At 25.4% G+C, this 72,089-nt stretch overlaps 1 protein-coding gene and 1 long non-coding RNA gene across 3 annotated transcripts; one reads left to right on the forward strand and one right to left on the reverse strand.

The window, feature by feature from the left end:
• The first annotated feature begins 22,732 nt into the window (after nt 1-22,732).
• LOC135266956 (uncharacterized) lies at nt 22,733-23,534 on the forward strand. The gene is made up of 2 exons (XR_010335181.1): nt 22,733-22,977; nt 23,026-23,534. It is a non-coding gene; the product is annotated as an uncharacterized LOC135266956 (long non-coding RNA).
• A 1,091-nt stretch (nt 23,535-24,625) lies between these two features.
• On the reverse strand, nt 24,626-26,643 carry LOC135266955 (uncharacterized). 2 transcript variants are annotated; one of them, XR_010335180.1, is made up of 2 exons: nt 25,875-26,643; nt 24,626-25,825 (listed from the first exon to the last, which is right to left on the reverse strand). XR_010335180.1 is itself a non-coding variant. In XM_064358447.1 (2 exons), the coding sequence occupies exons 1-2, from the start codon at nt 26,635-26,637 to the stop codon at nt 25,579-25,581; spliced, it is 1,005 nt and encodes a 334-aa protein (XP_064214517.1). In that variant the 5' UTR covers nt 26,638-26,643; the 3' UTR covers nt 24,626-25,578. The 2 variants fall into 2 exon arrangements, 1 of the variants encoding a protein (XP_064214517.1); XM_064358447.1 differs by having other exon boundaries at nt 24,626-25,820.
• Nucleotides 26,644-72,089: the final 45,446 nt, after the last annotated feature.

Consider the following 72,089-nt stretch of genomic DNA (forward strand, 5'->3'; position numbering starts at 1 on the left):
AAAATGATGCTTATTTTGTGTTATCTGAGCGTTTTCTCATTTCTATGCAAAAGAGATCATCTGTGATCTGTGTTTTTAGGCAAGAAATTGAATAAAATTAATAACTCATTTTAAAACTGGTATAAAAACATTTACTATACAAAAGTTATAATCGGTTTTTAATAATAATTATATTAATAATAATAATAATAATAATAATAATAGTAATAATAATAATAAAAATAATAGTAATAATAATAATAATAATAATAATAATAGTAATAGTAACATAAGTAATAATAATAATAATACTTTTAATAAGGAAAAATGGAGCTTATTTTGTGTGTTACATGAGCGTTTTCTCATTTCTATGCAAAAGATCATGTGTGATCTGTGTTTTTAGGCAATCTAAGCCACTTTATAGTTTTTAATATTTAACAAATATTTGCTTTAAAATAAAATGTTTGAAAAACTGAAATTAAACTAAGTTAATTGTGTCTAACACTGTAGTAGAGGAAAAAGGAGGAGACATAAAAGTCACTAGAGTCTTAGAGTTGTCTTTAGTCGTCATATTAATAACAATAACATTTATAATAACAATACTAGTAGTACTAAATTTGCTTATATGCAAGCGCTTAATTAAGGTAACAGTTTTTTTGTTTTTTGCTTATATCTCGAAAACAGTTACTCCTATCAATTTTTACTTTTTCACCAAAATTAAAGGTGATAAAATTTCCTACAAAATAGTTATTTGCATTTTTCATGTAGAACTAACCATAAGCGAGATATAAGTTTGAAAATAATTAATAATTAAAAAAAAGTGTTTTAACAGAAAATGTCTAGTGATTTAAAATACACTTAATTTATTGGGTTTAATACTTTATTAGAAGAAAAAGGAGGTGACATAAAAGTCACTGAAGTCTTTAGAGTCGTTTTTAAATGCTGCATTTTTGTCTTCGTCTCAAACATTGAAAACTGAATTACATTTTTGTTCAGTAACAGTTACAGTTTTCTTATTGGTTTTTTGCTTATATCTCGAAAACAGTTACTCCTATCAAATTTTATCTTTTTTTCAAAATTAAAGCTGATTAAATTTCCAACAAAATAGTTATTTGCATTTTTCTTGTAGGACCAAGCATAAGCGAGTTATAGAGATGGATATAAATAATATTTAACAAAAATTTGCTTTAAAATAAAATGTTTGAAATACTGCAATTAAACTAAATTTATTGTGTCTAACACTTTAGTAGAGGAAAAAGAAGAAGACATAAAAGTCACTAAAGGTTTCAGAGTCGTCTTTAATCGTCATATTAATAACATTAATAATAATAATACTAATAGTACTAAATTTGCTTATATGCAAACGCTTAATTAAGTTAACAGTTTTTTGGTTTCTTGCTTATATCTCGAAAACAGTTACTACTATCAATTTTTATCTTTTTACTAAAATTAAAGCTGATAAAATTTCCTACAAAATAGTAATTTGCGTTTTTCATGTAGGACTAACCATAAGCGAGATATAAGTTTGAAAATAACTAATATTTAAAAAAAAGTGCTTTAACAGAAAATGTCTTGTGATTTAAAATACACTTAATTTATTGGGTCCAATACTTTATTAGAAGAAAAAGGAGGTGACATAAAAGTCACTGAAGTCTCCAAAGTCGATTTTAAATGCTGCATTTTCGTCTTCGTCTCAAACATTGAAAACTAAATTACATTTTTGTTCAGTAACAGTTACAGTTTTCTTATTGGTTTTTTGCTTATATCTCGAAAACTGTTACTCCTATTAATTTTTATCTTTTTTTCAAAATTAAAGCTGATAAAATTTCCAACAAAATCTTTATTTGCATTTTTCTTGTAGGACCAACCATAAGCGAGTTATAGAGTTGGATATAAATAATCTTTAACAAAAATTTGCTTTAAAATAAAATGTTTGAAAAACCGATATTAAACTAAATTAATTGGGTCTAACACTTTAGTAGAGGAAAAAGGAGAAGACATAAAGTCACCAAAGCCTTCAGAGTTGTTTTTAGTACTAAATTTGCTTATATGCAAGCGCTTAATTAAGGTAACAGTTTTTTGGTTTCTTGCTTATATCTCGAAAACAGTTACTCCTATCAATTTTTATTTTTTTACTAAAATTAAAGCTGATAAAATTTCCTACAAAATAGTAATTTGCATTTTTCATGTAGGACTAACCATAAGCGAGATATAAGTTTGAAAATAATTAATATTTAAAAAAAAAGTGTTTTAACAGAAAATGTCTTGGGATTTAAAATACACTTAATTTATTGGGTCCAATAGTTTATTAGAAGAAAAAGGAGGTGACATAAAAGTCACTGAAGTCTTCAGAGTCGATTTTAAATGCTGCATTTTCGTCTTCGTCTCAAACATTGAAAACTGAATTACATTTTTGTTCAGTAACAGTTACAGTTTTCTTATTGGTTTTTTGCTTATATCTCGAAAACTGTTACTCCTATCAATTTTTATCTTTATTTCAAAATTAAAGCTGATAAAATTTCCTACAAAATCGTTATTTGCATTTTTCATGTAGGACCAACCATAAGCGAGTTATAGAGTTGGATATAAATAATATTTAACAAAAATTTGCTTTAAAATAAAATGTTTGAAAAACTGAAATTAAACTAATTTAATTGGGTCTAACACTTTAGTAGAGGAAAAAGGAAAAGACATAAAAGTCACTAAAGGTTTCAGAGTTGTCTTTAGTTGTCATATTAATAACAATAACATTAATAATAATAATACTAATAGTACTAAATTTGCTTATATGCAAACGCTTAATTAAGGTAACAGTGTTTTGGTTTCTTGCTTATATCTCGAAAACAGTTACTCCTATCAATTTTTATCTTTTTACTAAAATTCAAGCTGATAAAATTTCCTACAAAATAGTTATTTGCATTTTTCATGTAGGACTAACCATAAGCGAGATATAAGTTTGATAATAATTAATATTTAAAAAAAAAGTGCTTTAACAGAAAATGCCTTGTGATTTAAAATACAATAAAAACATTTACTATACAAAAGTTATAATCGGTTTTTAATAATAATAATAATAATAATAATAATAATAATAATAATAATAATAATAATAATAATAATAATAATAATAATAATAATAATAATAATAATAATAATATTAATAATAATAATAATAATACTTATAATAATGAATTTTTTTCTAAATTAAAGCTTAGTTTTTCTAAGGAAAAATGAAGCTTATTTTGTGTTATCTGAGCGTTTTCTCATTTCTATGCAAGAGATCATCTGTGATCTGTTTTTAGGCAAGAAATTGTCTAAAATTAAAAACTCATTTTAAAACTGGTATAAAAACATTTACTATACAAAAGTTATAGTCGGTTTTTAATAATAATAATATTAATAATTATTTTAACATTAATTTAGTTTAATTTCGGTTTTTCAAACATTTTATTTTATATCAAATTTTTGTTAAAGATTATTTATATCCAACTCTATAACTCGCTTATGGTTGGTCCTACAAAAAAAATGCAAAAAAACTATTTTGTAAAAAATTTTATCAGCTTCAATTTTGAAGGATAGATAAAAATTTATAGGAGTAACTGTTTTCGAGATATAAGCAAAAAACCAAAGTGAAAATTGTAACCGTTACTGAACAAAAATGTAATTCAGTTTTCAATGTTTGAGACGAAGACGAAAATGCAGCATTTAAAAACGACTCTGAAAACTTCAGTGACTTTTAAGTCACCTCCTTTTTTTTCTAATAAAGTATTGGACCCAATAAATTAAGTGTATTTTAAATCACAAGACATTTTCTGTTAAAGCACATTTTTTTTAAATATTGATTATTTTCAAACTTACATCTCGCTTATGGTTAGTCCTACATGAAAAATGCAAATAACTATTTTGTTGGAAATTTTATCAGCTTTAATTTTAGTAAAAAGATAAAAATTGATAGGAGTAACTGTTTTCTAGATATAAGCAAGAAACCAAAAAACTGTTAACTTAATTAAGCGTTTGCATATAAGCAAATTTAGTACTATTAGTATTATTATTATTAATGTTATTGTTATTAATATGACGATTAAAGACGACTCTGAAATCTTTAGTGACTTTTATGTCTTCTTCTTTTTCCTCTACTAAAGTGTTAGACACAATTAATTTAGTTTAATTTCAGTATTTCGAACATTTTATTTTAAAGCAAATTTTTGTTAAATATTATTTAAATCCATCTCTATAACTCGCTTATGCTTGGTCCTACAAGAAAAATGCAAATAACTATTTTGTAGGAAATTTTATTAGCTTGAATTTTAGTAAAAGGATAAAAATTGATAGGAGTAACTGTTTTCGAGATATAAGCAAGAAACCACAACACTATTACCTTAATTAAGCGTTTGCATATAAGCAAATTTAGTACTATTGGTATTATTATTATTAATGTTATTGTTATTAATATGACGATTAAAGACGACTCTGAAATCTTTAGTGACTTTTATGTCTTCTTCTTTTTCCTCTACTAAAGTGTTAGACACAATTAATTTAGTTTAATTTCAGTATTTCAAACATTTTATTTTAAAGCAAATTTTTGTTAAATATTATTTAAATCCATCTCTATAACTCGCTTATGCTTGGTCCTACAAGAAAAATGCAAATAACTATTTTGTAGGAAATTTTATCAGCTTTAATTTTAGTAAAAAGATAAAAATTGATAGGAGTAACTGTTTTCGAGATATAAGCAAGAAACCAAAAAACTGTTAACTTAATTAGGCGTTTGCATATAAGCAAATTTAGTACTATTAGTATTATTATTATTAATGTTATTGTTTTTAATATGACGATTAAAGACGACTCTGAAATCTTTAGTGACTTTTATGTCTTCTTCTTTTTTCTCTACTAAAGTGTTAGACACAATTAATTTAGTTTAATTTCAGTATTTCAAACATTTTATTTTAAAGCAAATTTTTGTTAAATATTATTTAAATCCATCTCTATAACTCGCTTATGCTTGGTCCTACAAGAAAAATGCAAATACCTATTTTGTAGGAAATTTTATCAGCTTTAATTTTAGTAAAAAGATAAAAATTGATAGGAGTAACTGTTTTCGAGATATAAGCAAGAAACCAAAAAACTGTTACCTTAATAAAGCGCTTGCATATAAGCAGACTTAGTACTATTAGTATTATTATTATTAATGTTATTGTTATCAATATGACGACTAAAAACGATTCTGAAGACTTTGGTGACTTTTATGTCTTTTTCTTTTTTCTCTACTAAAGTGTTAGACACAATTAATTTAGTTTAATTTCAGTATTTCAAACATATTATTTTTAAGCAAGTTTTTGTTAAATATTATTTATATCCAACTTTATAACTCGCTTATGGTTGGTCCTACAAGAGAAATGCTAAAAACTATTTTGTAGGAAATTTTATCAGCTTTAATTTTGAAGAAAAGATAAAAATTTATAGGAGTAACTGTTTTCGAAATATAAGCAAAAAACCAAAGTGAAAATTGTAACCGTTACTGAACAAAAATGTAATTCAGTTTTCAATGTTTGAGACGAAGACGAAAATGCAGCATTTAAAAACGACTCTGAAAACTTCAGTGACTTTTAAGTCACCTCCTTTTTTTTCTAATAAAGTATTGGACCCAATAAATTAAGTGTATTTTAAATCACAAGACATTTTCTGTTAAAGCACATTTTTTTTAAATATTGATTATTTTCAAACTTACATCTCGCTTATGGTTAGTCCTACATGAAAAATGCAAATAACTATTTTGTTGGAAATTTTATCAGCTTTAATTTTAGTAAAAAGATAAAAATTGATAGGAGTAACTGTTTTCTAGATATAAGCAAGAAACCAAAAAACTGTTAACTTAATTAAGCGTTTGCATATAAGCAAATTTAGTACTATTAGTATTATTATTATTAATGTTATTGTTATTAATATGACGATTAAAGACGACTCTGAAATCTTTAGTGACTTTTATGTCTTCTTCTTTTTCCTCTACTAAAGTGTTAGACACAATTAATTTAGTTTAATTTCAGTATTTCAAACATTTTATTTTAAAGCAAATTTTTGTTAAATATTATTTAAATCCATCTCTATAACTCGCTTATGCTTGGTCCTACAAGAAAAATGCAAATAACTATTTTGTAGGAAATTTTATCAGCTTTGATTTTAGTAAAAAGATAAAAATTGATAGGAGTAACTGTTTTCGAGATATAAGCAAGAAACCAAAAAACTGTTACCTTAATAAAGCGCTTGCATATAAGCAGATTTAGTACTATTAGTATTATTATTATTAATGTTATTGTTATTAATATGACGATTAAAGACGACTCTGAAATCTTTAGTGACTTTTATGTCTTCTTCTTTTTCCTCTACTAAAGTGTTAGACACAATTAATTTAGTTTAATTTCAGTATTTCAAACATTTTATTTTAAAGCAAATTTTTGTTAAATATTATTTAAATCCATCTCTATAACTCGCTTATGCTTGGTCCTACAAGAGAAATGCTAAAAACTATTTTGTAGGAAATTTTATCAGCTTTAATTTTGAAGAAAAGATAAAAATTTATAGGAGTAACTGTTTTCGAGATATAAGCAAAAAACCAAAGTAAAAATTGTAACTGTTACTGAACAAAAATGTAATTCAGTATTTAATGTTTGAGACGAAGACGAAAATGCAGCATTTAAAAACGACTCTGAAAACTTCAGTGACTTTTAAGTCACCTCCTTTTTTTTCTAATAAAGTATTGGACCCAATAAATTAAGTGTATTTTAAATCACAAGACATTTTCTGTTAAAGCACATTTTTTTTAAATATTGATTATTTTCAAACTTACATCTCGCTTATGGTTAGTCCTACATGAAAAATGCAAATAACTATTTTGTTGGAAATTTTATCAGCTTTAATTTTAGTAAAAAGATAAAAATTGATAGGAGTAACTGTTTTCTAGATATAAGCAAGAAACCAAAAAACTGTTAACTTAATTAAGCGTTTGCATATAAGCAAATTTAGTACTATTAGTATTATTATTATTAATGTTATTGTTATTAATATGACGATTAAAGACGACTCTGAAATCTTTAGTGACTTTTATGTCTTCTTCTTTTTCCTCTACTAAAGTGTTAGACACAATTAATTTAGTTTAATTTCAGTATTTCAAACATTTTATTTTAAAGCAAATTTTTGTTAAATATTATTTAAATCCATCTCTATAACTCGCTTATGCTTGGTCCTACAAGAAAAATGCAAATAACTATTTTGTAGGAAATTTTATCAGCTTGAATTTTAGTAAAAGGAAAAAAATTGATAGGAGTAACTGTTTTCGAGATATAAGCAAGAAACCAAAACACTGTTACCTTAATTAAGCGTTTGCATATAAGCAAATTTAGTACTATTGGTATTATTATTATTAATGTTATTGTTATTAATATGACGATTAAAGACGACTCTGAAATCTTTAGTGACTTTTATGTCTTCTTCTTTTTCCTCTACTAAAGTGTTAGACACAATTAATTTAGTTTAATTTTAGTATTTCAAACATTTTATTTTAAAGCAAATTTTTGATAAATATTATTTAAATCCATCTCTATAACTCGCTTATGCTTAATCCTACAAGAAAAATGCAAATAACTATTTTGTAGGAAATTTTATCAGCTTTAATTTTAGTAAAAAGATAAAAATTGATAGGAGTAACTGTTTTCGAGATATAAGCAAGAAACCAAAAAACTGTTAACTTAATTAAGCGTTTGCATATAAGCAAATTTAGTACTATTAGTATTATTATTATTAATGTTATTGTTTTTAATATGACGATTAAAGACGACTCTGAAATCTTTAGTGACTTTTATGTCTTCTTCTTTTTCCTCTACTAAAGTGTTAGACACAATTAATTTAGTTTAATTTCAGTATTTCAATCATTTTATTTTAAAGCAAATTTTTGTTAAATATTATTTAAATCCATCTCTATAACTCGCTTATGCTTGGTCCTACAAGAAAAATGCAAATAACTATTTTGTAGGAAATTTTATCATCTTTAATTTTAGTAAAAAGATAAAAATTGATAGGAGTAACTGTTTTCGAGATATAAGCAATAAACCAAAAAACTGTTACCTTAATAAAGCGCTTGCATATAAGCAGACTTAGTACTATTAGTATTATTATTATTAATGTTATTGTTATTAATATGACGACTAAAAACGATTCTGAAGACTTTGGTGACTTTTATGTCTTTTTCTTTTTTCTCTACTAAAGTGTTAGACACAATTAATTTAGTTTAATTTCAGTATTTCAAACATATTATTTTTAAGCAAGTTTTTGTTAAATATTATTTATATCCAACTCTATAACTCGCTTATGGTTGGTCCTACAAGAAAAATGCAAATAACTATTTTGTAGGAAATTTTATCAGCTTTAATTTTGAAAAAAAGATGAAAATTGATAGGTGTAACTGTTTTCGAGATATAAGCAAAAAACCAATAAGAAAACTGTGACTGTTACTGAACAAAAATATAATTCAGTTTTCAATGTTTGAGACGAAGACGAAACTGCAGCATTTAAAAACGACTCTGAAGATTTCAGTGACTTTTATGTCACTTTCTTTTTCTTCTAATAAAGTATTAGACCCAATAAATTAAGTGTATTTTAAATCACAAGACATTTTCTGTTAAAGCACTTTTTTTTTAAATATTAATTATTTTCAATCATATATCTCGCTTATGGTTAGTCTTACATGAAAAATGCAAATAACTATTTTGTAGGAAATTTTATCAGCTTTAATTTTAGTAAAAAGATAAAAATTGATAGGAGTAACTGTTTTCGAGATATTAGCAAGAAACCAAAAAACTGTTACCTTAATTAAGCGTTTGCATATAAGCAAATTTAGTACTATTAGTATTATTATTATTAATGTTATTGTTATTAATATGACGACTAAAGAGGACTCTGAAACATTTAGTGACTTTTATGTCTTCTCCTTTTTCCTCTACTAAAGTGTTAGACACAATTAATTTAGTTTAATTCCGGTTTTTCAAGCATTTTATTTTAAAGCAAATTTTTGTTAAATATTATTTATATCCAACTCTATAACTCGTTTATGCTTGGTCCTACAAGAAAAATGTAAATAACTATTTTGTTGGAAATTTTATCAGCTTTAATTTTGAAAGAAAGATAAAATTTGATAGGAGTAACTGTTTTCGAGATATAAGCAAAAAACCAATAAGAAAACTGTAACTGTTACTGAACAAAAATGTAATTCAGTTTTCAATGTTTGAGACGAAGTCAAAAATGCAGCATTTAAAAACGACTCTGAAGACTTCAGTGATTTTTATGTCACCTCCTTTTTCTTCTAATAAAGTATTGGACCCAACAAATTAAGTGTATTTTAAATCACAAGACATTTTCTGTTAAAACACTTTTTTTTAATTAATAATTATTTTCAAACTTATATCTCGCTTATGGTTAGTTCTACATGAAAAATGCAAATAACTATTTTGTAGGAAATTTTATCACCTTTAATTTTGGTGAAAAAGTAAAAATTGATAGGAGTAACTGTTTTCGAGATATAGGCAAAAAACAAAAAAACTGTTACCTTAATTAAGCGCTTGCATATAAGCAAATTTAGTTCTACGAGTATTTTTATTACAAATGTTATTGTTATTAATATGACGACTAAAGACAACTTTAAGACTTTAGTGACTTTTATGTCTCCTCCTTTTTCCTCTACTGAAGTGTTAGACACAATTAATTTAGTTTAATTTCGGTTTTTCAAACATTTTATTTTAAAGCAAATTTTTGTTAAATATTAAAATCTATAAAATGGCTTAGATTGCCTAAAAACACAGATCACACATAATCTTTTGCATAAAAATGAGAAAACACGCATGTAACACACAAAATAAGCTCCATTTTTCCTTTTTAAAAGTATTATTATTATTATTACTTTTGTTACTATTACTATTATTATTATTATTATTATTATTATTATTATTATTGTTATTATTATTATTATTATTATTATTATTATTATTATTATTATTATTATTATTATTATTATTATTATTATTATTATTATTATTATTAAAAACTTATATTAAACAGACAGAAAACGTCGTATTCTGACACAACTTATAACACAGATCACACATGATCTTTTGCATAGAAATGAGAAAACGCTCATATAACACAAAATAAGCTTCATTTTGGCTTAGAAAACTAAGTTACTTTTACAACTACTATTATTATTATTTTTATTATTATTATTATTATTACTATTATTATTATTATTATTATTATTATTATTATTATTATTATTATTATTATTAATATTATTATTATTATTATTATTATTATTATTATTATTATTAACTTTTGTATAGTAAATGTTTTTATACCAGTTTTAAAATGAGTTATTAATTTTATTCAATTTCTTGCCTAAAAACACAGATCACAGATGATCTCTTGCATAGAAATGAGAAAACGCTCATATAACACACAAAATAAGCATCATTTTTGCTTAGAAAAACTAAGCTTTAATTTAGAAAGAAATTCATTATTATAAGTATTATTATCATGATTATTATTATTATTATTATTATTATTATTATTATTACTATTATTATTATTATTATTATTATTATTATTATTGTTATTATTATTATTATTAAAAAATTATATTAAACAGACAGAAAACGTCGTATTCTGACACAAAAAAACGAATTACGTTATAGACTTGACGAGAACGGCGTATCTCGGACACTTATAGGACTCTTATAGGGTCAAAAATTATCAGTTTGGATTAAAACAAATTATTTTTGTTGACTCTCAGTCTGAATTGTTCATCAGTTTAAACAAAAACGGCTTACTTTAGACGATCTTTTGCTTTGAACAAGAAAACTTACATCGAACAGACTAAAAACGTATTAATCTGGCATAAAAGAGCAATTTATGTATCACTTTGGATAAAGGCAGCTAATCCTATTCGTTTCATTGCTTAAAATAGACAAAATTGTTAATAAATCTAACAAAAACGCTGTATTCTAGCACAAAATACTAATTACATTATAGTTTCGACGAGAATAGCTTATTTGGAATGATTCTATGCTTCCAAACGAGTAAATTTTTAATAAACAGATGCCAAACATCATGTTTTGTCCTATAAAGACATTTTATATTGCAGTTTGTATTAAAACAAAATATTTTCGTTGATTCTTTGTTAGAAGAAGCAAACCTAACATTAAAGAATCTGAAAACTTTGTATTCGGACACAAACCACCGAATTTTGTTTCAGTTTAGACAAAAACGGTTGATTTTCGACAATATTTTGCTTTGAACAAGAAAGCTTATATCAAACTGACTAAAAACGTCTTATTTTAGCACAAAACAAAAGATTTGCGTTATAGTCTTAAAGCTGATTCATGCCACAGTTTGGATAAAAACCAATTATTTTTGTTAATTCATTGTTACAAACAAGAAACCTTACATCAAAGAAACTGAAAACCCCTTATTTAGGCACAGAAATTCGAATTACGTTTCAGTCTGGACAAAAACTGCTTATTTTAGACGATCCTTTGTTTTGAACACGAAAACTTACATTAAAAAGATTAAAAACGTCTTATTCTGGCTGAAAACTGCAAATTATATATTACTCTAGATAAAAGCAATTTATCCTGATTACTCCTTTACTTAGAATAGAGTAAACTTGTATAAAACTTAATAAAAACTTTAAATTTCGTCTCAAAGAAATAATTTACGTTATAGTTTTGACCAGCATTGTTTATTTCAAACGAAATTATGATTCGAAACTAATGAACTTTTATGGGGCAGATGCAAAACCACATATTACCATATAAAGCGTTGTTTTAAAGCAAAGTATTACCTTTTGCAACAAGAAATTTCACGTTAAAGAAACTGAAAACTTCGTATCCATACATAAATATCTAATTACGTATCAGTTTAGGCAAATACAGCTTATTTTAAACGATTCCTTGCTATAAACAAGAAAAATTTTATCAAGCATATTGAAAACGTCTTATTCTCGAAAATAAGAGCAAATTATGTATCAGTTTTAACAAAAGCGGATTACTCTGTTTGATTCTATGCTTAGAGTAGAGTAAACTACTATAAAACGTAATGAAAACTCTATATTCAATCTCAAAAGAACAATTTACGTTATAGTTTTGACAAAAAAAAATATTTCGGACGATTACATACTTCGAAGTAAGCAAACTTTAATTGAACATGTGCAAAAGCTAATACTTTGCTTTAAAATAATGATTTATGTGGTAATATGGTATTTTGCATCTGTCCTATAAAAGTTTACTCGTTTCGCTCCATTGAATCATTAGAAATAAATTATTTTGACACAACAACAACACAAATAATTTGTTTTTGTTTAAACTGTAACATAAGTCGCTTTTATAAAACGAACTAAGACGTTTGGCATCTGTTTAGTAAAAGTTTTCTCGTTTGGGGGCATAAAATCGTTTGAAATTAACAGTTCTGGTCAAAACTATAACGTAAATTATTTCTTTGTATTACTTTAAAGATTTGCGTTATAGTCTTGACGAGAACTGTTAATTTCAAACGATTCTATGCTTTGAAACCAGTATACTTTCACTGAACAGAGGCAAAACGTCTGATTTCGCCTTTAAAAAACGATTTATGTCACAGTTTGGATTAAAACCAATGATTTTCGTTTATTCATTGTTACAAACCTTACATCAAAGAAACTGAAAACCTTTTATTCAAGCCCAGAAAATCAAATTACGTTTCAGTCTGGACACAAATTGCTTATTTTAGACGATTCTTTCTTTTGAACACGAAAACTTACATTAAAAAGATTAAAAACGTCTTATTCTGGCTCAAAACTGCAAATTATGTATTACTTTGGATAAAAGCAGTTTATCCTGATTACTCCTTTGCTTAGAATAGAGCAAACTTGTATAAAACTTAATGAAAACTTTAAATTTCGTCTCAAAGAAATAATTTACGTTATAGTTTTGACCAGAACTGTTAATTTCAAACGATTTTATGCCCCCAAACGAGAAAACTTTCACTAAACAAATGCCAAACGTCTTAGTTCGTTTTATAAAAACGACTTATGTTACAGTTTAAACAAAAACAAATTATTTTTGTTGTTGTTGTGTCAAAATAATTTATTTCGAATGATTCAATGGAGCGAAACGAGTAAACTTTTATAGGACAGATGCAAAATACCATATTACCACATAAATCGTTATTTTAAAGCAAAGTATTAGCTTTTGCACTTGTTCAATTAAAGTTTGCTTACTTCGAAGTATGTAGTCGTCCGAAATAATTTTTTTTTGTCAAAACTATAACGTAATTTGTTCTTTTGAGCTTGAATATAGAGTTTTCATTACGTTTTATAGTAGTTTACTCTACTCTAAGCATAGAATCAAACAGAGTAATCCGCTTTTGTTAAAACTGATACATAATTTGCTCTTATTTTCGAGAATAAGACATTTTCAATATGTTTGATAAAATTTTTCTTGTTTATAGCAAGGAATCGTTTAAAATAAGCTGTATTTGCCTAAACTGATACGTAATTCGATATTTGTGCATGGATACGATGTTTTCAGTTTCTTTGACGTGAAATTTCTTGTTGCAAAAGGTAATAATTTGCTTTAAAACAACGCTTTATATTGTAATATGTGGTTTTGCATCCGCCCCATAAAAGTTCATTAGTTTCGAATCATAAAATCGTTTGAAATAAACAGTGCTGGTCAAAACTATAACGTAAATTATTTCTTTGAGACGAAATTTAAAATTTTTATTAAGTTTTATACAAGTTTACTCTATTCTAAGTAAAGGAGTAATCAGGATAAATTGCTTTTATCTAGAGTAATATATAATTTGCAGTTTTCAGCCAGAATAAGACGTTTTTAATCTTTTTAATGTAAGTTTTTGTATTCAAAACAAATTCTGTGCCTGAATAAGGGGTTTTCAGTTACTTTGATGTAAGGTTTCATGTTTGTAACAATGAATTAACGAAAATAATTGGTTTTTATCCAAACTGTGGCATGAATCGTTTTTAAAAGGCGAAATAAGATGTTTTTCCTCTGTACAGTGATAGTTTACTCGTTTCAAAGCATAGAACCGTTTGAAATTAACTGCTCTCGTTAAGACTATTACGCAAATCTTTTGTTTTGTGCTAAAATATGACGTTTTTAGTCAGTTTGATATAAGTTTTCTTGTTCAAAGCAAAATATTGTCGAAAATCAACCGTTTTTGTCTAAACTGATACAAAATTCGGTGGTTTGTGTCCGAATACAAAGTTTTCAGATTCTTTAATGTTAGGTTTGCTGCTTCTAACAAAGAATCAACGAAAATATTTTGTTTTAATACAAACTGCAATATAAAATGTCTTTATAGGACAAAACATGATGTTTGGCATCTGTTTAATAAAAATTTACTCGTTTGGAAGCATAGAATCATTCCAAATAAGCTATTCTCGTCGAAACTATAATGTAATTAGTATTTTGTTCTAGAATACAGCGTTTTTGTTAGATTTATTAACAATTTTGTCTATTTTAAGCAATAAAACGAATAGGATTAGCTGCCTTTATCCGAAGTGATACATAAATTGCTCTTTTATGCCAGATTAATACGTTTTTAATCTGTTCGATGTAAGTTTTCTTGTTCAAAGCAAAAGATCGTCTAAAATAAGCCGTTTTTGTTTGAACTGATAAACAATTCAGACTGAGACTCAACAAAAATAATTTGTTTTTATCCAAACTGATACTTTTTGACCCTATAAGAGTCCTATAAGAGTCCGAGATACGCCGATCTCGTCAAGTCTATAACGTAATTCGTTTTTTTGTGTCAGAATACGACGTTTTCTGTCTGTTTAATATAAGTTTTTAATAATAATAATAATAACAATAATAATAATAATAATAATAATAATAATAATAATAATAATAATAATAATAGTAATAATAATAATAATATTAATAATAATAATATTGAAAATAATAATAGTAATAAAAGTAAGCTTAGTTTTCTAAGCAAAAATGAAGCTTATTTTGTGTGTTATATGAGCGTTTTCTCATTTCTATGCAAGAAATCATCTGTGATCTGTGTTTTTAGGCAAGAAATTGTCTAAAATTAATAACTCATTTTAAAACTGGTATAAAAACATTTACTATACAAAAGTTATAATCAGTTTTTAATAATAATAAAATTAATAATAATAATAATAATAATAATAGTAATAATAATAATAAAAATTATAGTAATAATAATAATAATAATAATAATAATAGTAATAGTAACATAAGTAATAATAATAATAATACTTTTAATAAGGAAAAATGGAGCTTATTTTGTGTGTTACATGAGCGTTTTCTCATTTCTATGCAAAAGATCATGTGTGATCTGTGTTTTTAGGCAATCTAACCCATTTTATAGTTTTTAATATTTAACAAAAATTTGCTTTAAAATAAAATGTTTGAAAAACTGAAATTAAACTAAATTAATTGTGTCTAACACTTTAGTAGAGGAAAAAGGAGGAGACATAAAAGTCACTAAAGTCTTAGAGTTGTCTTTAGTCGTCATATTAATAACAATAACATTTATAATAACAATACTAGTAGTACTAAATTTGCTTATATGCAAGCGCTTACTTAAGGTAACAGTTTTTTTGTTTTTTGCTTATATCTCGAAAACAGTTACGCCTAACAATTTTTACTTTTTCACCAAAATTAAAGGTGATAAAATTTCCTACAAAATAGTTATTTGCATTTTTCATGTAGAACTAACCATAAGCGAGATATAAGTTTGAAAATAATTAATAATTAAAAAAAAGTGTTTTAACAGAAAATGTCTTGTGATTTAAAATACACTTAATTTATTGGGTCCAATACTTTATTAGAAGGAAAAGGAGGTAACATAAAAGTCACTGAAGTCTTCAGAGTCGTTTTTAAATGCTGCATTTTTGTCTTCGTCTCAAACATTGAAAACTGAATTACATTTTTGTTCAGTAACAGTTACAGTTTTCTTATTGGTTTTTTGCTTATATCTCGAAAACTGTTACTCCTATCAAATTTTATCTTTCTTTCAAAATTAAAGCTGATAAAATTTCCAACAAAATAGTTATTTACATTTTTCTTGTAGGACCAAGCATAAACGAGTTATAGAGTTGGATATAAATAATATTTAACAAAAATTTGCTTTAAAATAAAATGCTTGAAAAACCGGAATTAAACTAAATTAATTGTGTCTAACACTTTAGTAGAGGAAAAAGGAGAAGACATAAAAGTCACTAAATGTTTCAGAGTCGTCTTTAGTCGTCATATTAATAACAATAACATTAATAATAATAATACTAATAGTACTAAATTTGCTTATATGCAAACGCTTAATTAAGGTAACTGTTTTTTGGTTTCTTGCTTATATCTCGAAAACAGTTACTTCTATCAATTTTTATCTTTTTTTCAAAATTAAAGCTGATAAAATTTCCTACAAAATAGTTATTTGCATTTTTTTGTAGGACCAACCATAAGCGAGTTATAGAGTTGGATATAAATAATCTTTAACAAAAATTTGCTTTAAAATAAAATGTTTAAAAAACCGAAATTAAACTAAACTAAGACTAACACTTTAGTAGAGGTAAAAGGAGAAGACATAAAAGTCACCAAAGTCTTGAGAGTCGTTTTTAGTCGTCATATTAATAACAATAACATTAATAATAATAATACTAATATTACTAAATTTGCTTATATGCAAGCGCTTAATTAAAGTAACAGCTTTTTGTTTTCTTGCTTATATCTCGAAAACAGTTACTCCTATCAATTTTTAAATTTTTACTAAAATTAAAGCAAGCTGATAAAATTTTGTACAAAATAGTAATTTGCATTTTTCATGTAGGACTAACCATAAGCGAGATATAAGTTTGAAAATAATTAATATTTAAAAAAAAAGTGCTTTAACAGAAAATGTCTTGTGATTTAAAATACACTTAATTTAATGGGTCCAATACTTTATTAGAAGAAAAAGGAGGAGGCATAAAAGTCACTGAAGTCTTCAGAGTCGTTTTTAAATGCTGCATTTTCGTCTTCGTCTCAAACATTGAAAACTGAATTACATTTTTGTTAAGTAACTGTAACAGTTTTCACTTTGGTTTTTTGCTTATATCTCAAAAACACCAAAATAGTTATTTACATTTTTCTTGTAGGACCAAGAATAAGCAAGTTATAGAGTGTGATATAAATAATATTAAACAAAAATTTGCTTTAAAATAAAATGTTTGAAAAACCGAAATTAAACTAAATTAATTGTGTCTAACACTTTAGTAGAGGAAAAAGGAAGAGACATAAAAGTCACTAAAGTCTTCAGAATCGTCTTTAGTCGTCATATTAATAACAATAACATTAATAATAACCATACTATTAGTACTAAATTTGCTTATATGCAAGCGCTTAATTAAGGTAACAGTTTTTTTGTTGTTTGCTTATATCTCGAAAACAGTTACTCCTATCAGTTTTTACCTTTTCACCAAAATTAAAGCTGATAAAATTTCCTTCAAAATCGTTATTTGCATTTTTCATGTAGAACTACCATAAGCAAGATATAAGTTTGAAAATAATTAATAATTAAAAAAATGTGCTTTAACAGAAAATGTCTTGTGATTTAAAATACACTTAATTTATTGGGTCCAATACTTAATTAGAAGAAAAAGGAGGTGACAGTAAATGCAGCATTTTCGTCTTCGTCTCAAACATTAAATACTGAATTACATTTTTGTTTAGTAACTGTTACAGTTTTCACTTTGGTTTTTTGCTTATATCTCGAAAACAGTTACTCCTATCAATTTTTATCTTTCCTTCAAAATTAAAGCTGATAAAATTTTTGACAAAATAGTTTTTTGCATTTTTTTGTAGGACCAACTATAAGCGAGTTATAGAGTTGGATATAAATAATCTTTAACAAAAATTTGATATAAAATAAAATGTTTTAAAAACCGAAATTAAACTAAATTAATATTAAAATAATTATTAATATTATTATTATTAAAAACCGACTATAACTTTTGTATAGTAAATGTTTTTATACCAGTTTTAAAATGAGTTTTTAATTTTAGACAATTTCTTGCCTAAAAACACAGATCACAGATGATCTCTTGCATCGAAATGAGAAAACGCTTAGATAACACAAAATAAGCTTCATTTTTCCTTAGAAAAACTAAGCTTTAATTTAGAAAGAAATTCAATATTATAAGTATTATTATTATTATTATTATTATTATTATTATTACTTTTATTACTATTATTATTATTATTATTAAAAACCGATTATAACTTTTGTATGGTAAATGTTTTTTTTTAAATCACAAGGCATTTTCTCTGAAAGCACTTTTTTTTTAAATATTAATTATTATCAAACTTATATCTCGCTTATGGTTAGTCCTACATGTAAAATGCAATTAACTATTTTGTAGGAAATTTTATCAGCTTTAATTTTGAAAGAAAGATAAAAATTGATAAGAGTAAACGTTTTCGAGATATAAGCAAAAAACCAAAGTGAAAACTGTTACAGTTACTGAACAAAAATGTTATTCAGTTTTCAATGTTTGAGACGAAGACGAAAATGCATCATTTACAAACGACTCAAAAAACTTCAGTGACCTTTCTGTTACCTTAATTAAGCGCTTGCATATAAGCAAATTTAGTACTAAAAACAACTCTGAAGACTTTGGTGACTTTATGTCTTCTCCTTTTTCCTCTACTAAAGTGTTAGACCCAATTAATTTAGTTTAATATCGGTTTTTCAAACATTTTATTTTAAAGCAAATTTTTGTTAAAGATTATTTATATCCAACTCTATAACTCGCTTATTGTTGGTCCTACAAGAAAAATGCAAATAACGATTTTGTTGGAAATTTTATCAGCTTTAATTTTAAAAGAAAGATAAAAATTGATAGGAGTAACAGTTTTCGAGATATAAGCAAAAAACCAATAAGAAAACTGTAACTGTTACTGAACAAAAATGTAATTCAGTTTTCAATGTTTGAGACGAAGACGAAAATGCAGCATTTAAAATCGACTCTGAAGACTTCAGTGACTTTTATGTCACCTTTTTTTTCTTCTAATAAAGTATTGGACTCAATAAATTAAGTGTATTTTAAATCACAAGACATTTTCTGTTAAAGCACTTTTTTTTAAATATTAGTTATTTTCAAACTTATATCTCGCTTATGGTTAGTCCTACATGAAAAATGCAAATTACTATTTTGTAGGAAATTTTATCAGCTTTAATTTTAGTAAAAAGATAAAAATTAATAGTAGTAACTGTTTTCGAGATATAAGCAAGAAACCAAAAAACTGTTAACTTAATTAAGCGTTTGCGTATAAGCAAATTTAGTACTATTAGTATTATTATTATTAATGTTATTGTTATTAATATGACGATTAAAGACGACTCTGAAACCTTTAGTGACTTTTATGTCTTCTTCTTTTTCCTCTACTAAAGTGTTAGACACAATTAATTTAGTTTAATTTCAGTATTTCAAACATTTTATTTTAAAGCAAATTTTTGTTAAATATTATTTATATCCATCTCTATAACTCGCTTATGCTTGGTCCTACAAGAAAAATGCAAATAACTATTTTGTTGGAAATTTAATCAGCTTTAATTTTGAAAAAAAGATAAAATTTGATAGGAGCAACTGTTTTCGAGATATAAGCAAAAAACCAATAAGAAAACTGTAACTGTTACTGAACAAAAATGTAATTCAGTTTTCAATGTTTGAGACGAAGACAAAAATGCAGCATTTAAAAACGACTCTAAAGACTTCAGTGACTTTTATGTCACCTCCTTTTTCTTCTAATAAAGTATTAAACCCAATAAATTAAGTGTATTTTAAATCACAAGACATTTTCTGTTAAAACACTTTTTTTTAATTATTAATTATTTTGAAACTTATATCTCGCTTATGGTTAGTTCTACATGAAAAATGCCAATAACTATTTTGTAGGAAATTTTATCACCTTTAATTTTGGTGAAAAAGTAAAAATTGATAGGAGTAACTGTTTTCGAGATATAAGCAATAAACAAAAAAACTGTTACCTTAATTAAGCGCTTGCATATAAGCAAATTTAGTACTACTAGTATTGTTATTATAAATGTTATTGTTATTAATATGACGACTAAAGACAACTCTAAGACTTTAGTGACTTTTATGTCTCCTCCTTTTTCCTCTACTAAAGTGTTAGACACAATTAATTTAGTTTAATTTCAGTTTTTCAAACATTTTATTTTAAAGCAAATATTTGTTAAATATTAAAAACTATAAAATGGCATAGATTGCCTAAAAACACAGATCACACATGATCTTTTGCATAGAAATGAGAAAACGCTCATGTAACACACAAAATAAGCTCCATTTTTCCTTATTAAAAGTATTATTATTATTATTACTTATGTTACTATTACTATTATTATTATTATTATTATTATTATTATTATTATTATTATTACTATTATTTTTAATATTACTATTACTATTATTATTATTATTATTATTATTATTATTATTATTATTATTATTATTATTATTATTATTATTATTATTATTAATATAATTATTATTAAAAACCGATTATAACTTTTGTATAGTAAATGTTTTTATACCAGTTTTAAAATGAGTTATTAATTTTAGACAATTTCTTGTCTAAAAACACAGATCACAGATGATCTCTTGCATAGAAATGAGAAAACGCTCAAATAACACAAAATAAGCATCATTTTTGCTTAGAAAAACTAAGCTTTAATTTAGAAAGAAATTCATTATTATCATTATTATTATTATTATTATTATTATTATTATTATTATTATTATTATTATTATTATCATTATTGTTATTATTATTATTATTAACTTTTGTATAGTAAATGTTTTTATACCAGTTTTAAAATGAGTTATTAATTTTATTCAATTTCTTGCCTAAAAACACAGATCACAGATTATTTCTTGCATAGAAATGAGTAAACGCTCATATAACACATAAAATAAGCTTCATTTTTGCTTAGAAAACTAAGCTTACTTTTATTACTATTATTATTATTACTATTATTATTATTATTATTATTATTATTATTATTATTATTATTATTATTATTATTATTATTATTATTATTATTATTATTATTATTATTATTATTATTATTATTATTATTATTATTATTATTATTATTATTAACTTTTGTATAGTAAATGTTTTTATACCAGTTTTAAAATGAGTTATTAATTTTAGACAATTTCTTGCCTAAAAACACAGATCACAGATGATTTCTTGCATAGAAATGAAAAAACGCTCATATAACACACAAAATAAGCTTCATTTTTGCTTAGAAAACTAAGCTTACTTTTATTACTATTATTATTTTCATTATTATTATTATTAATATTATTATTATTATTACTATTATTATTATTATTATTATTATTATTATTATTATTATTATAATTATTATTATTGTTATTATTATTATTATTAAAAACTTATATTAAACAGACAGAAAACGTCGTATTCTGTCACAAAAAAACGAATTACGTTATAGACTTGACGAGAACGGCGTATCTCGGACACTTATAGGACTCTTATAAGGTCAAAAAGTATCAGTTTGGATTAAAACAAATTATTTTTGTTGAGTCTCATTCTGAATTATTTATCAGTTTAAACAAAAACGGCTTATTTTAGACGATCTTTTGCTTTGAACAAGAAAACTTACATCGAACAGACTAAAAACGTATTAATCTGGCCTAAAAGAGCAATTTATGTATCACTTTGGATAAAGGCAGCTAATCCTATTCGTTTCATTGCTTAAAATAGACAAAATTTTTAATAAATCTGACAAAAACGCTGTATTCTAGCACAAAATACTAATTACATTATAGTTTCGACGAGAATAGCTTATTTGGAATAATTCTATGCTTCCAAACGAGTAAATTTTTATTAAACAGATGCCAAACATCATGTTTTGTTCTATAAAGACATTTTATATTGCAGTTTGTATTAAAACAAAATATTTTCGTTGATTCTTTGTTAGAAGCAGCAAACCTAACATTAAAGAATCTGAAAACTTTGTATTCGGACACAAACCACCGAATTTTGTATCAGTTTAGACAAAACGGTTGATTTTCGACAATATTTTGCTTTGAACAAGAAAACTTATATCAAACTGACTAAAAACGTCTTATTTTAGCACAAAACAAAAGATTTGCGTTATAGTCTTAAAGCTGATTCATGCCACAGTTTGGATAAAAACCAATTATTTTTGTTAATTCATTGTTACAAACAAGAAACCTTACATCAAAGAAACTGAAAACCCCTTATTTAGGTACAGAAATTCGAATTACGTTTCAGTCTGGACAAAAACTGCTTATTTTAGACGATCCTTTGTTTTGAACACGAAAACTTACATTAAAAAGATTAAAAACGTCTTATTCTGGCTGAAAACTGCAAATTATATATTACCCTAGATAAAAGCAATTTATCCTGATTACTCCTTTACTTAGAATAGAGTAAACTTGTATAAAACTTAATGAAAACTTTAAATTTCGTCTCAAAGAAATAATTTACGTTATAGTTTTGACCAGCACTGTTTATTTCAAACGATTTTATGATTCGAAACTAATGAACTTTTATGGGGCAGATGCAAAACCACATATTACCATATAAAGCGTTGTTTTAAAGCAAATTATTATGATGATGATAATGATGATAATGTTTTATTGATGTTATAAATACAAAGTATCTTACATACGTCACCAAGAAAAGAAGAGAAAACAAGAAAATACACTTTAACCGTTTACAAAAGCAGATAATAATAATTATATAAGAAAACTTAGTTAAGATGACATTTTACAAAAATAATTACTGAATTCATCAACAGAGTAAAATGCCTCTTGTAGCAGGAAAGATTTAACACAGTTTTTAAAAGCCTTGAACTCGAGGTTTTTATAGGTGTCAGGTAACATGTTAAATAATTTAATACAGTAATAACTTGTGCTGTTTCTAGTACGTGATAATCGCAGAAAATTTGGTCTGAGTAAATGCCGGAATCTGGTGGAGTATGTATGATCAAACGAATCATATTTGTTTAAGTTTTGATGAGTATATAGAAGACATTGCAAAATATAAGTGCAGGGAACCGTTAAAATTTTGAAGTTTCTGAAATATTGACGACAGTCACTCTGATAGTGACAGCCAGCAATAATTCTGATACATTTTCTTTGTATTTTGAATAATTTAGCTGTATGTGGCGAATGACCCCAAGCAAGGATGGCATATGAAAGAACACTGTGAAATATGGCATGATAAACTGATAATAAAGTTTTAGTCGATAAGGTAGATACCAACTGCCTAAACAAGAACAATTTTTTAGAAAGTTTAGTAACTAAGTAGTCGCAATGAGTTTCCCAAGTCAATCCACAATCCAGAAAAACACCTAACAGCTTAATATAAGAAGGGGTAATAAATGATTTGTTTAAGGAAAAAATAATTTCTTGAGTTTTGGCACAATTAACGGTAAGTTTGTTACCAATAAACCAGTCTTTAATTTTGGTTTCAACACAAGTTTTTATGTGATCCAGAGCCTCTTTTAAATCAAAAGCGCTATAGATAGTGGTGTCGTCAGCAAACAGTAAGAAATTAGTATCTTTAATAGAAAGTGGCAGGTCATTTATAAAGATGAGAAATAGAGTCGGTCCTAGGACCGATCCTTGCGGTACACCAAATTTAATTTCCATTTTATTGGAATTAATATTGTGAGCAGAAACGAACTGACATCTATTTATTAAGTATGAATTCATCAAACTAATACTTCTGACACAGAATCCATATGATTTTAATTTTTGTAACAATATACCATGCTCAACACAATCAAATGCTTTTGTTAAGTCCAAACAGCAAACATAGGTATTTTCCTTATTTTCAAAACTAGACAAAATTTTTTCACTAAGGTAGTTAATAGCTAGGGATGTTGAGTGATTGCATCTAAAACCAAATTGGAACTGCGAGTAGAGACTATTATTCTCAAAATACGAGTTGATTTGCTTTTTTAAAATAAACTCAAAAACCTTTGCTAAGATAGGCACTAGAGAAATAGGTCTATAATTACTGATGTCATTCGGATCTCCTTTCTTAAAAACCGGTACAACTTTGGAAGTTTTTAGAACTGCTGGAAATATACTTTCTCTAATACACCTATTAATGATTTTAGTCAAAGGAATAACTATAAGATTTACTAACGATTTTAGAATTTTTGAACTAATATTGTAGGCATCACAACTATTAGATTTCTTCAAATGATTAATGGCATCCCTAACTTCATTATAAGTAACTTCATGGAAAGAAAATCGAGAGTCAGTTTCAAACGATGTTAAAATATTTGATGTTTTGGGTAACGCGTTAATTGTATTGGCAGCAATGTTAGTGAAATAGTTATTGATAGTGTCAGGCGACAGATTCGTAGGCAATTTAACAGAATTTTTTCTCTTTGTGTTGACAATATCCCACAATGCTTTTTGTTTGTTAGGGACGTTGTTGATCATGTTATCATGAAATTTAACTATAGCTTTTGCAATTTCACTGCGATAGAATTTTCTAAAATCAGTGTAAACCTCTTTATCAATAATCTGTTTGTTTTGAAGTTGAAAAAGCAGAGTTTGCATGTTACGTAAAGATCGCAAATTGTCATTAAACCAATTTTTTGATGCTCGAGTGGATAAAATTTTTTCAGGAAAACAAATAGATACATAATGTACTAGAATACTGTTAAATTGAGTAAATAAGTCTTCAACATCATTGTTAGTATTGTTGATAAAATCCCAGTTGATATTTTCAATAAAGTTATATAGGTGGAATAATCCTAAAGCAGTTATAGGTCTATATTTGGTATTAGAACTTTCATTTGCCACTAGAGACGAAGTAGGAACAAAGACACTCATACATACACCACAATGATCAGATAATCCTGGATCATGAGTTGTTACTTGATAATCATTGATTTGAAAGTTAGTGAAAATGTTATCTAGGCAGGAATTTCCTCGAGTTGGAGTAAAAACAGTTGAGTATAAACCATATGAAAGAAATGTATTAACCAAAGCAACAGCAAGCTTATCCGAAGTGCCAAATTTCACATTGAAATCGCCTGTTACAATAATTTTATTATTGGTTTTGGTTAAAGACGAAAGCATTAAATTTAATTTTTTCAGAAAAACATCAAAATTCCCCGAAGGTGAACGATACAATGTAACTACATTTAAGTTGTCATTTAATAAACATCCAGAAACTTCAAAATCAAACTCAATACTATCAAAACTCAAAGATTTGCAATGAGTCATGGAATTATGAACAAAAATACTTACTCCACCATGATAGCGCAAAGTTCTGCAAAAGCTAGAAACTGTACAATAATTTCCTAATTTAAGAACCTCGATTTCATTAGCCGCCATCCAATGCTCATTGATACATAGTACTTCAAAAGGGCCATCGGACAGCAAAAAGGCTTCTAGATCTAAAATTTTGTTTTTTAAGCTTTGAATATTAAGGTGATATAAATTTAACACAGTTACGCCACTACACTCTGGTTTGGTGGATTGTTGTTTTGGGGGCGCCTGAAGAAAAAACGATTTATAGTAACTCCACAGGGCCAGATGGAAGAATTCATGACTTGCTCAAGTTCTCCTAGTGGCACAGATAGCTTGAATGACGAGTATAGGGTTGGATTTTTCGATTGTAGTCTTTCGCAGTTTGCTATGGACACATGGGGCTTGATATAGTCCAGGATATTCTCGACCTTGGTGTCCGGATCTAATCTAGACAAGTGAAGATGAGCTGATTTAGGAACGCTTTTTAAAACAGTACTGGCTGATGAGCCAATCATTGGTTTTTTTCTAGAAGCTCCCGAGATCGGTTTAGTTGCTTGTAAGCTCTGTGGGGCCACTTTGGTAGACGCGGATGCCTTCTTTTTTTTGTTTTGGACCAGAATGAAGCCGTCCTCTTTATCACTCTGCGGCGTTTTTGTGTTGGTATCAGCAGTAGAGACTCCGGAAGTTGAAGGAATTGTTACTTGTAATGTGGGAGGAAATGTTCTGTCCCTATTTTTTGTCAGGTTTTTGGAATTTGGCAAACCCTTATCCATCATCGTCGCAGGACGTTGCAAGTTGAAAGGTACTTTCGGAGGTTCATCGCTGTTGATAAGCCAGGCTTGTTTACCTGCATTCACTTTTTCGCGAACTTCTCTTCCATTATCGCGATCGTTTTTAAGTTGGCCTTCGATTACCTCTATGAGCGCTGCATTGACTTTAAGAAGGTGGATTTTTTCATCTAATTCCTTGATGATTACATCTTTGTGATCGATAATTGTCTTGAGGTACTTGATTTCGTTCCTGAGGGAGCTAAACGTATCTTCACTTTGAGCAAGAGATTCGCAATCACTAATTTCGCCGGTATCACTCACAGCACAACAGTTAACTTCGTTATCGTTTATAAACTTGGCTTTTTTTATAAGCTTAGCACAACTTGTATGATAATTGGCTCCACATGTAATACATTTGGGGCCACTGTTAGTTTGCTTTTTACATTTCTTGCAGAGAGCCTGCCCGGATGCGTCTGCACCGTCAGACATCGCGCTCGCAATGATATTACCTTTTGCAACAAGAAATTTCACGTCAAAGAAACTGAAAACATGGTATCCATGCACAAATATCGAATTACGTATCAGTTTAGGCAAATACAGCTTATTTTAAACGATTCCTTGCTATAAACAAGAAAAATTTTATCAAACATATTGAAAATGTCTTATTCTTGAAAATAAGAGCAAATTATGTATCAGTTTTAACAAAAGCGGATTACTCTGTTTGATTCTATGCTTAGAGTAGAGTAAACTACTATAAAACGTAATGAAAACTTTATATTCAAGCTCAAAAAAACAAATTACGTTATAGCTTTGAAAAAAAAAATTGAACAAGTGCAAAAGCTAATACTTTGCTTTAAAATAACGATTTATGTGGTAATATGGTATTTTGCATCTGTACTATAAAAGTTTACTCGTTTCGCTCCATTGAATCATTCGAAATAAATTATTTTGACACAACAACGAAAATAATTATTTGTTTATACTGTAACATGTCGTTTATATAAAACGAACTAAGACGTTTGGCATCTGTTTAGTGAAAGTTTTCTCGTTTGGGGGCATAAAATCGTTTGAAATTAACAGTTCTGGTCAAAACTAAACGTAAATTATATCTTTGAGACGAAATTTAAAGTTTTCATTAAGCTTTATACTACAAGTTTGCTCTATTCTAAGCAAAGGAGTAATCAGGATAAAGTGCTTTTATCCAAAGTAATACATAATTTGCAGTTTTGAGCCAGAATAAGACGTAAGTTTTTTAATGTAAGTTTTCGTGTTCAAAAGAAAGAATCGTCTAAAATAAGCAATTTGTGTCCAGACTGAAACGTAATTTGATTTTCTGGGCCTGAATAAGAGGTTTTCAGTTTCTTTGATGTAAGGTTTCTTGTTTGTAACAATGAATAAACGAAAATCATTGGTTTTAATCCAAACTGTGAACTCTTAATTTCAAACGATTTTATGCCCCCAAACGAGAAAACTTTCACTAAACAGATGCCAAACGTCTTAGTTCGTTTTATAAAAACGACTTATGTTACAGTTTAAACAAAAACAAATTATTTTCGTTGTTGTTGTGTCAAAATAATTTATTTCGAATGATTCAATGGAGCGAAACGAGTAAACTTTTATAGGACAGATGCAAAATACCATATTACCACATAAATCGTTATTTTAAAGCAAAGTATTAGCTTTTACACTTGTTCAATTAAAGTTTGCTTACTTCGAAATATGTAGTCGTCCGAAATAATTTTTTTTATCAAAACTATAACGTAATTTGTTCTTTTGAGCTTGAATATAGAGTTTTCATTACGTTTTATAGTAGTTTACTCTACCCTAAGCATAGAATCAAACAGAGTAATCCGCTTTTGTTAAAACTGATACATAATTTGCTCTTATTTTCGAGAATAAGACATTTTCAATATGTTTGATAAAATTTTTCTTGTTTATAGCAAGGAATCGTTTAAAATAAGCTGTATTTGCCTAAACTGATACGTAATTCGATATTTGTGCATGGATACGATGTTTTCAGTTTCTTTGACGTGAAATTTCTTGTTGCAAAAGGTAATAATTTGCTTTAAAACAACGCTTTATATGGTAATATGTGGTTTTGCATCTGCCCCATAAAAGTTCATTAGTTTCGAATCATAAAATCGTTTGAAATAAACAGTGCTGGTCAAAACTATAACGTAAATTATTTCTTTGAGACGAAATTTAAAGTTTTCATTAAGTTTTATACAAGTTTACTCTATTCTAAGGAAAGGAGTAATCAGGATAAATTGCTTTTATCTAGAGTAATATATAATTTGCAGTTTTCAGCCAGAATAAGACGTATTTAATCTTTTTAATGTAAGTTTTTGTATTTAAAACAAAGGATCGTCTAAAGTAAGCAGTTTTTGTCCAGACTGAAACGTAATTCGAATTTCTGTGCCTGAATAAGGGGTTTTCAGTTACTTTGATGTAAGGTTTCATGTTTGTAACAATGAATTAACGAAAATAATTGGTTTTTATCCAAATTGTGGCATGAATCGTTTTTAAAAGGCGAAATAAGATGTTTTTCCGCTGTACAGTGAAAGTTTACTCGTTTCAAAGCATAGAACCGTTTGAAATTAACAACTCTCGTTAAGACTATAACGCAAATCTTTTGTTTTGTGCTAAAATAAGACGTTTTTAGTCAGTTTGATATAAGTTTTCTTGTTCAAAGCAAAATATTGTCGAAAATAAACCGTTTTTGTCTAAACTGATACAAAATTCGGTGGTTTGTGTCCGAATACAAAGTTTTCAGATTCTTTAATGTTAGGTTTGCTGCTTCTAACAAAGAATCAACGAAAATATTTTGTTTTAAAACAAACTGCAATATAAAATGTCTTTATAGGACAAAACATGATGTTTGGCATCTGTTTAATAAAAATTTACTCGTTTGGAAGCATAGAATCATTCCAAATAAGCTATTCTCGTCGAAACTATAATGTAATTAGTATTTTGTGCTAGAATACAGCGTTTTTGTTAGATTTATTAACAATTTTGTCTATTTTAAGCAATGAAACGAATAGGATTAGCTGCCTTTATTCAAAGTGATACATAAATTGCTCTTTTATGCCAGATTAATACCTTTTTAGTCTGTTCGACGTAAGTTTTCTTGTTCAAAGCAAAAGATCGTCTAAAATAAGCCGTTTTTGTTTGAACTGATGTACAATTCAGACTGAGAGTCAACAAAAATAATTTGTTTTAATCCAAATTGATACTTTTTGACCCTATAAGAGTCCTATAAGAGTCCGAAATACGCCGTTCTCGTCAAGTCTATAACGTAATTCGTTTTTTTGTGTCAGAATACGACGTTTTCTGTCTGTTTAATATAAGTTTTTAATAATAATAATAACAATAATAATAATAATAATAATAATAATAATAGTAATAATAATAATAATATTAATAATAATAATGATAATAATACTTATAATAATGAATTTCTTTCTAAATTAAAGCTTAGTTTTTCTAAGCAAAAATGATGCTTATTTTGTGTTATCTGAGCGTTTTCTCATTTCTATGCAAGAGATCATCTGTGATCTGTGTTTTTAGGCAAGAAATTGAATAAAATTAATAACTCATTTTAAAACTGGTATAAAAACATTTACTATACAAAAGTTAATAATAATAATAATAATAATAATGATAATAATAATAATAATAATAATAATAATAATAATAATAATAATAATAATAATAATAATAATAATAATAATAATAATAATAATAATAATAATAATGATAATAATACTTATAATAATGAATTTCTTTCTAAATTAAAGCTTAGTTTTTCTAAGCAAAAATGATGCTTATTTTGTGTTATCTGAGCGTTTTCTCATTTCTATGTATGAGATCATCTGTGATCTGTGTTTTTAGGCAAGAAATTGTCTAAAATTAATAACTCATTTTAAAACTGGTATAAAAACATTTACTATACAAAAGTTATAATCGGTTTTTAATAATAATAATATTAATAATAATAATAATAATAATAATAATAATAATAATAATAAAAATAATAGTAATAATAATAATAATAATAATAATAATAATAATAATAATAATATTAGTAATAGTAACATAAGTAATAATAATAATAATACTTTTAATAAGAAAAAATGGAGCTTATTTTGTGTGTTACATGAGCGTTTTCTCATTTCTATGCAAAAGATCATGTGTGATCTGTGTTTTTAGGCAATCTAAGCCATTTTATAGTTTTTAATATTTAACAAAAATTTGCTTTAAAATAAAATGTTTGAAAAACTGAAATTAAACTAAATTAATTGTGTCTAACACTTTAGTAGAGGAAAAAGGAGGAGACATAAAAGTCACTATAGTCTTAGAGTTGTCTTTAGTCGTCATATTAATAACAATAACATTTATAATAACAATACTAGTAGTACTAAATTTGCTTATATGCAAGCGCCTAATTAAGGTAACAGTTTTTTTGTTTTTTGCTTATATCTCGAAAGCAGTTACTCCTATCAATTTTTACTTTTTCACCAAAATTAAAGGTGATAAAATTTCCTACAAAATAGTTATTTGCATTTTTCATGTAGAACTAACCATAAGCGAGATATAAGTTTGAAAATAATTAATAATTAAAAAAAAGTGTTTTAACAAAAAATGTCTTGTGATTTAAAATACACTTAATTTATTGGGTTCAATACTTTATTAGAAAAAAAAGAAGGTGACATAAAAGTCACTGAAGTCTTCAGAGTCGTTTTTAAATGCTGCATTTTTGTCTTCGTCTCAAACATTGAAAACTGAATTACATTTTTGTTCAGTAACAGTTACAGTTTTCTTATTGGTTTTTTGCTTATATCTCGAAAACAGTTACTCCTATCAAATTTTATCTTTCTTTCAAAATTAAAGCTGATAAAATTTCCAACAAAATAGTTATTTACATTTTTCTTGTAGGACCAAGCATAAACGAGTTATAGAGTTGGATATAAATAATATTTAACAAAAATTTGCTTTAAAATAAAATGCTTGAAAAACCGGAATTAAACTAAATTAATTGTGTCTAACACTTTAGTAGAGGAAAAAGGAGAAGACATAAAAGTCACTAAATGTTTCAGAGTCGTCTTTAGTCGTCATATTAATAACAATAACATTAATAATAATAATACTAATAGTACTAAATTTGCTTATATGCAAACGCTTAATTAAGGTAACAGTTTTTTGGTTTCTTGCTTATATCTCGAAAACAGTTACTCCTATCAATTTTTATCTTTTTTTCAAAATTAAAGCTGATAAAGTTTCCTACAAAACAGTTATTTGCGTTTTTTTGTAGGACCAACCATAAGCGAGTTATAGAGTTGGATATAAATAATCTTTAACAAAAATTTGCTTTAAAATAAAATGTTTGAAAAACCGAAATTAAACTAAATTAATTAAGACTAACACTTTAGTTGAGGAAAAAGGAGAAGACATAAAAGTCACCAAAGTCTTGAGAGTCGTTTTTAGTCGTCATATTAATAACAATAACATTAATAATAATAATACTAATATTACTAAATTTGCTTATATGCAAGCGCTTAATTAAGGTAACAGTTTCTTGCTTATATCTCGAAAACAGTTACTCCTATCAATTTTTACCTTTTTACCAAAATTAAAGCTGATAAAATTTCCTTCAAAATCGTTATTTGCATTTTTCATGTAGAACTAACCATAAGCAAGATATAAGTTTGAAAATGATTAATAATTAAAAAAAATGTGCTTTAACAGAAAATGTCTTGTGATTTAAAATACACTTAATTTATTGGGTCCAATACTTAATTAGAAGAAAAAGGAGGTGACAGTAAATGCTGCATTTTCGTCTTCGTCTCAAAAATTAAATACTGAATTACATTTTTGTTCAGTAACAGTTACAGTTTTCTTATTGGTTTTTTGCTTATGTCTCGAAACCAGTTACTCCTATCAATTTTTATCTTTCTTTCAAAATTAAAGCTGATAAAATTTTTTACAAAATAGTTTTTTGCATTTTTTTTGTAGGACCAACCATAAGCGAGTTATAGAGTTGGATATATATAATCTTTAACAAAAATTTGATATAAAACAAAATGTTTGAAAAACCGAAATTAAACTAAATTAATATTAAAATAATTAGTAATATTATTATTATTAAAAACCGACTATAACTTTTGTATAGTAAATGTTTTTATACCAGTTTTAAAATGAGTTTTTAATTTTAGACAATTTCTTGCCTAAAAACACAGATCACAGATGATCTCTTGCATAGAAATGAGAAAACGCTCAGATAACACAAAATAAGCTTTATTTTTCCTTAGAAAAACTAAGCTTTAATTTAGAAAGAAATTCATTATTATAAATATTATTATTATTATTATTATTATAATTATTATTATTATTATTATTATTACTTTTATTACTATTATTATTATTAGTATTATTATTATTATTAAAAACCGATTATAACTTTTGTATAGTAAATGTTTTTATTGTATTTTAAATCACAAGGCATTTTCTGTTAAAGCACTTTCTTTTTAAATATTAATTATTATCAAACTTATATCTCGCTTATGGTTAGTCCTACATGAAAAACGCAAATAACTATTTTGTAGGAAATTTTATCAGCTTTAATTTTAGTAAAAAGATAAAAATTGATAGGTGTAACTGTTTTCGAGATATAAGCAAGAAACCAGAAAACTGTTACCTTAATTAAGGCCTTGCATATAAGCAAATTTAGTACTAAAAACAAAACTGAAGACTTTGGTGACTTTTATGTCTTCTTCTTTTTACTCTACTAAAGTGTTAGTCTTAATTAATTTAGTTTAATTTCGGTTTTTCAAACATTTTATTTTAAAGCAAATTTTTGTTAAAGATTATTTATTTCCAACTCTATAACTCGCTTATGGTTGGTCCTACAAAAAAAAATGGGAATAACTATTTTGTAGAAAATTTTATCAGCTTTAATTTTGAAAAAAAGATAAAAATTGATAAGAGTAACTGTTTTCGAGATATAAGCAAGAAACTGTTACCTTAATTAAGCGCTTGCATATAAGCAAATTTAGTAATATTAGTATTATTTTTATTATTAATGTTATTGTTATTAATATGACTACTAAAAACGACTCTCAAGACTTTGGTGACTTTTATGTCTTCTCCTTTTTCCTCTACTAAAGTGTTAGTCTTAATTAATTTAGTTTAATTTCGGTTTTTCAAACATTTTATTTTAAAGCAAATTTTTGTTAAAGATTATTTATATCCAACTCTATAACTCGCTTATGGTTGGTCCTACAAAAAAAAATGCGAATAACTATTTTGTAGAAAATTTTATCAGCTTTAATTTTGAAAGAAAGATAAAAAGTGATAGGAGTAACTGTTTTCGAGATATAAGCAAAAAACCAATAAGAAAACTGTAACTGTTACTGAACAAAAATGTAATTCAGTTTTCAATGTTTGAGACAAAGACGAAAATGCAGCATTTAAAATCGACTCTGAAGACTTCAGTGACTTTTATGTCTCCTCCTTTTTCTTCTAATAAAGTATTGGACCCATTAAATTAAGTGTATTTTAAATCACAAGACATTTTCTGTTAAAGCACTTTTTTTTTAAATATTAATTATTTTTAAACTTATATCTCGCTTATGGTTAGTCCTACATAAAAAATGCAAATTACTATTTTGTAGGAAATTTTATCAGCTTTAATTTTAGTAAAAAGATAAAAATTGCTAGGAGTAACTGTTTTCGAGATATAAGCAAGAAACCAAAAAACTGTTACCTTAATTAAGCGCTTGCATATAAGCAAATTTAGTAATATTAGTATTATTAATATTAATGTTATTGTTATTAATATGACGACTAAAAACGACTCTTAAGACTTTGGTGACTTTTATGTCTTCTCCTTTTTCCTCTACTAAAGTGTTAGTCTTAATTTAGTTTAATTTCGGTTTTTCAAACATTTTATTTTAAAGCAAATTTTTGTTAAAGATTATTTATATCCAACTATATAACTCGCTTATGGTTGGTCCTACAAAAAAATGCAAATAACTATTTTGTAGGAAATTTTATCAGCTTTAATTTTGAAAAAAAGATAAAAATTGATAGGAGTAACTGTTTTCGAGATATAAGCAAGAAACCAAAAAACTGTTACCTTAATTAAGCGTTTGCATATAAGCAAATTTAGTACTATTAGTATTATTATTATTAATGTTATTGTTATTAATATGACGACTAAAGACGACTCTGAAACATTTAGTGACTTTTATGTCTTCTCCTTTTTCCTTTACTAAAGTGTTAGACACAATTAATTTAGTTTAATTCCGGTTTCTCAAGCATTTTATTTTAAAGTAAAATTTTTGTTAAATATTATTTATATCCAACTCTATAACTCGTTTATGCTTGGTCCTACAAGAAAAATGTAAATAACTATTTTGTTGGAAATTTTATCAGCTTTAATTTTGAAAGAAAGATAAAATTTGATAGGAGTAACTGTTTTCGAGATATAAGCAAAAAACCAATAAGAAAACTGTAACTGTTACTGAACAAAAATGTAATTCAGTTTTCAATGTTTGAGACGAAGGCAAAAATGCAGCATTTAAAAACGACTCTGAAGACTTCAGTGACTTTTATGTCACCTCCTTTTTCTTCTAATAAAGTATTGAACCCAATAAATTAAGTGTATTTTAAATCACAAGACATTTTCTGTTAAAACACTTTTTTTTAATTATTAATTATTTTCAAACTTATATCTCGCTTATGGTTAGTTCTACATGAAAAACGCAAATAACTATTTTGTAGGAAACTTTATCACCTTTAATTTTGGTGAAAAAGTAAAAATTGATAGGAGTAACTGTTTTCGAGATATAAGCAAGAAACCAAAAAACTGTTACGTTAATTAAGCGCTTGCATATAAGCAAATTTAGTACTAAAAACAACTCTGAAGACTTTGGTGACTTTATGTCTTTTTTTTCCTCTACTAAAGTGTTAGACCCAATTAATTTAGTTTAATATTGGTTTTTCAAACATTTTATTTTAAAGCAAATTTTTGTTAAAGATTATTTATATCCAACTCTATAACTCGCTTATGGTTGGTCCTACAAGAAAAATGCAAATAACGATTTTGTAGGAAATTTTATCAGCTTTAATTTTGAAAGAAAGATAAAAATTGATAGGAGTAACAGTTTTCGAGATATAAGCAAAAAACCAATAAGAAAACTATAACTGTTACTGAGCAAAAATGTAATTCAGTTTTCAATGTTTGAGACGAAGATGAAAATGCAGCATTTAAAATCGACTCTGAAGACTTCAGTGACTTTTATGTCACCTCCTTTTTCTTCTAATAAAGTATTGGACCTAATAAATTAAGTGTATTTTAAATCACAAGACATTTTCTGTTAAAGCACTTTTTTTTAAATATTAGTTATTATCAAACTTATATCTCGCTTATGGTTAGTCCTACATGAAAAATGCAAATTACTATTTTGTAGGAAATTTTATCAGCTCTTTAATTTTAGTAAAAGGATAAAAATTGATAGGAGTAACTGTTTTCGAGATATAAGCAAGAAACCAAAAAACTGTTAACTTAATTAAGCGTTTGCATATAAGCAAATTTAGTACTATTAGTAATTTTATTATTAATGTTATTGTTATTAATATGACGATTAAAGGCGATTCTCAAACCTTTAGTGACTTTTATGTCTTCTTCTTTTTCCTCTACTAAAGTGTTAGACACAATTAATTTAGTTTAATTTCAGTATTTCAAACATTTTATTTTAAAGCAAATTTTTGTTAGATATTATTTATATCCATCTCTATAAATCGCTTATGCTTGGTCCCACAAGAAAAATGCAAATAACTATTTTGTAGAAAATTTTATCAGCTTTAATTTTAGTAAAAAGATAAAAATTGATAGGAGTAACTGTTTTCGAGATATAAGCAAGAAACCAAAAAACTGTTACCTTAATAAAGCGCTTGCATATAAGCAAATTTAGTACTATTAGTATTATTATTATTAATGTTATTGTTATTAAAATGACGACTAAAAACGACTCTGAAGACTTTGGTGACTTTTATGTCTTCTCCTTTTTCCTATACTAAAGTGTTAGACTCAATTAATTTAGTTTAATTTTGGTTTTTCAAACATTTTATTTTAAAGCAAATTTTTGTTGAAGATTATTTATATCCAACTCTATAACTCGCTTATGGTTGGTCTTACAAAAGAAATGCAAATAACTATTTTGTAGGAAATTTTATCAGCTTTAATTTTAGTAAAAAGATAAAAATTGATAGGAGTAACTGTTTTCGAGATATAAGCAAGAAACCAAAACACTGTTACCTTAATTAAGCGTTTGCATATAAGCAAATTTAGTACTATTAGTATTATTATTATTAATGTTATTGTTATTAAAATGACGACTAAAAACGACTCTGAAGACTTTGGTGACTTTTATGTCTTCTCCTTTTTCCTATACTAAAGTGTTAGACTCAATTAATTTAGTTTAATTTTGGTTTTTCAAACATTTTATTTTAAAGCAAATTTTTGTTGAAGATTATTTATATCCAACTCTATAACTCGCTTATGGTTGGTCTTACAAAAGAAATGCAAATAACTATTTTGTAGGAAATTTTATCAGCTTTAATTTTAGTAAAAAGATAAAAATTGATAGGAGTAACTGTTTTCGAGATATAAGCAAGAAACCAAAAAACTGTTACGTTAATTAAGCGCTTGCATATAAGCAAATTTAGTACTAAAAACAACTCTGAAGACTTTGGTGACTTTATGTCTTTTTTTTCCTCTACTAAAGTGTTAGACCCAATTAATTTAGTTTAATATTGGTTTTTCAAACATTTTATTTTAAAGCAAATTTTTGTTAAATATTTATTATATCCAACTCTATAACTCGCTTATGGTTGGTCCTACAAGAAAAATGCAATTAACGATTTTGTAGGAAATTTTAGCAGCTTTAATTTTGAAATAAAGATAAAAATTGATAGGAGTAACAGTTTTCGAGATATAAGCAAAAAACCAATAAGAAAACTGTAACTGTTACTGAACAAAAATGTAATTCAGTTGTCAATGTTTGAGACGAAGACGAAAATGCAGCATTTAAAATCGACTCTGAAGACTTCAGTGACTTTTATGTCACCTCCTTTTTCTTCTAATAAACTATTGGACCCAATAAATTAAGTGTATTTTAAATCCCAAGACATTTTCTGTTAAAACACTTTTTTTTTAAATATTAATTATTTTCAAACTTATATCTCGCTTATGGTTAGTCCTACATGAAAAATGCAAATTACTATTTTGTAGGAAATTTTATCAGCTTTAATTTTATTAAAAAAATAAAAATTGATAGGAGTAACTGTTTTCGAGATATAAGCAGGAAACCAAAAAACTGTTACCTTAATTAAGCGCTTGCATATAAGCAAATATAGTACTATTAGCATTATTATTATTAATGTTATTGTTATTAATATGACGACTAAAGACGACTCTGAAACCTTTAGTGACTTTTATGTTTTTTCCATTTTCCTCTACTAAAGTGTTAGACACAATTAATTTAGTTTAATTTCAGTTTTTCAAACATTTAATTTTAAAGCAAATTTTTGTTAAAGATTATTTATATCTAACTCTTTAACTCGCTTACGGTATGTCCTACAAAAGAAATGCATGTAACTATTTTGTAGGAAATTTTATCAGCTTTAATTTTGAAACAAAGATAAAAATTGATAAGAGTAAATGTTTTCGAGATATAAGCAAAAAACCAAAGTGAAAACTGTTACAGTTACTGAACAAAAATGTAATTCAGTTTTCAATGGTTGAGACGAAGACGAAAATGCATCATTTACAAACGACTCTAAAAACTTCAGTGACATTTCTGTCACCTCCTTTTTCTTCTAATAAAGTATTAGACCCAATAAATTAAGTGTATTTTAAATCACAAGACATTTTCTGTTAAAGGACATTTTTTTTTAAATATCAATTATTTTCAAATTTATATCTCGCTTATTGTTAGTCCTACATAAAAAATGCAAATAACTATTTTGTAGGAAATTTTATCAGCTTTAATTTTAGTGAAAAGATAAAAATTGATAGGAGTAACTGTTTTCGAGATATAAGCAAGAAACCAAAAAACTGTTACCTTAATTAAGGGCTTGCATATAAGCAAATTTAGTACTAAAAACAACTCTGAAGACTTTGGTGACTTTTATGTCTTCTTCTTTTTTCTCTACTAAAGTGTTAGACACAATTAATTTAGTTTAATTTCGGTTTTTCAAACATTTCTTTTTAAAGCAAATTTTTGTTAAAGATAAAGAAACCAAAAAACTGTTACCTTAATTAAGCGCTTGCGTATAAGCAAATTTAATAATATTAGTATTATTAATATTAATGTTATTGTTATTAATATGACGACTAAAACGACTCTCAAGACTTTGGTGACTTTTATGTCTTCTCCTTTTTCCTATACTAAAGTGTTAGACTCAATTAATTTAGTTTAATTTCGGTTTTTCAAACATTTTATTTTAAAGCAAATTTTTGTTAAAGATTATTTATATCCAACTCTATAACTCGCTTATGGTTGGTCCTACAAAAAAATGCAAATAACTATTTTGTAGGAAATTTTATCAGCTTTAATTTTAAAAAAAAGATAAAAATTGATTGGAGTAACTGTTTTCGAGATATAAGCAAGAAACCAAAAAACTGTTACCTTAATAAAGCGCTTGCATATATGCAAATTTAGTACTATTAGTATTATTATTATTAATGTTATTGTTATTAAAATGACGACTAAAAACGACTCTGAAGACTTTGGTGACTTTTATGTCTTCTCCTTTTTCCTATACTAAAGTGTTAGACTCAATTAATTTAGTTTAATTTTGGTTTTTCAAACATTTTATTTTAAAGCAAATTTTTGTTGAAGATTATTTATATCCAACTCTATAACTCGCTTATGGTTGGTCTTACAAAAGAAATGCAAATAACTATTTTGTAGGAAATTTTATCAGCTTTAATTTTAGTAAAAAGATAAAAATTGATAGGAGTTACTGTTTTCGAGATATAAGCAAGAAACCAAAACACTGTTACCTTAATTAAGCGTTTGCATATAAGCAAATTTAGTACTATTAGTATTATTATCATTAATGTTATTGTTATTAATATGACGACTAAAGACGACCCTGAAACCTTTAGTGACTTTTATGTCTTTTTCTTTTTCCTCTACTAAAGTGTTAGACACAATTAAATTAGTTTAATTTCAGTTTTTCAAACATTTTATTTTAAAGCAAATTTTTGTTAAATATTTATTATATCCAACTCTATAACTCGCTTATGGTTGGTCCTACAAGAAAAATGCAATTAACGATTTTGTAGGAAATTTTAGCAGCTTTAATTTTGAAATAAAGATAAAAATTGATAGGAGTAACAGTTTTCGAGATATAAGCAAAAAACCAATAAGAAAACTGTAACTGTTACTGAACAAAAATGTAATTCAGTTGTCAATGTTTGAGACGAAGACGAAAATGCAGCATTTAAAATCGACTCTGAAGACTTCAGTGACTTTTATGTCACCTCCTTTTTCTTCTAATAAACTATTGGACCCAATAAATTAAGTGTATTTTAAATCCCAAGACATTTTCTGTTAAAACACTTTTTTTTTAAATATTAATTATTTTCAAACTTATATCTCGCTTATGGTTAGTCCTACATGAAAAATGCAAATTACTATTTTGTAGGAAATTTTATCAGCTTTAATTTTATTAAAAAAATAAAAATTGATAGGAGTAACTGTTTTCGAGATATAAGCAGGAAACCAAAAAACTGTTACCTTAATTAAGCGCTTGCATATAAGCAAATATAGTACTATTAGCATTATTATTATTAATGTTATTGTTATTAATATGACGACTAAAGACGACTCTGAAACCTTTAGTGACTTTTATGTTTTTTCCATTTTCCTCTACTAAAGTGTTAGACACAATTAATTTAGTTTAATTTCAGTTTTTCAAACATTTAATTTTAAAGCAAATTTTTGTTAAAGATTATTTATATCTAACTCTTTAACTCGCTTACGGTATGTCCTACAAAAGAAATGCATGTAACTATTTTGTAGGAAATTTTATCAGCTTTAATTTTGAAACAAAGATAAAAATTGATAAGAGTAAATGTTTTCGAGATATAAGCAAAAAACCAAAGTGAAAACTGTTACAGTTACTGAACAAAAATGTAATTCAGTTTTCAATGTTTGAGACGAAGACGAAAATGCATCATTTACAAACGACTCTAAAAACTTCAGTGACATTTCTGTCACCTCCTTTTTTTTCTAATAAAGTATTAGACCCAATAAATGAAGTGTATTTTAAATCACAAGACATTTTCTGTTAAAGGACATTTTTTTTTAAATATCAATTATTTTCAAATTTATATCTCGCTTATTGTTAGTCCTACATAAAAAATGCAAATAACTATTTTGTAGGAAATTTTATCAGCTTTAATTTTAATGAAAAGATAAAAATTGATAGGAGTAACTGTTTTCGAGATATAAGCAAGAAACCAAAAAACTGTTACCTTAATTAAGGGCTTGCATATAAGCAAATTTAGTACTAAAAACAACTCTGAAGACTTTGGTGACTTTTATGTCTTCTTCTTTTTTCTCTACTAAAGTGTTAGACACAATTAATTTAGTTTAATTTCGGTTTTTCAAACATTTCTTTTTAAAGCAAATTTTTGTTAAAGATAAAGAAACCAAAAAACTGTTACCTTAATTAAGCGCTTACGTATAAGCAAATTTAATAATATTAGTATTATTAATATTAATGTTATTGTTATTAATATGACGACTAAAACGACTCTCAAGACTTTGGTGACTTTTATGTGTTCTCCTTTTTCCTCTACTAAAGTGTTAGTCTTAATTTAGTTTAATTTCGGTTTTTCAAACATTTTATTTTAAAGCAAATTTTTGTTAAAGATTATTTATATCCAACTCTATAACTCGCTTATGGTTGGTCCTACAAAAAAATGCAAATAACTATTTTGTAGGAAATTTTATCAGCTTTAATTTTAAAAAAAAGATAAAAATTGATTGGAGTAACTGTTTTCGAGATATAAGCAAGAAACCAAAAAACTGTTACCTTAATTAAGCGTTTGCATATAAGCAAATTTAGTACTATTAGTATTATTATTATTAATGTTATTGTTATTAATATGACGACTAAAGACGACTCTGAAACATTTAGTGACTTTTATGTCTTCTCCTTTTTCCTCTACTAAAGTGTTAGACACAATTAATTTAGTTTAATTTCAGTTTTTCAAACATTTTATTTTAAAGCAAATTTTTGTTAAATATTAAAAACTATAAAATGGCTTAGATTGCCTAAAAACACAGATCACACATGATCTTTTGCATAGAAATGAGAAAACGCTCATGTAACACACAAAATAAGCTCCATTTTTCCTTATTAAAAGTATTATTATTATTATTACTTTTGTTACTATTACTATTATTATTATTATTATTATTATTATTATTATTATTATTATTATTATTATTGTTATTATTATTATTATTATTAGTATTATTATTATTATTATTATTATTATTATTATTATTATTATTATTTTTATTATTAACTACTATTAAAATGAGTTATTAATTTTATTCAATTTCTTGCCTAAAAACACAGATCACAGATGATCTCTTGCATAGAAATGAGAAAAGCTCATGTAACACAAAATAAGCTTCATTTTTGCTTAGAAAACTAAGCTAACTTTTATTACTACTATTATTATTCTTTTTATTATTATTATTATTATTACTATTATTTTTATTATTATTATTACTATTATTATTATTATTATTATTATTATTATTATTATTATTATTATTATTATTATTATTAATATTATTATTATTAAAAACCGATTATAACTTTTGTATAGTAAATGTTTTTATACCAGTTTTAAAATGAGTTATTGATTTTAGACAATTTCTTGCCTAAAAACACAGATCACAGATGATCTCTTGCATAGAAATGAGAAAACGCTCAGATAACACAAAATAAGCATCATTTTTGCTTAGAAAAACTAAGCTTTAATTTAGAAAGAAATTCATTATTATAAGTATTATTATCATTATTATTATTATTATTATTATAATTATTATTTCTTTTATTACTATTATTATTATTATTATTATTATTATTATTATTATTATTATTATTATTATTAACTTTTGTATAGTAAATGTTTTTATACCAGTTTTAAAATGAGTTATTAATTTTATTCAATTTCTTGCCTAAAAACACAGATCACAGATGATCTCTTGCATAGAAATGAGAAAACGCTCATATAACACACAAAATAAGCTTTATTTTTGCTTAGAAAACTAAGCTTACTTTTATTACTATTATTATCATTTTTATTATTATTATTATTATTATTATTATTATTATTATTATTATTATTATTACTATTATTATTATTATTATTATTATTATTATTATTATTATTATTATTAACTTTTGTATAGTAAATGTTTTTATACCAGTTTTAAAATGAGTTTAATTTTAGACAATTTCTTGCCTAAAAACACAGATCACAGATGATCGCTTGCTTAGAAATGAGAAAACGCTCAGATAGCACAAAATAAGCATCATTTTTGCTTAGAAAAACTAAGCTTTAATTTAGAAAGAAATTCATTATTATAAGTATTATTATCATTAATATTATTATTATTATTATTATTATTATTATTATTATTATTATTATTATTATTATTATTATTATTAACTTTTGTATAGTAAATGTTTTTATACCAGTTTTAAAATGAGTTTAATTTTAGACAATTTCTTGCCTAAAAACACAGATCACAGATGATCTCTTGCATAGAAATGAGAAAACGCTCATATAACACACAAAATAAGCTTTATTTTTGCTTAGAAAACTAAGCTTACTTTTATTACTATTATTATTATTATTATTATTATTGTTATTATTATTATTATTACTATTATTATTATTAATATTATTTTTATTATTATTATTATTATTATTATTATTGTTATTATTATTATTATTGTTAAAAAATTATATTAAACAGACAGAAAACGTCGTATTCTGACACAAAAAAACGAATTACGTTATAGACTTGACGAGAACGGCGTATTTCGGACTCTTATAGGACTCTTATAGGGTCAAAAAGTATCAATTTGGATTAAAACAAATTATTTTTGTTAACTCTCAGTCTGAATTGTTCATCAGTTCAAACAAAAACGGCTTATTTTAGACGATCTTTTGCTTTGAACAAGAAAACTTACATCGAACAGACTAAAAACGTATTAATCTGGCATAAAAGAGCAATTTATGTATCACTTTGGATAAAGGCAGCTAATCCTATTCGTTTCATTGCTTAAAATAGACAAAATTGTTAATAAATCTAACAAAAACGCTGTATTCTAGCACAAAATACTAATTACATTATAGTTTCGACGAGAATAGCTTATTTGGAATGATTCATGCTTCCAAACGAGTAAATTTTTATTAAACAGATGCCAAACATCATGATTTGTCCTATAAAGACATTTTATATTGCAGTTTGTATTAAAACAAAATATTTTTGTTGATTCTTTGTTAGAAGCAGCAAACCTAACATTAAAGAATCTGAAAACTTTGTATTCGGACACAAACCACCAAATTTTGTACCAGTTTAGACAAAAACGGTTGATTTTCGACAATATTTTGCTTTGAACAAGAAAACATATCAAACTGACTAAAAACGTCTTATTTTAACACAAAACAAAAGATTTGCGTTATAGTCTTAACGAGAGCTGTAAATTTCAAACGGTTCTATGCTTTGAAACGAGTAAACTTTCACTGTACAGAGGAAAAACATCTTATTTCGCCTTTTAAAAACGATTCATGCCACAGTTTGGATAAAAACCAATTATTTTCGATAATTCATTGTTACAAACATGAAACCTTACATCAAAGTAACTGAAAACCCCTTATTCAGGCACAGAAATTCGAATTACGTTTCAGTCTGGACAAAAACTGCTTACTTTAGACGATCCTTTGTTTTGAATACAAAAACTTACATTAAAAAGATTAAAAACGTCTTATTCTGGCTGAAAACTGCAAATTATATATTACTCTAGATAAAAGAAATTTATCCTGATTACTCCTTTACTTAGAATAGAGTAAACTTGTATAAAACTTAATGAAAACTTTAAATTTCGTCTCAAAGAAATAATTTACGTTATAGTTTTGACCAGCACTGTTTATTTCAAACGATTTTATGATTCGAAACTAATGAACTTTTATGGGGCAGATGCAAAACCACATATTACCATATAAAGCATTGTTTTAAAGCAAATTATTACCTTTTGCAACAAGAAATTTCACGTCAAAGAAACTGAAAACTTCGTATCCATACATAAATATCGAATTACGTTTCAGTTTAGGCAAATACAGCTTATTTTAAACGATTCCTTGCTATAAACAAGAAAAATTTTATCAAGCATATTGAAAACGTCTTATTCTCGAAAATAAGAGCAAATTATGTATCAGTTTTAACAAAAGCGGATTACTCTGTTTGATTCTATGCTTAGAGTAGAGTAAACTACTATAAAACGTAATGAAAACTCTATATTCAAGCTCAAAAGAACAAATTACGTTATAGTTTTGACTAAAAAAAATATTTCGGACGATTACATACTTCGAAGTAAGCAAACTTTAATTGAACAAGTGCAAAAGCTAATACTTTGCTTTAAAATAACAATTTATGTGGTAATATGGTATTTTGCATCTGTCTTATAAAGGTTTACTCGTTTCGCTTCATTGAATCATTTGAAATAAATTATTTTGACACAACAACAACGAAAATAATTTGTTTTTGTTTAAACTGTAACATAAGTCGCTTTTATAATACGAACTAAGACGTTTGGCTTCTGTTTAGTGAAAGTTTTCTCGTTTGGGGGCATAAAATCGTTTGAAATTAAGAGTTCTGGTCAAAACTATAACGTAAATTATTTCTTTGTATCACTTTAAAGATTTGCGTTATAGTCTTGACGAGAACTGTTAATTTCAAACGATTCTATGCTTTGAAACCAGTATACTTTCACTGAACAGAGGCAAAACGTCTAATTTCGCCTTTAAAAAACGATTTATGTCACAGAAAATCAAATTACGTTTCAGTCTAGACACAAATTGCTTATTTTAGACGATTCTTTCTTTTGAACACGAAAACTTACATTAAAAAGATTAAAAACGTCTTATTCTGGCTCAAAACTGCAAATTATGTATTACTTTGGATAAAAGTAGTTTATCCTGATTACTCCTTTCCTTAGAATAGAGCAAACTTGTATAAAACTTAATGAAAATTTTAAATTTCGTCTCAAAGAAATAATTTACGTTATAGTTTTGATCAGAACTGTTAATTTGAAACAATTTTATGCCCCCAAACGAGAAAACTTTCACTAAACAGATGCCAAACGTCTTAGTTCGTTTTATAAAAACGACATGTTACAGTTTGAACAAAAAAATTATTTTCGTTGTTGTGTCAAAATAATTTATTTCGAATGATTCAATGGAGCGAAACGAGTAAACTTTTATAGGACAGATGCAAAATACCATATTACCACATAAATCGTTATTTTAAAGCAAAGTATTAGCTTTTGCACTTGTTCAATTAAAGTTTGCTTACTTCGAAGTATGTAGTCGTCCGAAATAATTTTTTTTTGTCAAAACTATAACGTAATTTGTTCTTTTGAGCTTGAATATAGAGTTTTCATTACGTTTTATAGTAGTTTACTCTACTCTAAGCATAGAATCAAACAGAGTAATCCGCTTTTGTTAAAACTGATACATAATTTGCTCTTATTTTCGAGAATAAGACATTTTCAATATGTTTGATAAAATTTTTCTTGTTTATAGCAAGGAATCGTTTAAAATAAGCTGTATTTGCCTAAACTGATACGTAATTCGATATTTGTGCATGGATACGATGTTTTCAGTTTCTTTGACGTGAAATTTCTTGTTGCAAAAGGTAATAATTTGCTTTAAAACAACGCTTTATATGGTAATATGTGGTTTTGCATCTGCCCCATAAAAGTTCATTAGTTTCAAATCATAAAATCGTTTGAAATAAACAGTGCTGGTCAAAACTATAACGTAAATTATTTCTTTGAGACGCAATTTAAAGTTTTCATTAAGTTTTATACAAGTTTACTCTATTCTAAGTAAAGGAGTAATCAGGATAAATTGCTTTTATCTAGAGTAATATATAATTTGCAGTTTTCAGCCAGAATAAGACGTTTTTAATCTTTTTAATGTAAGTTTTTGTATCCAAAACAAAGGATCGTCTAAAGTAAGCAGTTTTTGTCCAGACTGAAACGTAATTCGAATTTCTGTGCCTGAATAAGGGGTTTTCAGTTACTTTGATGTAAGGTTTCATGTTTGTAACAATGAATTAACGAAAATAATTGGTTTTTATCCAAACTGTGGCATGAATCGTTTTTAAAAGGCGAAATAAGATGTTTTTCCTCTGTACAGTGAAAGTTTACTCGTTTCAAAGCATAGAACCGTTTGAAATTAACAGCTCTCGTTAAGACTATAACGCAAATCTTTTGTTTTGTACTAAAATAAGACGTTTTTAGTCAGTTTGATATAAGTTTTCTTGTTCAAAGCAAAATATTGTCGAAAATCAACCGTTTTTGTCTAAACTGATACAAAATTCGGTGGTTTGTGTCCGAATACAAAGTTTTCAGATTCTTTAATGTTAGGTTTGCTGCTTCTAACAAAGAATCAACGAAAATATTTTGTTTTAATACAAACTGCAATATAAAATGTCTTTATAGGACAAAACATGATGTTTGGCGTCTGTTTAATAAAAATTTACTCGTTTGGAAGCATAGAATCATTCCAAATAAGCTATTCTCGTCGAAACTATAATGTAATTAGTATTTTGTGCTAGAATACAGCGTTTTTGTTTGATTTATTAACAATTTTGTCTATTTTAAGCAATGAAACGAATAGGATTAGCTGCCTTTATCCAAAGTGATACATAAATTGCTCTTTTATGCCAGATTAATACGTTTTTAGTCTGTTCGATGTATGTTTTCATGTTCAAAGCAAAAGATCGTCTAAAATAAGCCGTTTTTGTTTGAACTGATGAACAATTCAGACTGAGAGTCAACAAAAATAATTTGTTTTAATCCAAACTGATACTTTTTGACCCTATAAGAGTCCTATAAGAGTCCGAGAAACGCCGTTCTCGTCAAGTCTATAACGTAATTCGTTTTTTTGTGTCAGAATACGACGTTTTCTGTCTGTTTAATATAATTTTTTAATAATAATAATAATAATAACAATAATAATAATAATAATAATAATAATAATAATAATAATAATAATAATAATAATAATAATAATAATAATAATAATAATAATAATAATAATAATAATAGTAATAATAATAATAATAATAATAATAATAATAATAAAAATAATAATAGTAATAAAAGTAAGTTTAGTTTTCTAAGCAAAAATGAAGCTTATTTTGTGTGTTATATGAGCGTTTTCTCATTTCTATGCAAGAAATCATCTGTGATCTGTATTTTTAGGCAAGAAATTGTCTAAAATTAATAACTCATTTTAAAACTGGTATAAAAACATTTACTATACAAAAGTTAATAATAATAATAATAATAATAATAATAATAATAATAATAATAATAATAATAATAATAATAATAATAATAATAATAACAATAATAATAATAATAATAATAATAATAATAGTAATAATAATAATAATAATAATAATAAAAATGATAATAATAGTAATAAAAGTAAGCTTAGTTTTCTAAGCAAAAATGAAGCTTATTTTGTGTTATATGAGCGTTTTCTCATTTCTATGCAAAAGAGATCATCTGTGATCTGTGTTTTTAGGCAAGAAATTGAATAAAATTAATAACTCATTTTAAAACTGGTATAAAAACATTTACTATACAAAAGTTAATAATAATAATAATAATAATAATAATAATAATAATAATAATAATAATAATAATAATAGTAATAATAACAATAATAATAGTAATAATAATATTAATAATAATAATAATAAAAATAATAATAATAGTAATAAAAGTAAGCTTAGTTTTCTAAGCAAAAATGAAGCTTATTTTGTGTTATATGAGCGTTTTCTCATTTCTATGCAAGAGATCATCTGTGATCTGTGTTTTTAGGCAAGAAATTGAATAAAATTAATAACTCATTTTAAAACTGGTATAAAAACATTTACTATACAAAAGTTAATAATAATAATAATAATAATAATAATAATAGTAATAAAAGAAATAATAATAATAATAATAATAATAATAATAATAATAATAATAATAATAATAATAATAATAATAATGATAATAATACTTATAATAATGAATTTCTTTCTAAATTAATGCTTAGTTTTTCTAAGCAAAAATGATGCTTATTTTGTGTTATCTGAGCGTTTTCTCATTTCTATGCAAAAGAGATCATCTGTGATCTGTGTTTTTAGGCAAGAAATTGAATAAAATTAATAACTCATTTTAAAACTGGTATAAAAACATTTACTATACAAAAGTTAATAATACTAATAATAATAATAATGATAATAATAATAATAATAATAATAATAATAATAATAATAATAATAATAATAATGATGATAATAATAATAATAATAATAATAATAATAATAGTAATAGTAACATAAGTAATAATAATAATAATACTTTTAATAAGGAAAAATGGAGCTTATTTTGTGTGTTACATGAGCGTTTTCTCATTTCTATGCAAAAGATCATGTGTGATCTGTGTTTTTAGGCAATCTAAGCCATTTTATAGTTTTTAATATTTAACAAATATTTGCTTTAAAATAAAATGTTTGAAAAACTGAAATTAAACTAAATTAATTGTGTCTAACACTTTAGTAGAGGAAAAAGGAGGAGACATAAAAGTCATTAAAGTCTTAGAGTTGTCTTTAGTCGTCATATTAATAACAATAACATGTATAATAACAATACTAGTAGTATTAAATTTGCTTATATGCAAGCGCTTAATTAAGGTAACAGTTTTTTTGTTTTTTGCTTATATCTCGAAAACAGTTACTCCTATCAATTTTTACTTTTTCACCAAAATTAAAGGTGATAAAATTTCCTACAAAATAGTTATTTGCATTTTTCATGTAGAACTAACCATAAGCGAGATATAAGTTTGAAAATAATTAATAATTAAAAAATAGTGTTTTAACAGAAAATGTCTTGTGATTTAAAATACACTTAATTTATTGGGTTTAATACTTTATTAGAAGAAAAAGGAGGTGACATAAAAGTCACTGAAGTCTTTAGAGTCGTTTTTAAATGCTGCATTTTTGTCTTCGTCTCAAACATTGAAAACTGAATTACATTTTTGTTCAGTAACAGTTACAGTTTTCTTATTGGTTTTTTGCTTGTATCTCGAAAACAGTTACTCCTATCAAATTTTATCTTTTTTTCAAAATTAAAGCTGATTAAATTTCCAACAAAATAGTTATTTGCATTTTTCTTGTAGAACCAAGCATAAGCGAGTTATAGAGATGGATATAAATAATATTTAACAAAAATTTGCTTTAAAATAAAATGTTTGAAATACTGAAATTAAACTAAATTTATTGTGTCTAACACTTTAGTAGAGGAAAAAGAAGAAGACATAAAAGTCACTAAAGGTTTCAGAGTCGTCTTTAATCGTCATATTAATAACAATAACATTAATAATAATAATACTAATAGTACTAAATTTGCTTATATGCAAACGCTTAATTAAGTTAACAGTTTTTTGGTTTCTTGCTTATATCTCGAAAACAGTTACTACTATCAATTTTTATCTTTTTACTAAAATTAAAGCTGATAAAATTTCCTACAAAATAGTAATTTGCATTTTTCATGTAGGACTAACCATAAGCGAGATATAAGTTTGAAAATAACTAATATTTAAAAATAAGTGCTTTAACAGAAAATGTCTTGTGATTTAAAATACACTTAATTTATTGGGTCCAATACTTTCTTAGAAGAAAAAGGAGGTGACATAAAAGTCACTGAAGTCTTCAGAGTCGATTTTAAATGCTGCATTTTCGTCTTCGTCTCAAACATTGAAAACTGAATTACATTTTTGTTCAGTAACAGTTACAGTTTTCTTATTGGTTTTTTGCTTATATCTCGAAAACTGTTACTCCTATTAATTTTTATCTTTCTTTCAAAATTAAAGCTGATAAAATTTCCAACAAAATCTTTATTTGCAATATTTCTTGTAGGACCAACCATAAGCGAGTTATAGAGTTGGATATAAATAATCTTTAACAAAAATTTGCTTTAAAATAAAATGTTTGAAAAACCGATATTAAACTAAATTAATTGGGTCTAACACTTTAGTAGAGGAAAAAGGAGAAGACATAAAGTCACCAAAGTCTTCAGAGTTGTTTTTAGTACTAAATTTGCTTATATGCAAGCGCTTTATTAAGGTAACAGTTTTTTGGTTTCTTGCTTATATCTCGAAAACAGTTACTCCTATCAATTTTTATCTTTTTACTAAAATTAAAGCAGATAAAATTTCCTACAAAATAGTAATTTGCATTTTTCATGTAGGACTAACCATAAGCGAGATATAAGTTTGAAAATAATTAATATTTAAAAAAAAAAGTGTTTTAACAGAAAATATCTTGGGATTTAAAATACACTTAATTTATTGGGTCCAATAGTTTATTAGAAGAAAAAGGAGGTGACATAAAAGTCACTGAAGTCTTCAGAGTCGATTTTAAATGCTGCATTTTCGTCTTCGTCTCAAACATTGAAAACTGAATTACATTTTTGTTTAGTAACAGTTACAGTTTTCTTATTGGTTTTTTGCTTATATCTCGAAAACTGTTACTCCTATCAATTTATATCTTTATTTCAAAATTAAAGCTGATAAAATTTCCTACAAAATCGTTATTTGCATTTTTCATGTAGGACCAACCATAAGCGAGTTATAGAGTTGGATATAAATAATATTTAACAAAAATTTGCTTTAAAATAAAATGTTTGAAAAACCGAAATTAAACTAAATTAATTAAGACTAACACTTTAGTAGAGGAAAAAGGAGAAGACATAAAAGTCACCAAAGTCTTGAGAGTCGTTTTTAGTAGTCATATTAATAACAATAACATTATTAATAATAATAATACTAATATTACTAAATTTGCTTATATGCAAGCGCTTAATTAAGGTAACAGTTTCTTGCTTATATCTCGAAAACAGTTACTCTTATCAATTTTTATCTTTTTACTAAAATTAAAGCTGATAAAATTTCCTACAAAATAGTTATTTGCATTTTTTATGTAGAACTAACCATAAGCGAGATATAAGTTTGAAAATAATTAATATTTAAAAAAAAAGTGCTTTAACAGAAAATGTATTGTGATTTAAAATACACTTAATTTAATGGGTTCAATACTTTATTAGAAGAAAAAGGAGGTGACATTAAAGTCACCAAAGTCTTCAGAGTTGTTTTTAGTACTAAATTTGCTTATATGCAAGCCCTTAATTAAAGTAACAGTTTTTTGGTTTCTTGCTTATATCTCGAAAACAGTTACTCCTATCAATTTTTATCTTTTCACTAAAATTAAAGCTGATAAAATTTCCTACAAAATAGTTATTTGCATTTTTCATGTAGGACTAACCATAAGCGAGATATAAGTTTGAAAATAATTAATATTTAAAAAAAAATATACTTTAACAGAAAATGTCTTGTGATTTAAAATACACTTAATTTATTGGGTCCAATACTTCATTAGAAGAAAAAGGAGGTGACAGAAAGGTCACTGAAGTCTTCAGAGTCGATTTTAAATGATGCATTTTCGTCTTTGTCTCAAACATTGAAAACTGAATTACATTTTTGTTCAGTAACAGTTACAGTTTTCTTATCGGTTTTTTGCTTATATCTCGAGAACAGTTACTCCTATCAATTTTTATCTTTCTTTTAAAATTAAAGCTGATAAAATTTTCTACAAAATAGTTATTCGCATTTTTTTTGTAGGACCAACCATAAGCGAGTTATAGAGTTGGATATAAATAATCTTTAACAAAAATTTGCTTTAAAATAAAATGTTTGAAAAACCGAAATTAAACTAAATTAATTGTGTCTAACACTTTAGTAGAGGAAAAAGAAGAAGACATAAAAGTCACCAAAGTCTTCAGAGTTGTTTTTAGTACTAAATTTGCTTATATGCAAGGCCTTAATTAAGGTAACTGTTTTCTGGTTTCTTGCTTATATCTCGAAAACAGTTACTCCTATCAATTTTTATCTTTTTACTAAAATTAAAGCTGATAAAATTTCCTACAAAATAGTTATTTGCATTTTTCATGTAGGACTAACCATAAGCGAGATATAAGTTTGATAATAATTAATATTTAAAAAGAAAGTGCTTCAACAGAAAATGCCTTGTGATTTAAAATACAATAAAAACATTTACTATACAAAAGTTCTAATCGGTTTTTAATAATAATAATAATAATAATAATAATAATAATAATAATAATAATAATAATAATAATAATAATAATAATAATAATAATAATAATAATAATAATAATAATAATAATAATAATAATAATAATAATAATAATAATAATACTTATAATAATGAATTTCTTTCTAAATTAAAGCTTAGTTTTTCTAAGGAAAAATGAAGCTTATTTTGTGTTATCTGAGCGTTTTCTCATTTCTATGCAAGAGATCATCTGTGATCTGTTTTTTTAGGCAAGAAATTGTCTAAAATTAATAACTCATTTTAAAACTGGTATAAAAACATTTACTGTACAAAAGTTATAATCGGTTTTTAATAATAATAAAATTAATAATAATAATAATAGTAATAATAATAATAAAAATAATAGTAATAATAATAATAATAATAAAAATAATAATAATAGTAGTAATAAAAGTAAGCTTAGTTTTCTAAGCAAAAATGAAGCTTATTTTGTGTTATATGAGCTTTTCTCATTTCTATGCAAAAGATCATGTGTGATCTGTGTTTTTAGGCAATCTAAGCCATTTGATAGTTTTTAGGCAAGAAATTGGCTAAAATTAATAACTCATTTTAAAACTGGTATAAAAACATTTACTATACAAAAGTTAATAATAATAATAATAATAATAATAATAATAATAATAATAATAATAACAATAATAATAATAATAATAATAATAATAATAATAATAATAATAATAATAATAATAATAATAGTAATAGTAACAAAAGTAATAATAATAATAATACTTTTAATAAGGAAAAATGGAGCTTATTTTGTGTGTTACATGAGCGTTTTCTCATTTCTATGCAAAAGAACATGTGTGATCTGAGTTTTTAGGCAATCTAAGCCATTTAATAGTTTTTAATATTTAACAAAAATTTGCATTAAAATAAAATGTTTGAAAAACTGAAATTAAACTAAATTAAGTGTGTCTAACACTTTAGTAGAGAAAAAAAGAGGAGACATAAAAGTCACTAAAGTCTTAGAGTTGTCTTTAGTCGTCATATTAATAACAATAAAATTTATAATAACAATACTTGTAGTACTAAATTTGCTTATATGCAAGCGCTTAATTAAGGTAACAGTTTTTTTGTTTTTTGCTTATATCTCGAAAACAGTTACTCCTATCAATTTTTACTTTTTCACTAAAATTAAGGTGATAAAATTTCCTACAAAATAGTTATTTGCATTTTTCATGTAGAACTAACCATAAGCGAGATATAAGTTTGAAAATAATTAATAATTAAAAAAAAGTGTTTTAACAGAAAATGTCTTGTGATTTATAAAATACACTTAATTTATTGGGTCCAATACTGTATTAGAAGAAAAAGGAGGTGATATAAAAAAAGGAGGTGATATAAAAGTTACTGAAGTCTTCAGAGTCGTTTTTAAATGCTGCATTTTTGTCTTCGTCTCAAACATTGAAAACTGAATTACATTTTTGTTCAGTAACAGTTAACAGTTTTCTTATTGGTTTCTTGCTTATATCTCGAAAACAGTTACTCCTATCAAATTTTATCTTTCTTTCAAAATTAAAGCTGATAAAATTTCCAACAAAATAGTTATTTACATTTTTCTTGTAGGACCAAGCATAAACGAGTTATAGAGTTGGATATAAATAATATTTAACAAAAATTTGCTTTAAAATAAAATGCTTGAAAAACCGGAATTAAACTAAATTAATTGTGTCTAACACTTTAGTAGAGGAAAAAGGAGAAGACATAAAAGTCACTAAATGTTTCAGAGTCGTCTTTAGTCGTCACATTAATAACAATAACATTAATAATAATAATACTAATAGTACTAAATTTGCTTATATGCAAACGCTTAATTAAGGTAACAGTTTTTTGGTTTCTTGCTTATATCTCGAAAACAGTTACTCCTATCAATTTTTATCTTTTTTTCAAAATTAAAGCTGATAAAATTTCCTACAAAATAGTTATTTGCATTTTTTTGTAGGACCAACCATAAGCGAGTTATAGAGTTGGATATAAATAATCTTTAACAAAAATTTGCTTTAAAATAAAATGTTTTAAAAACCGAAATTAAACTAAATTAATTAAGACTAACACTTTAGTAGAGGAAAAAGGAGAAGACATAAAAGTCACCAAAGTCTTGAGAGTCGTTTTTAGTAGTCATATTAATAACAATAACATTAATAATAATAATAATACTAATATTACTAAATTTGCTTATATGCAAGCGCTTAATTAAGGTAACAGTTTCTTGCTTATATCTCGAAAACAGTTACTCTTATCAATTTTTATCTTTTTACTAAAATTAAAGCTGATAAAATTTCCTACAAAATAGTTATTTGCATTTTTTATGTAGAACTAACCATAAGCGAGATATAAGTTTGAAAATAATTAATATATAGAAAAAAAGTGCTTTAACAGAAAATGTCTTGTGATTTAAAATACACTTAATTTAATGGGTTCAATACTTTATTAGAAGAAAAAGGAGATGACATAAAAGTCACCAAAGTCTTCAGAGTTGTTTTTAGTACTAAATTTGCTTATATGCAAGCCCTTAATTAAGGTAACAGTTTTTTGGTTTCTTGCTTATATCTCGAAAACAGTTACTCCTATCAATTTTTATCTTTTCACTAATATTAAAGCTGATAAAATTTCCTACAAAATAGTTATTTGCATTTTTCATGTAGGACTAACCATAAGCGAGATATAAGTTTGAAAATAATTAATATTTAAAAAAAATGTACTTTAACAGAAAATGTCTTGTGATTTAAAATACACTTAATTTATTGGGTCCAATACTTTATTAGAAGAAAAAGGAGGTGACAGAAAGATCACTGAAGTCTTCAGAGTCGATTTTAAATGATGCATTTTCGTCTTTGTCTCAAACATTGAAAACTGAATTACATTTTTGTTCAGTAACAGTTACAGTTTTCTTATTGGTTTTTTGCTTAAATCTCGAAAACTGTTACTCCTATCAATTTTTATCTTTATTTCAAAATTAAAGCTGATAAAATTTCCTACAAAATCGTTATTTGCATTTTTCATGTAGGACCAACCATAAGCGAGTTATAGAGTTAGATATAAATAATATTTAACAAAAATTTGCTTTAAAATAAAATGTTTGAAAAACTGAAATTAAACTAATTTAATTGGGTCTAACACTTTAGTAGAGGAAAAAGAAAAAGACATAAAAGTCACTAAAGGTTTCAGAGTCGTCTTCAGTCGTCATATTAATAACAATAACATTAATGATAATAATACTAATAGTACTAAATTTGCTTATATGCAAACGCTTAATTAAGGTAACAGTGTTTTGGTTTCTAGCTTAGATCTCGAAAACAGTTACTCCTATCAATTTTTATCTTTTTACTAAAATTAAAGCTGATAAAATTTCCTACAAAATAGTTGTTTGCATTTCTTTTGTAAGACCAACCATAAGCGAGTTATAGAGTTGGATATAAATAATCTTCAACAAAAATTTGCTTTAAAATAAAATGTTTGAAAAATCGAAATTAAACTAAATTAATTAAGTCTAACACTTTAGTATAGGAAAAAGGAGAAGACATAAAAGTCACCAAAGTCTTCAGAGCCCTTTTTAGTCGTCATTTTAATAACAATAACATTAATAATAATAATACTATTAGTACTAAATTAGCTTATATGCAAACGCTTAATTAAGGTAACAGTTTTTTGGTTTCTTGCTTATATCTCGAAAACAGTTACTCCTATCAATTTTTATCTTTTTTTCAAAATTGAAGCTGATAAAATTTCCTACAAAATAGTTATTTGCATTTTTTTGTAAGACCAACCATAAGCAAGTTATAGAGTTGGATATAAATAATCTTAAACAAAAATTTGCTTTAAAATAAAATGTTTGTAAAACCGATATTAAACTAAATTAATTGGGTCTGACACTTTAGTAGAGAAAAAAGGAGAAGACATAAAAGTCACCAAAGTCTTCAGAGTTGTTTTTAGTACTAAATTTGCTTATATGCAAACGCTTAATTAAGGTAACAGTTTTTTGGTTTCTTGCTTATATCTCGAAAACAGTTACCCCTATCAATTTTTATCTTTTTTTCAAAATTAAAGCTGATAAAATTTCCTACAAAATAGTTATTTGCATTTTTTTTTAAGACCAACCATAAGCAAGTTATAGAGTTGGATATAAATAATCTTAAACAAAAATTTGCTTTAAAATAAAATGTTTGTAAAACCGATATTAAACTAAATTAATTGGGTCTAACACTTTAGTAGAGAAAAAAGGAGAAGACATAAAAGTCACCAAAGTTTTCAGAGTTGTTTTTAGTACTAAATTTGCTTATATGCAAGCGCTTATTTAAGGTAACAGTTTTTTGGTTTCTTGCTTATATCTCGAAAACAGTTACTCCTATCAATTTTTACGTTTTTACTAAAATTAAAGCTGATAAAATTTCCTACAAAATAGTAATTTGCATTTTTCATGTAGGACTAACCATAAGCAAGATATAAGTTTGAAAATAATTTATATTTAAAAAAAAGTGCTTTAACAGAAAATGACTGTGATTTAAAATACACTTAATTTATTGGGTCCAATACTTTATTAGAAGAAAAAGGAGGTGACAGAAAGGTCACTGAAGTTTTTAGAGTCGTTTGTAAATGATGCATTTTCGTCTTCGTCTCAAACATTGAAAACTGAATTACATTTTTGTTCAGTAACTGTAACAGTTTTCACTTTGGTTTTTTGCTTATATCTCGAAAACGTTTACTCTTATCAATTTTTATCTTTCTTTAAAAATTAAAGCTGATAAAATTTCCTACAAAATAGTTAAATGCATTTCTTTTGTAAGACCTACCGTAAGCGAGTTAAAGAGTTAGATATAAATAATCTTTAACAAAAATTTGCTTTAAAATTAAGTGTTTGAAAAACTGAAATTAAACTAAATTAATTGTGTCTAACACTTTAGTATAGGAAAAAGGAAAAGACATAAAAGTCACTAAAGGTTTCAGAGTCGCCTTTAGTCGTCATATTAATAACAATAACATTAATAATAATAATACTAATAGTACTATATTTGCTTATATGCAAGAGCTTAATTAAGGTAACAGTTTTTTGGTTTCTTGCTTATATCTCGAAAACAGTTGCTCCTATCAATTTTTATCTTTTTACTAAAACTAAAGCTGATAAAATTTCCTACAAAATAGTTATTTGCATTTTACATGTAGGACTAACCATAAACGAGATATAAGTTTGATAATAATTAATATTTAAAAAAAAAGTGCTTTAAGAGAAAATGCCTTGTGATTTAAAAAAAAACATTTACCATACAAAAGTTATAATCGGTTTTTAATAATAATAATAATAATAGTACTAAAAGTAATAATAATAATAATAATAATAATAATAATAATAATACTTATAATATTGAATTTCTTTCTAAATTAAAGCTTAGTTTTTCTAAGGAAAAACGAAGCTTATTTTGTGTTATCTGAGCGTTTTCTCATTTCGATGCAAGAGATCATCTGTGATCTGTGTTTTTAGGCAAGAAATTGTCTAAAATTAAATTTTAAAACTGGTATAAAAACATTTACTATACAAAAGTTATAGTCGGTTTTTAATAATAATAATATTAATAATTATTTTAATATTAATTTAGTTTAATTTCGGTTTTTAAAACATTTTATTTTATATCAAATTTCTGTTAAAGATTATTTATATCCAACTCTATAACTCGCTTATAGTTGGTCCTACAAAAAAATGCAAAAAACTATTTTGTAAAAAATTTTATCAGCTTTAATTTTGAAGGAAAGGTAAAAATTGATAGGAGTAACTGTTTTCGAGATATAAGCAAAAAACCAAAGTGAAAACTGTAACAGTTACTAAACAAAAATGTAATTCAGTATTTAATGTTTGAGACGAAGACGAAAATGCAGCATTTACTGTCACCTCCTTTTTCTTCTAATTAAGTATTGGACCCAATAAATTAAGTGTATTTTAAATCACAAGACATTTTCTGTTAAAGCACATTTTTTTTAATTATTAATTATTTTCAAACTTATATCTTGCTTATGGTTAGTTCTACATGAAAAATGCAAATAACGATTTTGAAGGAAATTTTATCAGCTTTAATTTTGGTGAAAAGGTAAAAACTGATAGGAGTAACTGTTTTCGAGATATAAGCAAACAACAAAAAAACTGTTACCTTAATTAAGCGCTTGCATATAAGCAAATTTAGTACTAATATTATTGTTATTATTATTGTTATTGTTATTAATATGACGACTAAAGACGATTCTGAAGACTTTAGTGACTTTTATGTCTCTTCCTTTTTCCTCTACTAAAGTGTTAGACACAATTAATTTAGTTTAATTTCGGTTTTTCAAACATTTTATTTTAAAGCAAATTTTTGTTTAATATTATTTATATCCAACTCTATAACTTGCTTATGCTTGGTCCTACAAGAAAAATGTAAATAACTATTTTGGTGTTTTTGAGATATAAGCAAAAAACCAAAGTGAAAACTGTTACAGTTACTTAACAAAAATGTAATTCAGTTTTCAATGTTTGAGACGAAGACGAAAATGCAGCATTTAAAAACGACTCTGAAAACTTCAGTGACTTTTATGCCTCCTCCTTTTTCTTCTAATAAAGTATTGGACCCATTAAATTAAGTGTATTTTAAATCACAAGACATTTTCTGTTAAAGCACTTTTTTTTAAATATTAATTATTTTCAAACTTATATCTCGCTTATGGTTAGTCCTACATGAAAAATGCAAATTACTATTTTGTACAAAATTTTATCAGCTTGCTTTAATTTTAGTAAAAATTTAAAAATTGATAGGAGTAACTGTTTTCGAGATATAAGCAAGAAAACAAAAAACTGTTACCTTAATTAAGCGCTTGCATATAAGCAAATTTAGTACTATTAGTATTATTATTATTAATGTTATTGTTATTAATATGACGACTAAAGACGACTCTGAAACATTTAGTGACTTTTATGTCTTCTCCTTTTTCCTCTACTAAAGTGTTAGACACAATTAATTTAGTTTAATTCCGGTTTTTCAAGCATTTTATTTTAAAGCAAATTTTTGTTAAATATTATTTATATCCAACTCTATAACTCGTTTATGCTTGGTCCTACAAGAAAAATGTAAATAACTATTTTGTTGGAAATTTTATCAGCTTTAATATTGAAAGAAAGATAAAATTTGATAGGAGTAACTGTTTTCGATATATAAGCAAAAAACCAATAAGAAAACTGTAACTGTTACTGAACAAAAATGTAATTCAGTTTTCAATGTTTGAGACGAAGACAAAAATGCAGCATTTAAAAACGACTCTGAAGACTTCAGTGACTTTTATGTTACCTCCTTTTTCTTCTAATAAAGTATTGGACCCAATAAATTAAGTGTATTTTAAATCACAAGACATTTTCTGTTAAAACACTTTTTTTTAATTATTAATTATTTTCAAACTTATATCTCGCTTATGGTTAGTTCTACATGAAAAATGCAAATAACTATTTTGTAGGAAATTTTATCATCTTTAATTTTGGTGAAAAAGTAAAAATTGTTAGGAGTAACTGTTTTCGAGATATAAGCAAAAAACCAAAAAACTGTTACCTTAAGTAAGCGCTTGCATATAACCAAATTTAGTACTACTAGTATTGTTATTATAAATGTTATTGTTATTAATATGACGACTAAAGACAACTCTAAGACTTTAGTAACTTTTATGTCTCCTCCTTTTTCCTCCACTAAAGTGTTAGACACAATTAATTTAGTTTAATTTTAGTTTTTCAAACATTTTATTTTAAAGCAAATTTTTGTTAAATATTAAAAACTATAAAATGGGTTAGATTGCCTAAAAACACAGATCACACATGATCTTTTGCATAGAAATGAGAAAACGCTCATGTAATACACAAAATAAGCTCCATTTTTCCTTATTAAAAGTATTATTATTATTATTACTTATGTTACTATTACTATTATTATTATTATTATTATTATTATTATTATTATTATTATTATTATTATTATTATTATTATTATTATTATTATTACTATTATTATTATTATTATTATAATTATTATTATTAATTTTATTATTATTAAAAACTGATTATAACTTTTGTATAGTAAATGTTTTTATACCAGTTTTAAAATGAGTTATTAATTTTAGACAATTTCTTGCCTAAAAACACAGATCACAGATGATTTCTTGCATAGAAATGAGAAAACACTCATATAACACACAAAATAAGCTTCATTTTTGCTTAGAAAACTAAGCTTACTTTTATTACTATTATTATTTTCATTATTATTATTATTAATATTATTATTATTATTACTATTATTATTATTATTATTATTATTATTATTATTATTATTATTATTATTATTATTATTATTATTATTATTATTATTATTATTATTATTATTATTATTATTATTATTGTTATTATTATTATTATTAAAAACTTATATTAAACAGACAGAAAACGTCGTATTCTGACACAAAAAAACGAATTACGTTATAGACTTGACGAGATCGGCGTATCTCGGACTCTTATAGGACTCTTATAAGGTCAAAAAGTATCAGTTTGGATTAAAACAAATTATTTTTGTTGAGTCTCAGTCTGAATTGTTTATCAGTTCAAACAAAAACGGCTTATTTTAGACGATCTTTTGCTTTGAACAAGAAAACTTACATCGAACAGATTAAAAACGTATTAATCTGGCATAAAAGAGCAATTTATGTATCACTTCGGATAAAGGCAGCTAATCCTATTCGTTTTATTGCTTAAAATAGACAAAATTGTTAATAAATCTAACAAAAACGCTGTATTCTAGCACAAAATACCAATTACATTATAGTTTCGACGAGAATAGCTTATTTGGAATGATTCTATGCTTCCAAACGAGTAAATTTTTATTAAACAGATACCAAACATCATGTTTTGTCCTATAAAGACATTTTATATTGCAGTTTGTATTAAAACAAAATATTTTCGTTGATTCTTTGTTAGAAGCAGCAAACCTAACATTAAAGAATCTGAAAACTTTGTATTCGGACACAAACCACCGAATTTTGTATCAGTTTAGACAAAAACGGTTGATTTTCGACAATATTTTGCTTTGAACAAGAAAACTTATATCAAACTGACTAAAAACGTCTTATTTTAGCACAAAACAAAAGATTTGCGTAATAGTCTTAACGAGAGCTGTTAATTTCAAACGGTTCTATGCTTTGAAACGAGTAAACTTTCACTGTACAGAGGAAAAACATCTTATTTCGCCTTTTAAAAACGATTCATGCCACAGTTTGGATAAAAACCAATTATTTTCGTTAATTCATTGTTACAAACATGAAACCTTACATCAAAGTAACTGAAAACCCCTTATTCAGGCACAGAAATTCGAATTACGTTTCAGTCTGGACAAAAACTGCTTACTTTAGACGATCCTTTGTTTTGAATACAAAAACTTACATTAAAAAGATTAAAAACGTCTTATTCTGGCTGAAAACTGCAAATTATATATTACTCTAGATAAAAGCAATTTATCCTGATTACTCCTTTACTTAGAATAGAGTAAACTGGTATAAAACTTAATAAAAACTTTAAATTTCGTCTCAAAGAAATAATTTACGTTATAGTTTTGACCAGCACTGTTTATTTCAAACGATTTTATGATTCGAAACTAATGAACTTTTATGGAGCAGATGCAAAACCACATATTACAATATAAAGCGTTGTTTTAAAGCAAATTATTACCTTTTGCAACAAGAAATTTCACGTCAAAGAAACTGAAAACATCGTATCCATGCACAAATATCGAATTACGCATCAGTTTAGGCAAATACAGCTTATTTTAAACGATTCCTTGCTATAAACAAGAAAAATTTTATCAAACATATTGAAAATGTCTTATTCTCGAAAATAAGAGCAAATTATGTATCAGTTTTAACAAAAGCGGATTACTCTGTTTGATTCTATGCTTAGAGTAGAGTAAACTACTATAAAACGTAATAAAAACTCTATATTCAAGCTCAAAAGAACAAATTACGTTATAGTTTTGACAAAAAAAAATTATTTCGGACGACTACATACTTCGAAGTAAGCAAACTTTAATTGAACAAGTGCAAAAGCTAATACTTTGCTTTAAAATAATGATTTATGTGGTAATATGGTATTTTGCATCTGTCCTATAAAAGTTTACTCGTTTCGCTCCATTGAATCATTCGAAATAAATTATTTTGACACAACAACGAACATAATTTTTTTGTTTAAACTGTAACATGTCGTTTTTATACAACGAACTAAAACGTTTGGCATCTGTTTAGTGAAAGTTTTCTCGTTTGGGGGCATAAAATCGTTTGAAATTAACAGTTCTGGTCAAAACTATAACGTAAATTATTTCTTTGAGACGAAATTTAAATTTTTCATTAAGTTTTATACAAGTTTGCTCTATTCTAAGCAAAGGAGTAATCAGGATAAACTGCTTTTATCCAAAGTAATACATAATTTGCAGTTTTGAGCCAGAATAAGACGTTTTTAATCTTTTTAATGTAAGTTTTCGTGTTCAAAAGAAAGAATCGTCTAAAATAAGCAATTTGTGTCCAGACCGAAACGTAATTTGATTTTCTGGGCCTGAATAAGAGGTTTTCAGTTTCTTTGATGTAAGGTTTCTTGTTTTTAACAATGAATAAACGAAAATCATTGGTTTTAATCCAAACTGCGACATAAATCGTTTTTTAAAGGCGAAATCAGACGTTTTGCCTCTGTTCAGTGAAAGTATACTGGTTTCAAAGCATAGAATCGTTTGAAATTAACAGTTCTCGTCAAGACTATAACGCAAATCTTTAAAGTGATACAAAGAAATAATTTACGTTATAGTTTTGACCAGAACTGTTAATTTCAAACGATTTTATGCCCCCAAACGAGAAAACTTTCACTAAACAGATGCCAAACGTCTTAGTTCGTTTTATAAAAGCGACTTATGTTACAGTTTAAACAAAAACAAATTATTTGTGTTGTTGTTGTGTCAAAATAATTTATTTCTAATGATTCAATGGAGCGAAACGGGTAAACTTTTATAGGACAGATGCAAAATACCATATTACTACATAAATCATTATTTTAAAGCAAAATATTTGCTTTTGCACATGTTCAATTAAAGTTTGCTTACTTCGAAGTATGTAATCGTCCGAAATATTTTTTTTTGTCAAAACTATAACGTAATTTGTTCTTTTGAGCTTGAATATAGAGTTTTCATTACGTTTTATAGTAGTTTACTCTACTCTAAGCATAGAATCAAACAGAGTAATCCGCTTTTGTTAAAACTGATACATAATTTGCTCTTATTTTCGAGAATAAGACGTTTTCAATATGCTTGATAAAATTTTTCTTGTTTATAGCAAGGAATCGTTTAAAATAAGCTGTATTTGCCTAAACTGATACGTAATTAGATATTTATGTATGGATACGAAGTTTTCAGTTTTTTTGACGTGAAATTTCTTGTTGCAAAAGGTAATACTTTGCTTTAAAACAACGCTTTATATGGTAATATGTGGTTTTGCATCTGCCCCATAAAAGTTCTTTAGTTTCGAATCATAATTTCGTTTGAAATAAACAGTGCTGGTCAAAACTATAACGTAAATTATTTCTTTGAGACGAAATTTAAAGTTTTCATTAAGTTTTATACAAGTTTACTCTGTTCTAAGTAAAGGAGTAATCAGGATAAATTGCTTTTATCTAGAGTAATATATAATTTGCAGTTTTCAGCCAGGATAAGACGTTTTTAATCTTTTTAATGTAAGTTTTCGTGTTCAAAACAAAGGATCGTCTAAAATAAGCAGTTTTTGTCCAGACTGAAACGTAATTCGAATTTCTGTGCCTAAATAAGGGGTTTTCAGTTTCTTTGATGTAAGGTTTCTTGTTTGTAACAATGAATTAACAAAAATAATTGGTTTTTATCCAAACTGTGGCATGAATCAGCTTTAAGACTATAACGCAAATCTTTTGTTTTGTGCTAAAATAAGACGTTTTTAGTCAGTTTGATATAAGCTTTCTTGTTCAAAGCAAAATATTGTCGAAAATCAACCGTTTTTGTCTAAACTGAAACAAAATTCGGTGATTTGTGCCCAAATACAAAGTTTTCAGATTCTTTAATGTTAGGTTTGCTGCTTCTAACAAAGAATCAACGAAAATATTTTGTTTTAATACAAACTGCAATATAAAATGTCTTTATAGGACAAAACATGATGTTTGGCATCTGCTTATTAAAAATTTACTCGTTTGGAAGCATAGAATCATTCCAAATAAGCTATTCTCGTCGAAACTATAATGTAATTAGTATTTTGTGCTAGAATACAGCGTTTTTGTTAGATTTATTAACAATTTTGTCTATTTTAAGCAATGAAACGAATAGAATTAGCTGCCTTTATCCAAAGTGATACATAAATTGCTCTTTTATGCCAGATTAATACGTTTTTAATCTGTTCGATGTAAGTTTTCTTGTTCAAAGCAAAAGATCGTCTAAAGTAAGCCGTTTTTGTTTGAACTGATGAACAATTCAGACTGAGAGTCAACAAAAATAATTTGTTTTAATCCAAACTGATAATTTTTGACCCTATAAGAGTCCTATAAGAGTCTGAGATACGCCGTTCTCGTCAAGTCTATAACGTAATTCGTTTTTTTGTGTCAGAATACGACGTTTTCTGTCTGTTTAATATAAGTTTTTAATAATAATAATAATAACAATAATAATAATAATAATAATAATAATAATAATAATAATAATAATAATAATAATAATAATAATAATAATAATAATAATAAAAATAATAATAGAAATAAAAGTAAGCTTAGTTTTCTAAGCAAAAATGAAGCTTATTTTGTGTGTTATATGAGCGGTTTCTCATTTCTATGCAAGAAATCATCTGTGATCTGTATTTTTAGGCAAGAAATTGTCTAAAATTAATAACTCATTTTAAAACTGGTATAAAAACATATACTATACAAAAGTTAATAATAATAATAATAATAATAATAATAATAGTAATAATAATAATAATAATAATAATAATAATAATAATGATAATAATACTTATAATAATGAATTTCTTTCTAAATTAAAGCTTAGTTTTTCTAAGCAAAAATGATGCTTATTTTGTGTGTTATATGAGCGTTTTCTCATTTCTATGCAAGAGATCATCTGTGATCTGTGTTTTTAGGCAAGAAATTGAATAAAATTAATAACTCATTTTAAAACTGGTGTAAAAACATTTACTATACAAAAGTTAATAATAATAATAATAGTAATAAAAGAAACAATAATAATAATAATAATAATAATAATAATAATAATAATAATAATGACAATAATACTTATAATAATAAATTTCTTTCTAAATTAAAGCTTAGTTTTTCTAAGCAAAAATGATGCTTATTTTGTGTTATCTGAGCGTTTTCTCATTTCTATGCAAGAGATCATCTGTGATCTGTGTTTTTAGGCAAGAAATTGTCTAAAATTAATAACTCATTTTAAAACTGGTATAAAAACTTTTACTATACAAAAGTTATAATCGGTTTTTAATAATAATAATAATAATAATAATAATAATAATAATAATAATAATAATAATAATAATAATAATAATAATAATAATAATAATAATAATAATAATAATAATAATAATAATAATAATAATAATAATAATAATAATAATAATAATAGTAATAATAATAATAATAACAATAATAATAATAATAATAATAATAATAATAATAATAATAGTAATAGTAACAAAAGTAATAATAATAATAATACTTTTAAAAAGGAAAAATGGAGCTTATTTTGTGTGTTACATGAGCGTTTTCTCATTTTTATGCAAAAGATTATGTGTGATCTGTGTTTTTAGGCAATCTAAGCCATTTTATAGATTTTAATATTTAACAAAAATTTGCTTTAAAATAAAATGTTTGAAAAACCGAAATTAAACTAAATTAATTGTGTCTAACACTTTAGTAGAGGAAAAAGGAGGAGACATAAAAGTCGCTAGAGTCTTAAAGTTGTCTTTAGTTGTCATATTAATAACAATAACATTTATAATAACAATACTAGTAGTACTAAATTTGCTTATATGCAAGCGCTTAATTAAGGTAACAGTTATTTTGTTTTTTGCATATATCTCGAAAACAGTTACTCCTATCAATTTTTACTTTTTCACCAAAATTAAAGGTGATAAAATTTCCTACAAAATAGTTATTTGCATTTTTCATGTAGAACTAACCATAAGCGAGATATAAGTTTGAAAATAATTATTAATTAAAAAAAAGTGTTTTAACAGAAAATGTCTTGTGATTTAAAATACACTTAATTTATTGGGTCCAATACTTTATTAGAACAAAAAAGAGGTGACATAAAAATCACTGAAGTCTTCAGAGTCGTTTTTAAATGCTGCATTTTTGACTTCGTCTCAAACATTGAAAACTGAATTACATTTTTGTTCAGTAACAATTACAGTTTTCTTATTGGTTTTTTGCTTATATCTCGAAAACAGTTACTCCTATCAAATTTTATCTTTCCTTCAAAATTAAAGCTGATAAAATTTCCAACAAAATAGTTATTTACATTTTTCTTGTAGGACCAAGCATAAACGAGTTATAGAGTTGGATATAAATAATATTTAACAAAAATTTGCTTTAAAATAAAATGCTTGAAAAACCGGAATTAAACTAAATTAATTGTGTCTAACACTTTAGTTGAGGAAAAAGGAGAAGACATAAAAGTCACTAAATGTTTCAGAGTCGTCTTTAGTCGTCATATTAATAACAATAACATTAATAATAATAATACTATTAGTACTAAATTTGCTTATATGCAAACGCTTAATTAAGGTAACAGTTTTTTGGTTTCTTGCTTATATCTCGAAAACAGTTACTCCTTTCAATTTTTATCTTTTTTTCAAAATTAAAGCTGATAAAATTTCCTACAAAATAGTTATTTGCATTTTTTTGTAGGACCAACCATAAGCGAGTTATAGAGTTGGATATAAATAATATTTAACAAAAATTTGCTTTAAAATAAAATGTTTGAAAAACCGAAATTAAACTAAATTAATTGAGTCTAACACTTTAGTATAGGAAAAAGGAAAAGACATAAAAGTCACCAAAGTCTTCAGAGTCGTTTTTAGTCGTCATATTAATAACAATAACATTAATAATAATAATACTAGTAGTACTAAATTTGCTTATATGCAAGCGCTTTATTAAGATAACAGTTTTTTGGTTTCTTGCTTATATCTCGAAAACAGTTACTCCTATCAATTTTTATCTTTTTACAAAAATTAAAGCTGATAAAATTTCCTACAAAATAGTTATTCGCATTTTTCATGTAAGACTAACCATAAGCGAGATATATGATTGAAAATAATTAATATTTAAAAAAAAAGTGCTTTAACAGAAAATGTCTTGTGATTTAAAATACACTTAATTTATTGGGTCTAATACTTTATTAGAAGAAAAAGAAAGTGACATAAAAGTCACTGAAATCTTCAGAGTCGTTTTTAAATGCTGCTGTTTCGTCTTCGTCTCAAACATTGAAAACTGAATTATATTTTTGTTCAGTAACAGTCACAGTTTTCTTATTGGTTTTTTGCTTATATCTCGAAAACAGTTAATCCTATCAATTTTTATCTTTTTTTCAAAATTAAAGCTGATAAAATTTCCTACAAAATAGTTATTTGCATTTTTCTTGTAGGACCAACCATAAGCGAGTTATAGAGTTAGATATAAATAATATTTAACAAAAATTTGCTTTAAAATAAAATGTTTGAAAAACCGAAATTAAACTAAATTAATTGAGTCTAACACTTTAGTATATGAAAAAGGAGATGACATAAAAGTCACCAAAGTCTTCAGAGTCGTTTTTAGTCGTCATATTAATAACAATAACATTAATAATAATAATACTAATAGTACTAAATTTGCTTATATGCAAGCGCTTTATTAAGGTAACAGTTTTTTGGTTTCTTGCTTATATCTCGAAAACAGTTACTCCTATCAATTTTTATCTTTTTACTAAAATTAAAGCTGATAAAATTTCCTACAAAATAGTTATTTGCATTTTTCATGTAGGACCAAGCATAAGCGAGTTATAGAGATGGATTTAAATATTATTTAACAAAAATTTGCTTTAAAATAAAATGTTTGAAATACTGAAATTAAACTAAATTAATTGTGTCTAACACTTTAGTAGAGGAAAAAGAAGAAGACATAAAAGTCACTAAAGATTTCAGAGTCGTCTTTAATCGTCATATTAATAACAATAACATTAATAATAATAATACTAATAGTACTAAATTTGCTTATATGCAAACGCTTAATTAAATTAACAGTTTTTTGGTTTCTTGCTTATATCTAGAAAACAGTTACTCCTATCAATTTTTATTTTTTTACTAAAATTAAAGCTGATAAAATTTCCAACAAAATAGTTATTTACATTTTTCTTGTAGGACCAAGCATAAACGAGTTATAGAGTTGGATATAAATAATATTTAACAAAAATTTGCTTTAAAATAAAATGCTTGAAAAACCGGAATTTAACTAAATTAATTGTGTCTAACACTTTAGTAGAAGAAAAAGGAAAAGACATAAAAGTCACTAAATGTTTCAGAGTCGTCTTTAGTCGTCATATTATTAACAATAACATTAATAATAGTAATACTAATAGTACTAAATTTGCTTATATGCAAACGCTTAATTAAGGTAACAGTGTTTTGGTTCCTTGCTTATATCTCGAAAACAGTTACTCCTATCAATTTTTATCTTTTTACTAAAATTCAAGCTGATAAAATTTCCAACAAAATAGTTATTTACATTTTTCTTGTAGGACCAAGCATAAACGAGTTATAGAGTTGGATATAAATAATATTTAACAAAAATTTGCTTTAAAATAAAATGCTTGAAAAACCGGAATTTAACTAAATTAATTGTGTCTAACACTTTAGTAGAAGAAAAAAGAAAAGACATAAAAGTCACTAAATGTTTCAGAGTCGTCTTTAGTCGTCATATTATTAACAATAACATTAATAATAGTAATACTAAAAGTACTAAATTTGCTTATATGCAAACGCTTAATTAAGGTAACAGTGTTTTGGTTCCTTGCTTATATCTCGAAAACAGTTACTCCTATCAATTTTTATCTTTTTACTAAAATTCAAGCTGATAAAATTTCCTACATAATAGTTATTTGCATTTTTCATGTAGGACTAACTATAAGCGAGATATAAGTTTGAAAATAAATAATATTTAAAAAAAAGTGCTTTAACAGAAAATGTCTTGTGATTTAAAATACACTTAATTTATTAGGTCCAATACTTTATTAGAAGAAAAAGGGGGTGACATAAGTCACTGAAGTCTTCAGAGTCGATTTTAAATGCTGCATTTTCGTCTTCGTCTCAAACATTGAAAACTGAATTACATTTTTGTTCTGAAACGGTAACAGTTTTTACTTTGGTTTTTTGCTTATATCTCGAAAACAGTTACTCCTATCAATTTTTATCTTTTTTTCAAAATTAAAGCTGATAACATTTCCTACAAAATAGTTATTTGCATTTTTCTTGTAGGACCAACCATAAGCGAGTTATAAAGTTGGATATAAATAATATTTAACAAAAACTTGCTTAAAAATAAAATGTTTGAAATACTGAAATTAAACTAAATTAATTGTGTCTAACACTTTAGTAGAGAAAAAAGAAAAAGACATAAAAGTCACCAAAGTCTTCAGAATCGTTTTTAGTCGTCATATTAATAACAATAACATTAATAATAATAATACTAATAGTACTAAATCTGCTTATATGCAAGCGCTTTATTAAGGTAACAGTTTTTTGGTTTCTTGCTTATATCTCGAAAACAGTTACTCCTATCAATTTTTATCTTTTTACTAAAATTAAAGCTGATAAAATTTCCTACAAAATAGTTATTTGCATTTTTCTTGTAGGACCAACCATAAGCGAGTTATAGAGTTGGATATAAATAATATTTAACAAAAATTTGCTTTAAAATAAAATGTTTGAAAAACTGAAATTAAACTAATTTAATTGTGTCTAACACTTTAGTAGAGGAAAAAGGAAAAGACATAAAAGTCACTAAAGGTTTCAGAGTTGTCTTTAGTTGTCATATTAATAACAATAACATTAATAATAATAATACTAATAGTACTAAATTTGCTTATATGCAAACGCTTAATTAAGGTAACAGTGTTTTGGTTTCTTGCTTATATCTCGAAAACAGTTACTACTATCAATTTTTATCTTTTTACTAAAATTCAAGCTGATAAAATTTCCTACAAAATACTTATTTGCATTTTTCATGTAGGACTAACCATAAGCGAGATATATGATTGAAAATAATTAATATTTAAAAAAAAAGTGCTTTAACAGAAAATGTCTTGTGATTTAAAATACACTTAATTTATTGGGTCCAATACTTTATTAGAAGAAAAAGGAAGTGACATAAAAGTCACTGAAGTCTTCAGAGTCGTTTTTAAATGCTGCAGTTTCGTCTTCGTCTCAAACATTGAAAACTGAATTACATTTTTGTTCAGTAACAGTCACAGTTTTCTTATTGGTTTTTTGCTTATATCTCGAAAACAGTAACTCCTATCAATTTTTATCTTTCCGTCAAAATTAAAGCTGATAAAATTTCCTACAAAATAGTTATTTGCATTTTTCTTGTAGGACTAACCATAAGCGAGTTATAGAGTTGGATATAAATAATATTTAACAAAAATTTGCTTTAAAATAAAATGTTTGAAAAACTGAAATTAAACTAATTTAATTGTGTCTAACACTTTAGTAGAGGAAAAAGAAGAAGACATAAAAGTCACTAAAGGTTTCAAAGTTGTCTTTAATCGTCATATTAATAACAATAACATTAATAATAATAATACTAATAGTACTAAATTTGCTTATATGCAAACGCTTAATTAAGGTAACAGTGTTTTGGTTTCTTGCTCATATCTCGAAAACAGTTACTCCTATCAATTTTTATCTTTTTACTAAAATTCAAGCTGATAAAATTTCCTACAAAATAGTTATTTGCATTTTTTATGTAGGACTAACCATAAGCGAGATATAAGATTGAAAATAATTAATATTTAAAAAAGAAGTGCTTTAACAGAAAATGTCTTGTGATTTAAAATACACTTAATTTATTAGGTCCAATACTTTATTAAAAAAAAAAAGGGGGTGACATATAAGTCACTGAAGTCTTCTGAGTCGATTTTAAATGCTGCATTTTCGTCTTCGTCTCAAACATTGAAAACTGAATTACATTTTTGTTCTGAAACGGTAACAGTTTTTACTTTGGTTTTTTGCTTATATCTCGAAAACAGTTACTCCTAT

Source organism: Tribolium castaneum, chromosome 8 (assembly GCF_031307605.1).
Source record: "Tribolium castaneum strain GA2 chromosome 8, icTriCast1.1, whole genome shotgun sequence".
Taxonomy (NCBI): domain Eukaryota; kingdom Metazoa; phylum Arthropoda; class Insecta; order Coleoptera; family Tenebrionidae; genus Tribolium; species Tribolium castaneum.

Coding starts and splice junctions, on each gene's coding strand:
- LOC135266955 (XM_064358447.1), bottom strand. CDS start 26,637: ATGTCTGACGGTGCAGACGCATCCGGGCAGGCTCTCTGCAAGAAATGT. Junction 25,821..25,874: donor AATGATTGGCTCATCAGCCA/GTACTGTTTTAA, acceptor TGTCTAGATTAG/ATCCGGACACCAAGGTCGAG.